The sequence below is a fragment of the Oncorhynchus clarkii genome, chromosome 13 (genome assembly GCF_045791955.1).
Source record: "Oncorhynchus clarkii lewisi isolate Uvic-CL-2024 chromosome 13, UVic_Ocla_1.0, whole genome shotgun sequence".
Taxonomy (NCBI): Eukaryota; Metazoa; Chordata; class Actinopteri; order Salmoniformes; family Salmonidae; genus Oncorhynchus; species Oncorhynchus clarkii.
The window spans coordinates 38,200,172-38,261,119 of NC_092159.1; the positions used below are offsets into that span (position 1 = coordinate 38,200,172).

A 60,948-nucleotide genomic window follows, 5' to 3' on the forward strand; every position below is an offset into this window, starting at 1 on the left:
CCACACTGCAACGCAGACGGACCTTCCAGGTTTCCACTACATCTGGTCAAGCCTGAGTACATTTGATTGATTGATTGATTGATTGATTTGATTGATTGATTGTGCTTGAAAGGATGCACATAACTCTGCAGTGTTGGGTTGTCTTGGAGAGAGTCTCAGTCTTAAATCATTTCCCACACGCAGTCTGGGAGGGAGGGCCGAGAATCCACTCTCACATAGGTACATGGTTGCAAAGGGCATCAGTGTCTTAACAGCGCGATTTGACAAGGCAATAAACTCTGAGCTTAGCCCTGTCCAGAAATCTGGCAGTGGCATCTGATTAAATTGTCACAGATCCGCTCGTTGCAATTTTGATGAGGTTCTCTTGTTCAGATACCGGTAAGTGGACTGGAGGCAGGGCATGAAAGGGATATCGAATCCACTTATTTGTGTCATCCGTTTCGGGAAAGTACCTGCGTAATTGCGCAACTCAGCGCACTCAGGTGCTTCTCTATATCACATTTGACATTGTCCGTAAGCTTGAGTTCATTTGCACACAAAAAATCATACAATGGTGGAAAGACCTGTGTGTTGTCCTTGTTAATGCAGACAGAAAAGAGTTCCAACTTCTTAATCATAGCCTCAATTTTGTCCCGCAAATTGAATACAGTTGTGGAGAGTCCCTGTAATCCTTATTTCCAAACATCACCCAGATTTGGCCAGTCCTGTGAGAAACTCGTCATCATGCAAGTGGTCAGACAAGTGAAAACTATGTTCAGTAAAGAAAACTTTAAGCTTGCCTATTCAAAGAAACGCCTTCCCGAAATGTCTTTCGAGCGGTCAGGCATTCCGTTGGCAGCAAGCGCCTCTAGGTGGATGCTGCAGTGTACCCAAGTGACATCGGGAGCAACTGCTTGCACGCACGTTACCACTCCACTATGTCTCCCTGTCATGGCTTTTGCGCCATCAGTACAGATACCAACACATCTTGACCACCAAAATCCATTTGATGTCACAAAGCTGTCCAGCACTTAAAAAATATCCTCTCATGTTGTCATGGTTTCCAGTGGTTTGCAGAAGACGATGTCTTCCTTAATTGACCCCCCATAAACGTAATGGACATATACCAGGAGCTGTGCCAGGAGCTGTGCCAGGCCCGCCATGTCTGTTGACTCATCCAGCTGTAACGCATATAATTCACTTGTTCGCTTGTACGCGAAGCAGTAATTGTTTCAAAACATCTCCTGCCATGTCACTGATGCGTCATGAAACAGTGTTGTTTGATGAAGTCATTGTCTGTATAGTTTTTTTGGCCTTTTCTCCCAGCATTGTCCCAGCCATATCCATGGCAGCAGGAATAATTAAGTCCTCCACAATAGTATGGGGCTTGCCTGTCTCACCATATAAGACGGTTCTAGCCCTTTCTTATTAATGGTATCTGTTGCTTTTATACATGTCTTACCACTCAAAAGTCGTCTTTATTCTCGCTCAAACACTCCCATGGCTTATTTTTCAAATGGTCATGTTTCGTTTCTAAATGTCTGCGCAAGAGAGATGGTTTCCCACCAGAGAGTAACGGTTAATGTGATTGGATGTTCATTATTTGACAAGGCTACCTGTATTTGACATTATGTTGTTACTTCGCTGAAGACTAGATGGTTTAACTTTATTTCACCCACATGGATAGCCCCATTGGAAAATATAAATGTACTGTTTGAAAATGTGAAGAAAATCACATTTTTAATTGGCGTACCCCCGACGACAGTTTGAGAAAACCTGCTCTAGATATGCCTTTCTCCTTCGTGGATTTGACTTGTTGCAAATGAAGTTGGAAATGCAGCAGTCCAGTTGTTTGAACATCGACTTTGGCAGAAATATGGGAATCATTTGGAATCACAGTCGTGGCCAAAAGTTCTGAGAATGACACAAATATTAATTTCCACAAAGTCTGCTGCTTCAGTGTCTTTAGACATTTTTTGTCAGATGTTACTATAGAATACTGAAGTATAATTACAAGCATTTTATAAGTGTCAAAGGCTTTTATTGACATGAATTACATGAATTACATGAAGTTGATGCAAAGAGTCAATATTTGCAGTGTTTTCAAGACCTCTGCAATCCACCCTGGCATGCTGTCAATTAACTACTGGGTCACATCCTGACTGATGGCAGCCCATTCTTGCATAATCAATGCTTGGAGTTTGTCAGAATTTGTGGGTTTTTATTTGTCCACCAGCCTCTTGAGGATTGACCACAAGTTCTCAATGGTATTATGGTCTGGGGGGTTTCCTGGCCATGGACCCAAAATATCAATGTTTTGTTCCCCGAGCCACTTAGTTATCACTTTTGCCTTATGACAATGTGCTCCATCATGCTGGAAAAGGCATTGTTCGTCACCAAACTGTTCCTGGATGGTTGGGAGAAGTTGCTCTCGGGAGGATGTGTTGGTACCATTCTTTATTCATGGCTGTGTTCTTAGGAAAAATGGTGAGTGAGCCCACTCCCTTGGCTGAGAAGCAACCCCACACATGAATGGTCTCAGGATGCTTTACTGTTGACATGACACAGGACTGATGGTAGCGCTCACCTTGTCTTCTCTGGACAAGCTTTTTTCCGGATGCCCCAAACAATCGGAAAGGGGATTCATCAGAGAAAATGACTACTCCAGTCCTCAGCAGTCCAATCCCTGTACCTTTTGCAGAATATCAGTCTGTCCCTGATGTTTTTCCTGGAGAGAAGTGGCTTCTTTGCTGCACTTCTTGACACCAGGCCATCCTCCAAAAGTCTTTGCCTCACTGTGCATGCAGATGCACTCACACCCGCCTGCTGCCATTCCTGAGCAAGCTCTGTACTGGTGGTGCCCTGATCCCGCAGCTGAATCAAATTTAGGAGACGGTCCTGGTGCTTGCTGGACATCCTTGGCACCCTGAAGACATTTTCACAACAATTGAACCGCTCTCCTTGAAGTTCTTGATGATCCAATAAATGGTTGATTTAGGTACAATCTTACTGGCAGCAATATCCTTGCCTGTGAAGCCCTATTTGTGCAAAGCAATGATGACGGCACGTGTTTCCTTCCTTCCAAGCACCGCCCTCCTTTTGAAGCTTCCAGTCTGTTATTCGAACTCAATCAGCATGACAGAGTGATCTCCAGCCTTGTCCTCGTCAACACTCACACCTGTGTTAACGAGAGAATCACTGACATCATGTCAGCTGGTCCTTTTGTGGCAGGGCTGAAATGCAGTGGAAATGTTTTTTGGGGGATTCAGTTCATTTGCATGGCAAAGAGGGACTTTGCAATTAATTGCAATTCATCTGATCACTCTTCATAACATTCTGGAGTATATGCAAATTGCCATCATACAAACTGAGGCAGCAGACTTTGTGAAAATTAATATTTGTGTCATTCTCCAAACTTTTGGCCAGGACTGTACAGTCATCTTAACAGAATTAATGCGACCCGCTAATGAAATGGGAAGAGACGAACACATTGTGAAGTCCTGCATAATGCACTCACGGAATGTTTAAACAGAGCCTTAAACGAACGTGTGATCTTTATCCCCAAATAAGTAAAGACCTGATGCTCCACCTTAAACGTAAAATTGGCATACCCAAAACCTTCTGCTAAACTATTAATGGGGAGGAGCACACTTTTTGTTAGGTTTAACTTACAACGAAAGAATGTCCCAACACCTTGAGATAGGGAATTGACTCCACAGGGTTAGAGATGTATAAAAGAAGATTGTCTGCATATAAAGATACCTTGTGAGTTGTCGCCCCTTAACATTCTCTCAATCCCAAGTGGTGCAGCGGTCTAATTATCTGCATCTCAGTGCTAGAGGTGTCACTACAGACCCTGGTTTGATTCCAGGCTGTCTCACAACCGGCTGTGATTGGGAGTCCCATAGGGCGGAGCACAATTGGCCCAGTGTCAACAGAGTAGGGTTTGGCCGGGGTAGGCCGTCATTAACTGACTTGCCTAGTTAGATAAAGGTTCAATAAAATAAATAAATAAATAAAGGTGTCTGAGGCAGTTTCTGATTAGAAAGGATTTCATTGAGCTGAGGATAGGGGATAGCTTGGAGGAGAATGCTTTATTATATTCAGTAGGGAAGCCATCAGGCCCAGGAGCTTAACCACTCTGCATGGACTGGATTGCTCGAGTAACCTGCTCATCCCTTATTGAGGCATCCATGTTAGTGAATTGATGTCCAGATTGTCTAGAAATGTCTGCATACAAGATGTGTCAGGAAGAGCCTCTGACGAGTAAAGAGCAGAGTAGAATTGCTTCAACTGATTGTTGATTTCTTTGGGATTGGTAAAAGTTAAATCAGCTGCAACACAGATTTCAGGTATGGTGCTGCTAGCAGTGGATTGTCAAAGCTGGTGAGATTTTGTTTAACACTTTTTTGCACCCTTGAATGAGTAGGTATGTCCAAACAAATAGGAAAACAAACCCAGTATAATTCACCATTTGTATAAATGTAACCCTCGATTGAACATCCTAACAAGCCAGAACACAGAAAAATGACCGGCAGATGCTTGGTAATTAATACACGTCCTGCTGTACAACTTGCAGCCCCGTGCTAGCAGCCACGAAGCACCAAAGTGGGCCAACCAGTCAAATTGTATTCAATAATACACCTGGTCCTTTGGGAGTATTAACTTGTAATGTTAGGTATTAAACATGCTAACAGTATTCTGGTAGGGTATCCTATTAAGGCATGGAAATAGAGAGCTAGCCTTATGTAGCGACTAGACAGCATTTTTTGGATTTTTTGTGTGCAGATGAACTCAAGCTTACGGACAATGTCAAATGTGATATAGAGAAGCACCTCAGTTGGGTGCGCAATTACGCAGTTACTTTCCCGAAACAGATGACACAAACAACTGGATTCGTTATCCCTTTCATGCCCTGCCTCCAGTCCACTTACCGATATCTGAACAAGAGAGCCTCATTTGAAATTGCAACGAGCGGTTCTGTGAAAATTGAATTTAATCAGAAGCCACTGCCAGATTTATGGATAGGGCTGCTCTCAGAGTATCCTGCCTTGGCAAATCGCACTGTTAAGACACTGATGCCCTTTGCAACCACTTATCTATGTGAGAGTGGATTCTCGGCCCTCACTAACATGAAAACTAAATACAGGCACAGACTGTGTGTGGAAAATGATTTAAGACTGAGACTCTCTCCAATACAACCCAACATTGCAGAGTTATGTGCATCCTTTCAAGCACACCCTTCTCATTAACCTGTGGTGAGTTATTCACCCTTTTTGATGAACAAATAAGGTTTTATATGTAAGATGGCTAAATAAAAAGCAAAATTATTGATTATTATTATATTCTAATTTGTGCCTTGTCCTATAAGAGCTTTGTCACTTCCCAAGAGCCGGGTTGTGACAAAAACATTCTTATGTTTATTAAATGTACCGTATAGTGTGTGTGTGTGTGTGGCAGGCTTACAATCATTTAGCTATTTGATTTGGAATTTTAGGACCCCTTTAGATATCAAAAAAATATATCTGCAAATTAAACAGCTGCTCGGGACAGAGGGACAGCTGCTCGGGACATGATCACTGGCGGCAATATTGGCGGCGCTGGGCAATGGCGGCGTTGGGCAGACGGGCGGCGTCAGACGGGAAGCTCCGGCGCCGGACAGGCGGGAGGCTCCGGCAGAGGCGCCGGACAGGCGGGAGGCTCCGGCAGAGGCGCCGGACAGGCGGGAGGCTCCGGCGCCGGACAGGCGGGAGGCTCCGGCAGAGGCGCCGGACAGGCGGGAGGCTCCGGCAGAGGCGCCGGACAGGCGGGAGGCTCTTCCGGCAGAGGCGCCGGACAGGCGGGAGGCTATTAGGCTCCGGCAGCGGCGCCGGACAGGCGGGAGGCTCCGGCAGAGGCGCCGGACAGGCGGGAGGCTATAGCCCATGGGTGCCAAACACCAGATGCGTAGAGCCGGCTTCATTGAATAATTGGCTCACAGCCATTCACTAAATGGTCCATACCTCCTCGCGCTGCTCCTGCTGCTGCTCTCTCCTTTGCCCATTACCACACCGCTTGGTCCTGTTTTGGTGGGTGATTCTGTAACAAAAAAAGACAAAACAATGAATCATGAGGAATACGGTTTTGAAGTGTCTGTCCTATCTCTAGGAGCTCAGGAAATATTTTTGTTCTTTTGGACTCACATACAGTATTTAACCCTATAATTTTGTTGGCACAAAACTACCTTCAAACTTCCATTCATTTGAATGGGTTAACATTCAAACGAGTCCCTTGACACTTGCGGAGAACACCATAACGGTTTTGAGAGTCTCATCTTTCCATAGAGTTGTTGGCACATCAGCGGTACCGACTTCAGACGAGTCCCGTGGGGATTGTGGGAGTCGTGGAGAAAAACAGTCTTATCTTTCCATTGAGTGCTCATATTGTACTGTTTGGACAATACAGACGTTTTGGTGGGAAGACCGGAAGGCCGACATAGGCTGATGCGGTGGATTGAGACGCAGCCCATGCAAAAAAAAACAGATATCTCTGTCTTAAACAAAATTATTTTTTTATTATGTTACTTAGACTCTTAAGGATTATGCCTTTACTGTCTTTGGTAGGTCCTATGATTGAGTGTAGTCTGGCCCAGTGGTGCGAAGGTGAACAGCAAGGCACTGGAGTTAACAACCACTCTTGCTGGCTCCCCTCTCTTCGCTGGGAGCCTCTGACCTTATTACAGGGGCTGAGTCATTGGCTTACTCGCTCTCTCCCATGCCGTCCCTAGGAGGGTGCATCATGCCATGCTAGACTTTTTCGCTATACTTAACTTGAGTGGGTTGAGTCACTGATGTGATCTCCCTGTCTGGTTTTGTGCCCCCTCGAGCTTGTGCGGTGGGAGGATCTTCAGGTGCAATACTCAGCCTTGGTTGGCCCTGTCCGTGGGTAACTTTGGACCCCCCCCCCCCCGTCTCAGTCCTCAGTATATATTCTGCAATAGTCTGTCGGCTGGGGTGCTAGGGTCAGTCTGTCCTATCTTGGTGTAATTCTCCTGTTTTATCTGGTGTCCTGTATGATCTTACGTGTGCTCCCTCTAATTTTCCCCTATCTTTCTCTCTCTCTTTCTCTTTCTCTCTCTCTCCCCTCCCGGAGGACCTGAGCCCTAGGACCATGCCTCTGGACTACATGGCCTGATGACTCCTGGCTGTCCCTGTCCCCAGTCCACCTGGTCATGCTTCTGATCCAGTTTCTGCGGCCATGGAACCCTGACCTGTTCACCGGATGTGCTACCTTTGAAATACATGATTAAAAAACGCACACGCACGCACACAGTTTTCTCAACTCAATGATCGAACAATATGAATGTAATTTGCCAGTTGCCACAGAAACAGTTCAATCAAATGAGCCATACCTCTGCTAATGCAGTGCCTTCAGAAGGCAGAACTGTGAAGAACCAAACACACACCTGGTTTCCTCATGTAGATAATTAAAGAAAAGTAGACGCTAAGCACTGAGTCATTGCCTTGGCCTCCGTCCCTCTTCTCTGTGACCAACTAATCCTCTCAATGAAAAAGTCAAGTGAAGCCAAATAAATAAAATATCCATGCATGCCAGACACATCTGTTAGTGCCTAAAAGCACGGATCATGGATGCAACATGGATGTTTGGTGATGACGACACAGGTTCGTGTTCGTACATTTTTTTTTGCAGTTTGTCCAGCAGCCTCTGACTCAGAACAGCACACAGACAAACTCATAAAATATTCAAGAGGTGTGCGGGAGAGAAATTTACATTTACAGCGATGTATTTAAGACAAAACACAGTTAAACAAGAATTGAGTTCTAGAGAAACAGAAACAAAACTATGAGCATGGCATTTTTTTAAATTATTATTGTTATTTTATTTTAATCCCAGCCCCCGTCCCCACAGGAGGCCTTTTGCCTTTTGGTAGGTCGTCATTGCAAATAAGATTTTTTTTTTTACTGACTTGCCTAGTTAAATAAACCCAGATTACCACTACCTCTGCCTGGGTTTGCTACAAGGTGGTGGTAGGTTGAGGATGGGTAAAACTGAACTGATGCCTCAGCCCAGGACTGGCATTAGGGGCGGGCCTTAGGGGACCTGGCCCACCCTACCGTACCTCCTTGCCCATCCAAATAAAATATTTAAATATTGATCATACATTTGTAGACAGAAAGACTCATCCATCTCAGATAAAGTATCCAAGCGAGCGAAATAGCGCCCCTCTGTCTCCGCATGTGTAGACCATGTATCAGATGCTGTCTGGACCAAAAGAGTATGGCATGTCATACTATTTCTGACCAGACAGCATCAGATACATGGACTACATATAGTAAGACAGAGGGGCGCTGTTTCGTTTCAGCGGAGAGGAAGAGGCGAAGCGAGAGGGCTCACTCTCGCCAACATCTGTCCGGAATAAGCCCAATGTGTTTCTGTATAATATACTGACCTTTTCGCCTGCGTTCCCATCTTTACGTTTCAAACACACCGACAGTGTAAAGACACTAAATGGTCCGCAGCTTCATCTGGATATGTGTGTGACAAAAGTTCAACATTCACCTTCTGCTACCATTTCTGTCAAGCCGTCTATGCATGCAGTTTGACACATAAATTAGATAAATCCAACATATGCACCACACCGAACACACTGCAACGCTGCTAGGCAAACGCATTGTTTCATTGGAAATGAATGTAATTCTGGTGTGCCAAAATGCATAGACGCTGCCGGTGTGATCGAAGCGCTAGGACAACGACTCCCACACTTTGGGCGGAGACATGAGCATCTCGCCATTATATACAGATCTGTGGTTTCAGTCTCTTGCGAATTGGAAAGGAAAGTTGGCGATGCACAGTGCGCTGTTAGGATGCTGGCTTCACCTAAAGTAAAATGATGTTCTGCGCAAACTATATAATTACCCCTGTCTAAATAAAAACACTCTAAATACTTCACCAAAGAGCACGACTTAGTCACAGATCATTAGCTTCTTTGAAAAAAAAAATTGCTCTGGATTATTTCAAATCACAAGATGTGTAGGCCTATGGCCATTTGGGCAGCCCATGTTGCAATATGTTTAGCTGATTGAGTTGCGTCTGTCAGTGAAAAGCATCTAAAATATTTATGAAGATAATGTGTTTTGAGTATAATTAAAAATGTTGCAACAAGAAGAAGGGGGGAGATATGGCTTGTCTCGCTCCAGAACGCATACTCTCAGCTCTCCAGAATGCATGCTCTCAGCTCTCCAGAATGCATGATCTCAGCTCTCCAGAATGCATGCTCTCAGCTCTCCAGAATGCATGCTCTCAGCTCTCCAGAATGCATGCTCTCAGCTCTCCAGAATGCATGCTCTTAGCTCTCCAGAATGCATACTCAGCTCTCCAGAATGCATGCTCTCAGCTCTCCAGAATGCATGCTCTCAGCTCTCCAGAATGCATACTCTTAGCTCTCCAGAATGCATACTCTCAGCTTTCCAGAATGCATGCTCTCAGCTCTCCAGAATGCATGTTCTCAGCTCTCCAGAATGCATGCTCTCAGCTCTCCAGAATGCATGCTCTCAGCTCTCCAGAACGCATGCTCTCAGCTCTCCAGAATGCATACTCTCAGCTCTCCAGAATGCATGCTCTCAGCTCTCCAGAATGCATGCTCTCAGCTCTCCAGAATGCATACTCTCAGCTTTCCAGAATGCATGCTCTCAGCTCTCCAGAATGCATGCCCTCAGCTCTCCAGAATGCATGCTCTCAGCTCTCCAGAATGCATGCTCTCAGATCTCCAGAATGCATGCTCTCAGCTTTCCAGAATGCATGCTCTCAGCTCTCCAGAATGCTTGCTTTCAGCTCTCCAGAATGCATATTCTCAGCTCTCCAGAATGCATGCTCTCAGATCTCCAGAATGCATGCTCTCAGCACTCCAGAATGCATGCTCTCAGCTCTCCAGAATGCTTGCTCTCAGCTCTCCAGAATGCATATTCTCAGCTCTCCAGAATGCATGCTCTCAGCTCTCCAGAATGCATATTCTCAGCTCTCCAGAATGCATGCTCTCAGCTCTCCAGAATGCATATTCTCAGCTCTCCAGAATGCATGCTCTCAGCTCTCCAGAATGCATATTCTCAGCTCTCCAGAATGCATATTCTCAGCTCTCCAGAATGCATGCTCTCAGCTCTCCAGAATGCATATTCTCAGCTCTCCAGAATGCATATTCTCAGCTCTCCAGAATGCATATTCTCAGCTCTCCAGAATGCATATTCTCAGCTCTCCAGAATGCATGCTCTCAGCTCTCCAGAATGCATATTCTCAGCTCTCCAGAATGCATATTCTCAGCTCTCCAGAATGCATATTCTCAGCTCTCCAGAATGCATATTCTCAGCTCTCCAGAATGCATATTCTCAGCTCTCCAGAATGCATGCTCTCAGCTCTCCAGAATGCATATTCTCAGCTCTCCAGAATGCATATTCTCAGATCTCCAGAATGCATATTCTCAGATCTCCAGAATGCATGCTCTCAGCTCTCCAGAATGCACTCAGCTGTCTCCTGCAAATTCTTGTTCATTCATTATTTCATTCTGTGAATTGTTTTCCCTTTGATTGTATTTGTATTTTTTAATCAATTCCCCATTACATATGTCACCAGTAAACCAAGTAAATGTACCGTTAATCCCCCGTCATTTGGTTACATACATTTCTGTTAATGCATGTATTAATTACAGTCATGTACCTGGCCTGCTGTGTGCACATGCAGGACAGTGCCCCTTTGGCAATTGTCTTAACTTCCCACAGTAGAGAGGTGAATGTGATTGAAAAAAAAACTGAATTTTTATCAGGATATTTTTTACTGTTTTTGTTTGTCGGCTTTAGGCTTATTTCTTGTGCTTAATTAAAGATACCTACTGCTGCATTGGCCTATAGGCTATGTATCTCTGATAAGCTATGTGCTTATTTCTTTAGCCGCCAATGGACCACAGTGTATCAATGTGTCCATATGACAGAGGCTGTTGCTCTTGCTTGAGTTGAATTTCAACTTAAAGATTTTTATAATTGTATGATTAACCATGTGACAATGATTTTGAGAAACAAAACGTTTTTTTTTTACTCAAATGTAACTGTTCCACAAAAAGGCACATATAAAACTACTCATAACTGTCACGCAGATCGGTAGAAATGGTAGGCTAAATTACAAGCTTAGCCAAACTTGAAACTCACGAGCTGCAATGGTCTACTATAAGATCCATGACAAAAAATATGTTGAACACACAAGCACATGCACACATAGAAGGTCCCGTGAAATAACGTCCCCACCTCTGGATATCAAAGGCCCGTCCAACTGATTCGTTCTGTCGCCGGCCCTGCCTCAGACTCTAACCGAGCCTCATCTGTCCTGAATGGACGAGGCATCAGGACCACTCTCTCCACAAACTGCCGTGAGGCCGGCTTCTCAAAACATTCAACCACGGTCCATGTAAAAAGCAGTGAGTCGGAGGCTTCTCAAAACATTCAACCACGGTCCATGTAAAAAGCAGTGAGTCTGAGGCTTCTCAAAACATTCAACCACGGTCCATGTAAAAAGCAGTGAGTCTGAGGCTTCTCAAAACATTCAACCACGGTCCATGTAAAAAGCAGTGAGTCGGAGGCTTCTCAAAACATTCAACCACGGTCCATGTAAAAAGCAGTGAGTCTGAGGCTTCTCAAAACATTCAACCACGGTCCATGTAAAAAGCAGTGAGTCTGAGGCTTCTCAAAACATTCAACCACGGCCCATGTAAAAAGCAGTGTGTCTGAGGCTTCTCAAAACATTCAACCACGGTCCATGTAAAAAGCAGTGAGTCTGAGGCTTCTCAAAACATTCAACCACGGTCCATGTAAAAAGCAGTGAGTCGGAAGCTTCTCAAAACATTCAGCCACGGTCTATGTAAAAAGCAGTGAGTCTGAGGCTTCTCAAAACATTCAACCACGGTCTATGTAAAAAGCAGTGAGTCTGAGGCTTCTCAAAACATTCAACCACGGTCTATGTAAAAAGCAGTGAGTCTGAGGCTTCTCAAAACATTCAACCACGGTCCATGTAAAAAGCAGTGAGTCGGAGGCATCTCAAAACATTCAACCACGGTCCATGTAAAAAGCAGTGAGTCGGAGGCATCTCAAAACGTTCAAAAGGTTTCTCCGTTTGACCTTTTATATGGTAATGACAAGTTTACAATGAAACTGAATTTAACGTGTTCAAAAACTGTATTCTTCTCGTCTACTGATTGAAGCAGTGATGTCAGGGATATGACGTCATATGGATTCAACTAAATGGAGCATGAAATCAAATGGTATTTGTCACATGCGTCGAATCCAGTGAAATGCTTACTTTACAAGCCCTTAACCAACAACGCAGTTTGAAGAAAATACCTAAAAAAAAAGTATGAGATAAGAATAACAAATAATTCAAGAGCAGCAGCAAATAACAATAGCGGGGCAATGTAAAGGGGGTACCTGTACAAAGTCAATGTGCGGGGGCACTGGTGTCGAGGTAATTGAGGTAATATGTACACGTAGGTAGAGTTAAAGTGACTTTGCATAGACAATAACAGAGAGTGGCAGCAGCGTAGGGAGGGGGGGGGGGCAATACAAATAGTCTAGGAAGCCATTTGATTAGCTGTTCAGGAGTCTTATGGCTTCGGGGTAGAAGCTGTTTAGAAGCCTCTTGGACCTAGACTTGGAGCTCCGGTACCGCTTCCCGTGTGGTAGCAGAGAGAACAGTCTATGACTAGGGTGGTTGGAGTCTTTGACAATTTTTAGGGCCTCCCGCTGACACTGCCTGGTATAAAGGTCCTGGTTGGCAGGAAGCTTGGCCCCGGTGATGTACTGGGCCGTACGCACTACCCTCTGTAGTGCCTTGCGGTCGGAGGCCGAGCAGTTGCCATACCAGGCAATGATGCAACCAGTCAGGATGCTTTCGATGGTTCAGGTGTAAAACCTTTTGAGGATCTGAGGACCCATGCCAAATCTTTTCAGTCTCCTGAGGGGGAATAGGTTTTGTTGTGCCCTCTTAATGACTGTCTTGGTGTGCTTGGACCATGTTAGTTTGTTGGTGATGTGGACACCAAGGATCTTGAAGCTCTCAACCTGCTCCACTACAGCTCTGTTGATGAGAATGGTGGAGTGCTCCTTCCTCTTTTTCCTGTTGTCCACAATCATCTCCTTTGTCTTGATCAAGTTTAGGGAGAGCTTGTTGTCCTGGCACCACATGGCCAGGTCTCTGACCTCCTCCCTATAGGTTGTCTCGTCGTTGTCGGTGATCAGGCCTACCACTGTTGTGTCATCGGCAAACTTAATGATGGTGTTGGAGTCGTGCCTGGCCGTGCAGTCATGAGTGAACAGGGAGTACAGGAGGGGACCGAGCACGCACCCCTGAGGGGCCCCCGTGTTGAGGATCAGTGTGGCGGATGTGTTACCTACCCTTACCACCTGGGGGCGGCCCATCAGGAAGTCCAGGATCCAGTTGCAGAGGGAGGTGTTTAGTCCCAGGGTCCTTAGCATAGTGATGAGCTTTGAGGGCACTATGATGTTGAACGCTGAGCTGTAGTCAATGAATAGCATTCTCACATAGGTGTTACTTTTGTCCAAGTGGGAAAGGGCAGTGTTGAGTGCAATAGAGATTGCATCATCTGTGGATCTGTTGGGGCGGTATGTACATTGGAGTGGGTCTAGGGTTTCTGGGATGATGGTGTTGATGTGAGCCATGATCAGCCTTTCAAAGCATTTCATGGCTACAGACGTGAGTGCTACGGGTCGGTAATCATTTAGGCAGGTTGCCTTAGAGTTCTTGGGCACAGGCACTGTGTTGGTCTGCTTGAAACATGTTGGTATTACAGACTCAGACAGGGAGGGTTGAAAATTTAAGTGAAGACATGCTCGGAGTACACGTCCTGGTAATCTTTCTGGCCCTGTGAATGTTGACCTGTTTAAAGGTCTTACTCACATCGGCTGCGGAGAGCGTGATCACACAGTCATCCGGACAGCTGATGCACTCATGCATGTTCCAGTGCTACTTGCCTCGAAGCGAGCATAGAAGTAATTTAGCCAGTCTGGTAGGCTTGTGTCACTGGGCAGCTCTCAGCTGTGCTTCCCTTTGTAGTCTGCAATGGTTTGCAAGCCCTACCACATCCAACGAGTGTCGGGGCCAATGTAGTACGATTCCATCTTAGTCCTGTATTGGCGCTTTCCCTGTTTGATGGTTCGTCGGAGGGCATAGCAGGATTTCTTATAAGCTTCCGGTCTTTGAAAGCGGCAGCTCTACCCTTTAACTCAGTGCGAATGTTGCCTGTAAATCCATGGCTTCTGGTTGGGGTATGTACGTACAGTCACTGTGGGAACGATGTCATCGATGCACTTATTGATGAAGCCAGTGACTGATGTGGTGTACTCCTCAATGCCATCGGAAGAATCCCGGAACATATTAGTCTGTGTATAGGCTTTGTATAGGCTAGTCTTTGCTAGCCTATACAAAGGGGGATTCATATACAAATAGATATAAATATTCTAAATATGAACAAATGTACAAATAAATAATACGGTAATAACTTAAAATATAAAAATGCTATTTTCTACATCATGGCTCTTACATCAATACCACTAACAGCATAAAATATATAGGCAGATGAGTTTTGACAGGCAGTCTAAGTGAGATAAATTACACAGACATTTAGTTTTCTCTCCCTGCAAGAGAAACAACCAATATTAATCCAAGTGTTCTGCCTAATCACTACAACCCTGGTCCATTGGTCCATGGAACAAACCCCGGAGAGACACCCAGGTCAAATAATTTGCCAAACAGTGTACCCCTGGCCAGTGGATAGAGCCGTCGGGCCTCATGTCCACTTGGCTGGCATACCTGGTCTGACAAACTGATTGTCTGTCTTAAAAGGCTCCAGTTGAACTCGTTACAATGGCTCACAGCACATTAGTTATCAAGTATCAAGGTAACACCCAAGCGCAGACTGTATGAAGTAACAATGTTTATTGTAACAGAGACAGGCAAACGACAGGTCAAGGCAGGTAGGGGTCAATAATCCAGAGTAGGAGCAAAGGTACAGGACCGCAGGCTCAGGGACAGCCAAAGTGGTCAGTCGAGCGGGTACAGTGTCAGGACTGGCAAGGGTTAAAAACCAGGAGGACGAGAAAAGAGAGCCTGGGAAAAGACAGGTGCTGACAGGACAAACACTGGTAAACAAGACAAACTGGCACAACTAGACAGGAAACACAGGTATAAATACCCAGAGGATAAGTGGGGAAGATGGGTGACACCTGGAGGGAGGTGGAGACAAGCACAAGGACAGGCGAAACAGATCAGGGCGTGACATTAGTGCTCCAGCTACAGCTAGGGGAAGCCAGCCACAATGCCTCGCTGCCAGATCAGCCGCAACATAGACAAGCTATTGGTGCCTGCCAAGCCAGGCAGAAGGAGTCCCTGCCAGAGCAAAGGTAGAGGTCCTCGGTCCATTCTCCTCCAATGAGGTGTGGCAGATCAGGATCACAGCCTGAACTGAGAGTCTGAACAGACTGGATGGAGACAGAGCCCCAGACATTCAAGCACACAGAAACATGCACATACAGTAGATATGTATGGGGTGGAGAGAGAGAGAGAGAGAGAGAGAGAGAGAGAGAGAGAGAGAGAGAAAGACAAAGACAGAGAGAGAGAGAGAGAATATGAAGCATCAGACCTGGAAAGTGAGGAACTCATTTGGAAACACAGTCAAACTGTTACTGTGAGCAAGTTCTGCCCTCTGGTGGGGGTTCTTCAACATCACCACTATTTATCTTACTATTTCAGTCATGATATGTCAACCGTAAACATCTTGTCCCCCACAATAATGTGCAAATAATGGTGTAACTAAAGTACCAACAACTTATGAAATAATTATATCGACAGTCATTTAGCCAACATATATTTTATTCATTTCATGTAAAAACAACAAATATTTATAAAATTAAAACAGGTGCTTACTTGAACCTTTCTTCACAGGGACTCAAATTTTAAAAGCCCACCACAGTCACACAGTCAGTCCCAGACAAGGCAGAACATCAGGGCCAGACTCATACATCGTCATATTGTAGGCAACTCCAACTTGTAGGCAGCTCAAATTTATTACAACCAGTTCGGCAGTCATTTGGAAGCAGGGTGCTACAGCAACCCTCCACTAGGAGGCAGGGTGAACCGATGACATTTCACTTCTCTCATCTCCATTCCTCTCTCCCTGATCCTTTCTTTCCCCATACGTGCCTGTGCCTGCCTGTCAGTCTCTTTCTCTCCCTCCATTCTCTCCCCCCCCCCCCCCCACACATTTCTCCCATTCTCTCACCCTTCTCTTTCGGCCCTGAGCCCTTTTGCTCTGATTGGTTCCAGACCTGCCACTGAGTTCTTCTTGTCGACTCAACATTCCACAGTTGGAGATGACAGCACACACACACACGATCCCCCCCCCCCCCCTCCTTCCATCTTCCCTCCCCCCATCTCTCCTCAGCCCCATTTGTCTGGTTTACAGAGCAGAAAAGAGCTGGTTTCGAAGCGTGGCTCACTGGCCCACCGAGAGTTTCTATCTCAAACGTCTCCAAAGAATTCCACGGATCAGGAGGACAGAAATCTGGCCATGAGAAGGAGGGAACTGTAGGAAGAGGAATGTTATGTGGGGGGAGAAAACATCTGTTTTTGCCTCCTATTCAAATGGGAACCCAGAAGTTAGGGTTTGGGTTGATTCCCTGCATTGAATCTAGTTGTGACCTGTTAGAAACCTTACTTTCCTCCCCCCAATAACGTACTACACAAGGTTAAGACACGACAAGGGGAAATAAGATGGATGAGTTGATCTTTCTATTTCTACATATTTTAAGTATGTGGTGGATCCTTTCCCTTTTCAAACTAGATCTTTGGTTTTCCTAGCTGTATTTTGCATTGATATAGAGGGTACCCCTTAAGTAAGGTTCTCTAGTACCTTGTGGAACATACCACATACAAATGACGACAAGTTTGTCACAACATCCAGAACTGTAATACTACATACTCATTCAAGGGTATTTTTTATTTTTTTATGACTATTTTCTACATTGTAGAATAATAGTCAAGACATCAAAACGGTGAAATTACACATACACAACCAAAAAGTGTCCTGTTGGTCAACACACCTCCGTGCTGTGTAAGATCTATTTGACCAAGGAGAGTGATGGGGTGCTGCATAAAATGACCTGGCCTCCACAATCACCTGACCTCAACCCAATTGAGATGGTTTGGGATGAGTTGGACCGCAGAGTGAAGGAAAAACAGCCAACAAGTGATCAGCATATGTGGGTACTCCTTCAAGACTGTTGGAAATGCATTCCATGTGAAGCTGGTTGAGAGAATGCCAAGAGTGTGCACATATTATTATTTATTTTTTAAACACTTTTTTGGTTACTACATGATTCCATGTATGTTATTTCATAGTTTTGATGTCTTCACTATTATTCTACAATGTAGAAAATAGTAAAAATAAAGAAAAACCCTGGAATGAGTAGGTGTGTCCAAACTTTTGACTGGTATCGTACATGTTGACTCATGTCAGATGTGTCACTTTCAAGTGAATGACCTACAGGTGACCTAAGTTCCATGACATTACCAAAAGTTTGTGGACACCTGTTCATCGAACATCTCGTTCCAAAATCATGGGCATTAATATGGAGTTGGTCCCCCTTTTGCTGCTATAACAGCCACCACTCTTCTGGGAAGGCTGTACACTATATGTTGGGACATCCATTCAGCCACAAGAGCATTATTGAGGTCGAGCACTGATGTTGGGCAATTAAGCCTGGCTAGCAGTCGGCGTTCCAATTCATCCCAAAGTTGTTCGATGGGGTTGAGGTGAGGACCTCGCTTTGTGCACAAGGGCATTGTCATGTTGAAACAGGAAAGGGCCTTCCCCAAGCTGTTGCCACAGAGTTGGAAGCACAGAATCATCTAGAATGTCATTGAATACATTAAGCATTAAGCATTAGGATTCCCCTTCACTGGAGCTAAGGGGCCTAGCCAGAACCATGAAAAACAGCCCCAGACCATTAGTCCTTCTCCACCAAACTTTACTGTTGGCACTATGCATTCGGGTAGGTAGCATTTTGCTGGCGTCCACCAAAGCCCAGATTTGTCCATCGGACTGTCAGATGGTAAAGCGTGATTCATCACTCCAGAGAATGCATTTCCACTGCTCCAGAGTCCAATGTCGGAGAGCTTTACACCACTCCAGCCTACGCTTGGCATTGTGCATGGTGATCTTAGGCTTGTGTGTGGCTGCTCGGCCATGGAAACCCATTTCATGGAGCTCCTGACAAACAGTTATTGTGCTGATGTTGCTTACAGTTACAGTTTGGTACTCAGTAGTGAGTGTTGCAACAGACGATTTCTACACCCTACGCGCTTCAGCACTCTGCGGCCCCATTCTGTGAGCTTGTGTGGCTTACCACTTCGCGGCTGAGCCGTTGTTGCTCCTAAACGTTTCCACTTCCCAATAACAGCACTTACAGTTGACCGGGGCAGCTCTAGCAGGGAAGAAATTTGACGAGAGGTGGCATCAAAGTCACTGAGATCTTCAGAAACAGCCTTCTACTGCTAATGTTTGACTATGGAGATTGCATGGCTGTGTGCTTGATTTAATACACCGGTCAGCAACGGGTGTGGCTGAAATAGCTGAATCCAATCATTTGAATGGGTGTCCACATACTTTGTATATATAGGGTATGTTTTCCATGGCTGCAGGTCAGTGTGTAATCGTACCACCAACAAACACAGACATTAACATGGGAAACCTAACCATCCATACCAGTCATGAGACTAACACAGACGTTCACATACTTTACACCATGTTACCCATCCAAAAGTCAAAGGAAGGAAATAACACAAAAACAATTGAAAAGTACCTTAGTAATAACGCATAAACAAAGGAGTGAATGCACTGTCCTTTGCTTAAAGTAACTGTCTAGAGGCCTCCTGAGTGGCACAGTGGTCTAAGACACTGCATTGCCACGACAGGCCCAGGTTCAAAACCAGCCTGTGTCACAACTGTCCATGTCCGGGAGTTCCATAGGGCGGCGCACAATTGGCCCAACGTTGTCCGGGGAGGGTTTGGCCGGGGGGCTTTATTTGAGTCATTGTGCTCTTGTGGCAGGCTGGGTGCCTGCATGCTGTAATTAGTTGGAGAGTGCAGCTGGCGGGTGGGTGTTGAGAAGTGTGGTTTGGCAGGTCATCTTTTGGAGGATGCATGACTTGACCGTCGCTCCTCTTGAGACCGTTGGGGAGTTGCAGCGATGAGACAAGATCAACAAAAACAAAAGTAACTGTCTAGTGAAAATCTCACTTTTTTCTTCTGTTAACCCATAACCAAGTAATGTTGTTGACTTATCCTATACTCGTATTTGTGGTCAAAGCATGAATTGGAGAAAAAATACTTTAAAAAACCCACCTCAAACCTGTATCTCAAACAGACTGTTTAAAAAAAAAGATGATTTCATCCTCCTAAGGAGGATGTGCTGGCGGTCAGCGGTCTACTCGCATGAATATTTTTAATGACCCATATACTCCCACACCATTCTGTTGTTGGGGTACGCCCACACCATTCCAACACAGAAAAGCTGCTTTTTAACATTTTTAAGGAAAACTATTTCACTCATATTGTAATTAATTATAGGTCCTATTTCATAGAACACTGGACAGTTACTTTAAGTAATAAATGTTGGCTCTTCTCATGATGGTGGTAGAAAGTGCTAAAACAAACCCTCTAAAACCCTCTAGAATGTTACATACTGAAATATAATGGCTGTCATACCCTTATCGACCCCATCACACTGTACCAAGACAAAAAAAGACAGTATCAGTCTGTATCAACGTCAAATTTCTCTCTCTCTCTCCTACTGTATGTGCAGTTGTGGTGAACAGGCCAGGGACTCGTTAAAATCACTCTAAAATCACCACTCTAAAAATCACTGTCCTCTTCTCTTCCACACTGAAGTAAGTATTGCTTTCCAACCAGCCTTTGCTGACGTGTCAGTCAGAACAGAAGGGGGGAGGGAAGGGGTCGGGCAACAACAAAAGCTTCACCACAACAGCCAGAATTAGAAGGAGGATTCGCTACAGATTCACTACAGCTGCACTGGACAAAAAAACACACAAAACAAACCAAAAGGAAATATACAAAACAAACCTGAAGTTAACCTCAGGTAAATACTGTCATGGTCTCGATGGAAATTGTGTTGATATCTGGATGATACTGAGTCTCCTGACGAGGGAAGAACTGGTGCAAAGCCTTAGTCTTTGGCTTTTGGCATCTGCCTTTTTGACTTAGGGACCAAAAACAGGAAGTGTTTGAAATGAAATGTGAAACTGACATCAGAAACATTATTGCTATACTACTAAGAAAAGCAGTTCATATTGTAATTTGCATATTATTAACCCCATTGGAGAATGACTGTTGAAAGGGAATTTGATTGGCATCTGCTGCGCTCGACACAGCACAGACCTTCAGCATCTTCAGCATCTTTTCAAACAGAACAGGGACATAAAATGTAGAAGCAGAATGCGTATCAGTCAGACAGTGGGTCAGTCAGTATTAGGTACTCCCAGGTGTCTCCTGCCCCGGGGGGAGGGGCCAGGCCTGGTTGGCTGTGCTACTCCGGCTGCTCGTTGAGCTCCATGTCAGACACCAGGATGTTCTTCTCGGCCTGTTCGGAGGGGTTGGAGTTGGTGCGGCTGTAGCGCGCCCCCTCGTAAGATCCACGGGAGCCTGCCTGGCGCCGGCGGTACAGGTAGATCACGCCTGTGATGAGGATCACCAACGCCAGGCCCGTCACCATGATCACAATCAGAGTGGGCAGGTGGTCCTCTTCAGCTGAGACAGACAGACAGGGAGGGGGAGAGAGAGAAGGAGAGAAAGAGGGACTTTTTTTTTTTCTTTTACAGATTAGCATTACAGATTTAAACAAATCTAACATTTGATGACTTGAACAATCAACATGGGATATCCTATCCATACTTACAGACTACCGCCAAAGCCTCAGCACCTGCAACAGAAAAGATAACATTCGAGTTGTGTTGTCAGCTCAGAGATTGCTGTTTGCAGATATAAATGAAACACAGTAGGTGGTCATACATCTTTGCTATCACTGTGTACACGTATGGCGTTGTCCATAGTGTTATTTGTCTGCGCTACAGGGTGAGGCCTTCCTTACTGCGTTGCCGTTTGCAGATGACTCCGTGTGTGTGGTTCTTGCAGGAGCCTGGTTTCCAAAGGCCTGTGTTGCTCTGGATCCAGAAGCAGGCGTTGGGAAACAGCGTGCTCAAGTTGGTGCCCTGCACCTCCCAGTTAGTGAACTTCACCTCTGCACTCTCTGACCACATCAGACTGCCCCCTGCAGGACAACGCCAGGAATAACACACACACACACACACACACACACACACACACACACACACACACACACACACACACACACACACACACACACACACACACACACACACACCTGTCTGAAGAATACCTTGAAATATCCCTGGAGAACCCTATCACTGCTAATTTAGACTTATTGACATGTACAAATCATGTATGTAATATATGAATGAGTATATGGACAGCATATGTCACTCTGATAGATGACTCTTCTTACAGTACCCATTAGATTATATGACCTTGCAGTATATGATATTTACATGTTTTTAACAGTTGGAACCATCTGTGTATACTTTTCACTGTGTACATTCTGAGGAGTTCCTTACCTTTGGAGTTAAAGGTCATACCCAGCCAGGCTCCGTGGGCCTGCTCCTGGTAGCCCTGGATGTGCTCCCACACAAAGCCATTCTCTGTTTCATCCAGGACCGACAGCAGCTGGCCACCCACTGGAGGGGAGAGAGGGGGGTATAGAGAGAGAGAGAGCGAGAAGATCAGATAACCATATTGAGATAATTAAATGCGGTCAGAGAGGAGTTGACAGACAGAGGGAGGTGTGAAACAAGGAAAGAGAGGGATGATAAGGAAAATGAAAGTGGGAAATCATGAGATAATAAATCGAGTGCATTTCAATTACAGCTCAATGAATCACTGCTAATTTAGACTTATTGACGTATTTGGTCATTGACGTCAGTGCTGCTGAGCGCTGAAAGCTCTCTCCGTGACTACAGCGATTGAGTGGAAAGAGCTGTAATGTACTCTGTGATCTTTTAGTGTCACAATGTGCATGTAAAGTGTCACATATAGAGACTGTTTGTAGTTATTATGGATCCCCATTAGCTATATATAGAGACGGTATTTGTATTTATTATGGATCCCCATTAGCGGCTGCCAAGGAAACAGCTACTCTTCCTGGGGTCCGGCAAAATTAAGGCAGTTATACAATTTAAAAAACATGACAAGACATTCATAACAGATTTCACAACACACTAATAAGTGTGTGCCCTCAGGCCCCTACTCCACAACCACATATCTACAACACAAAATCCATGTGTATGTGTGTGTATAGTGCACATGTTATCATCTGAGTATATGCATGTGTCTGTGCCTATGTTTGTGTTGCTTCACAGTCCCGCTGTTCCATAAGGTGTATTTTTTATCTGTATTTTAAATCTGATTCTACTGCTTGCATCAGTTACCTGATGTGGAATAGAGTTCCATGTAGTCATGGCTCTATGAAGTACTGTGCGCCTCCCATAGTCTGTTCTGTGAAGAGTGTGAAGAGACCTCTGGTGGTATGTCTTGTGGGGTGTGCATGTGTGTCTCAGGGCTCCCGAGTGACGCAGCGGTCTAAGGCACTGCATCTCAGTGCTAGAGGCGTCACTACAGACCTTGGCTCGATTCCAGGCTCTATCACAACCGGCCGTGATTGGTCCCATAGGGCGGCGCACAATTGGCCCAGCGTCATCCAGGTTAGGGTTTGGCCTGGGTAGGCTGTCATTGTAAATAAGAATTTGTCTAGTTGCCTAGTTAAATAAAGATTAAATAAAATAAAAGGTCTGAGCTGTGTGCTAGTCGTTTAAACAGTCAACTCTGGACTATAGGGCACCAGGCTGCTCGTTAGGGCGCCCACCTGTCACCAGCGTTATGCACATAATGACACTCACCTGGACTCCATCCCCTCCTTGATCACCTTCCCTATATATTTCACTCTCTTTGGTTTCTTCCCCGGTCGTCATTGTTGCTGTTTCATGTCGGTGCGCTGTTTGTGTTTCTTGTTTTGTTAGTTTATCTATTAAATGTATTCAGTCCCTGAACTTGCTTCCTGACTCTCAGCGTACATCGTTACAGAATGACGACTCAACAAAGGGAAGCATCAAGGAGTGTTTTGTTTTTGTGTTGGAGGTGATGTCGGGTTCGGGTATTGGAGCCGGAGCTACCTGCCTCAGCCGGTTTGTAGGCTCTCATGCCTCAGCGGGTTCGATAGCCTCCCCTGCCTAAGCTGGGTGAACAGGTTCCTGTACCTCAACCGAGGCAACCGGGAGGTCTCAGCCGGTTCGCCAGGTTTCTGCGCTGAGCCGGAGGCGACCGGTCCGCTCCGGATCCCCGGGATCATCCCTTCCGTTGGCATCCTGCGGTCGGAGCCGAACGCGAGGGTACTGTTACGTATGCTCTCTCTCCAGCGCTCTAGGTCGTCATGCTCCCGTGCCTCAGCCAGATCGTCAGGTTCCCGCGCCTTAGCAGAGGTGACCGTTCCGCTCCTGATCCCCGGGATTGTTATCTTGGTCGGCGTCCTGCGGCTAGCGCCGCACGTCGGGGAGGGGGTCCTGTCACGTGTGCTCCCCCCCGGCCTCTAGGTCACCAGGCTGCTCGTTAGGGTGCACACCTGTCACCAGCGTTACGAGCATAATGACACTCACCTGGACTCCATCACCTCCTTGATCACCTGCCCTATATATTTCACTCTCTTTGGTTTCTTCCCCGGTCGTCATTGTTGCTGTTTCATGTCGGTGCGCTGTTTGTTTCTTGTTTTGTTAATTAATTAAATGTATTCACTCCCTGAACTTGCTTCCTGACTCTCCGCGCATATCGTTACGTTTTAACATGTCAATACCTCTCTCAAATGCAAGTAGTGATGAAGTCAATCTCTCTTCCACTTTGCGCCAGGAGAGATTGACATGCATATCCAAGGACCAGTTGTGCTGCCCTGTTCTGAGCCAATTGCAATTTTCCTAAGTCCCTCTTTGCGGCACCTGACCACATGACTGAACAGTAGTCAACGTGCGACAAAACTAGAGTCTGTAGGACCTGCCTTGTTGATAGTGCTGTTAAGGTAGAGCAACGGTTTATTATTGACAGACTTCTCCAAATCGTAGCTACTGTTGTAAAAAATGTTTTGACCATGACAGTTTACAATCCAGGGTTTCTCCAAGCAGTTTAGTCACCTCAACGTGCAATTTCCACATTATTTATTACAAGTTTTAGTTGAGGTTTAGGGTTTAGTGAATGATCTGTCCCAAATACAATGCTTATAGTTATTTAAATATTTAGGACTAACTTATTCCTTCCCACCCATTCTGAAACTAATTGCAGCTCTTAAGTGTTGCAGTCATTTCAGCCGCTGTAGTAGCTGACGTGTATAGTGTTGAGTCATCCGTATACAAACACACACACTGGCTTTACTTAAAAGCCAGTGGCATGTTAGTAAAGATTGAAAAAAGGGGCCTAGACAGCTGCCCTGGGGAATTCCTGATTCTACTTGGATTATGTGGGAGAGGCTTCCATTAAATAACACCCTCTGTGTTCTGTTAGACAGGTAACTCTTTATCCACATTATAGCAGGGGATGTAAAGCCATAACACATACGTTTTTCCAGCAGCAGACCATGATCAATAATGTCAAAAGGCACACTGAAGTCTAACAAAACAGCCCCCACAATCTTTTCATCAGTAATTTGTGTAAGTGCTGTGTTTGTTGAATGTCCTTCCCTATAAGTGTGCTGAAAGTCTGTTGTCAGTTTGTTTACTGTAAAATAGCATTGTATCTTGTCAAACACAATTTTTTCCAGGAGTTTACTAAGGGTTGGTAACAGGCTGATTGGTCGGCTATTTGAGCCAGTAAAGGGGGCTTTGATATTCTTAGGTAGCGGAATGACTTTTGCTTCCCTCCAGGCCTGAGGGCACACACTTTCTAGTAGGCTTAAATTGAAGATATGGCAAATGGGAGTGTCAATATCATCCTCTATTATCCTCAGTAATTTTCCATCCAAGCGGCGTGTCATTGTTGATAGACAACAATAATTTTTTCACCTCTTCCACACTCACTTTACAGAATTCAAAATTACAATTCTTGTCTTTCATAATTTGGTCAGATATACTTGGATGTGTAGTGTCAGCGTTTGTTGCTGGCATGTCATGCCTAAGTTTGCTAATCTTGCCAATTAAAAAAATCATTAAAGTAGTTGGCAATATCAGTCCGTTTTGTGAGGAATGAGCCATCTGATTCAATAAATGATGGAGCTGAGTTTGCCCTTTTTCCAAAAATGTAATTGAAGGTGCTCCAAAGCAATTTACTATAATTCGTTATGTCATTTATCTTTGTTTCATAGTGTAGTTTCTTCTTTTTATTCAGTTTAGTCACATGATTTCTCAATTTGCAGGACGTTTGCCAATCGGTTGTGCAGCCAGACTTATTTGCCTTCCTTTTGCCTCATCCCTCTTCAACCATACAATTTTTCAAATCCTCATCAATCCACGGGGATTTAACAGTTTTTACAGTCGTTTTCTTAATGGGTGCATGCTTATTAGTAACTGGGATAAGCAATTTCAGAAATGTATCAAGTGCAACGTCTGTTTGTTCCTCATTACACACCATGGACCAACAAATATTATTTACATCAACAACACAAGAATCACTACAAAAGTTATTGTATGACCTCTTATACACTACATTAGGGCCCGGCCTTTGGAACTTTGGTTTACCTAGATATGGCTACTATATTGTGATCACTACATCCTATGGATTTGAATACTACTTTCAAGCACATTTCTGCAGCATTAGTAAAGATGTGATCAATACATGTTGATGATTTCATTCTATCCTGGTAGGTTGACTGATAACCTGAACCTGGTTACAGTTTGAAGCTTTTTCTTGAGTGGGCAGTCAAGAAGCCAGTCAATATTTAAATCACCCAGAAAATATACCTCTGTTGATATCACATACATTATCAAGCATTTCAGCCGTTATCCAGATACTGACTGTTGGCACTTAGTGGTCTATAGCAGCTTCCCACAAGAATGGTCTTTAGGTGGGGCAGATGAGCCTGTACCTATATTACTTCAACAGTATTCAACATTATGTCCTCTCTAATCTTCACAGGAATGTGGCTCTGAAAATAAGCAGCAATCCAGAGCAGGGACAGAAGGTTGCAGGGGTCAACTTCGAAATCGTAGGGGAAGGAGTAGGAGTAGGCACAGCGGCTGCAGACACAGGTACCCCCAGCGACCAAGGTGCAGGAAGTTCAGACTCCAGGACAGATAAACTATTTGTTGATTTTAATTCGCTCCGGGCCTCTCGTTGGGAGTGTAGACTGCTTTACGGGAGGCCGTTGTCTTTGGTTCCACGGCTCGAGACATGCGACCATCGTTGATTGCCATGCTCCTCTTGCTGTGCTCCTTCGACTCCGCTATCAGAAGGGGGAGGGGAGGCAGGAGATTGCTCCCCTGGTGAAGAACTCCTGGCAACACCGGCCAGTCGGATAACAACAAACGACAAGGCGGAGATGCATCCAACAAGGCCGAACGCCGTCCAGCCACCGGCAAGGTAAATATTCCGTTTTCTCTAGTTTTGTCCGTAGGCTGGCGACCTGCGTAATCAAGGAAGCCACCTCAAGCCTATAATCCTCAGCAGCTCCTACAGGGCTGGCACCGTTCATTCACTTCTCCGAACAAAAGGGCCCCATTGGAAAACTAATCTGGGACTAACTCTGTTAGCTTGATGGCTAGCAGCTTTCAAGCAGACTTTAACCTGTCAGTTAAGCGGGATTTCAAGACAAGAAATAGTGGTCCTTGCTGCTTAAAGTCGAACCACGTCACGGAATCCACTGTTGTGCGTCCAAAACGGCACCCTATTCTCTATAGGGTTCTGGTCAAAAGTAGTGTACTACATACGGAAAAGGGTGCCATTTGGGACACACTCAATGTGCATGTATAGAGACTAAGGAGTGTCTGGCTGACTAAGGGCGTATCTGGACTGTGTGATTGGCAGTTGACAGAGTGTCCTCCTTACCCTTCCTGCAGGAGGAGTGGGCGTCGGTCTGCAGCCGGAGGCTCTGCAGGTTGAAGGAGTAGCAGTGGTTCCTGAAAGGCACCCAGGCCCAGTCGCCCAGAGAGTGAGGGCACTGTCCTGGGAAACTCCACTTGTGCACCAAAGCCTCCTCTGGTGTGTGTGTGTGTGGGGGAGAGAGAGAGAAAGAGAGAGAGAGAGAGAGAGAGAGAGAGAGAGAGAGAGAGAGAGAGAGAGAGAGAGAGAGAGAGAGAGAGAGAGAGAGAGAGAGAGAGAGAGAGAGAGAGAGAGAGAGAGAGAGAGAGAGAGAGAGAGAGAGAGAGAGAGAGAGAGAGAGAGAGAGAGAGAGAGAGAGAGAGAGAGAGAGAGAGAGGAGGACAGGGCTTACACACTATATACACACATGTTCATATACTGTATTAGGGCACACACACACACATGCACACACACACAGATGCACACACACACACACCTGTATTAATCTGACAGATGACAGCATCCAGTTTAGCGTCACAGGGGGTCATAGTCCACTGCCCCACCGTGGTCATGTGACCACATCCAGACAGTGTATTAGGCTCCCCATCCCGCCAGGCAGTGTAAATCAGGTCCTCCTCGCCCAACCAGCTGAAGTGCCGTCCCTGAGTGTGGAACAGAGGAGGAGTTAATCCTAAATCTTACCTCATAGGTCAATCTAGTTAAATCAATCTTTGAAGATCTGATTATATCAATGTAGTATTGATTTGTAGTGATACAATTATCTCCCCCTACATGTTACCATGTTGTTGTATCAAAACAAACCAATTAAGGATCTCGTAGATGTGCATTACTCCTCCCAGCTTGTCATGACCAGGGCCTTACCCCATAGTTGTAAAGGCCTATCCATGCTGGGAGGTGTAGGCTGTTCATCAGCAGGGTGAGGTAAGCCTGTTGGTAGGGGTCTCTCACTGAAGCCAACGTCCCGTTCAGAGACTCGCACACATGCAGCGCCCCCATCCAGTCCAGGCGCTTCCTCACTATGCGGTACGACACCCCACCCAGGTCCAGGGCTCCGGACAGGGAGGAGGGCAGGAGGGCAGCGCCAGGGGGCAGAGCTGGGTCTAAGGAGACAAAGTTAAATCAGTATATAAAGGAAACTGATTCTGATGACTGATATAAACACAACTGTTTCATATATCAGGTATGTTTTTCAGTAAGTACAGTACTATGTAATAGATTCACACAGGAATGCTTGTCTGTTACATAATTCACTGGTTAGTTATGTTATGCACTGTTGAATTGCGAGTGGCTGTGCCGTTTGGAGTTGTAACATGTCCTGTACCTTGTTTCTTCTGGCAGATGTAGCCATGTTTCTCCATCTCACAGGCCCGGGATGCCCACATGCCAGTATTTTTAGCTGGGTTCCCATGGATCATCACCACACAGTTGCCCTGTCAGGTGACAATGACGAACAATGGACATGACAAAGACTGAACCCACGGACCAAATATGCGTCCCAAATGGCACCATATTACATATATAGTGAACTACTTTTGACTAGTACCCTGGTTCTGAAGTAGTGCACTATGTGGGGAATAGGGTGCCATTTGGGATGCCACCAAAGACTGGATTAATACAGAAAAAGATTAGACCAGGGTGGTATGTACCGGACTCTTGTTGTGGAGTGGTCCACTGTTGTCCAGGGGTTCTCCAGAGGCCCAGTTGGTGTAGCTGAGGAGTCCAGGACGAGCCCACTGGAAGTGGCCTTTAGAGTCAGACGTGAGCCCCACCCACAGGTCAAAACTCACGTTGGACAGCAGAGTGGTGACAAACGCTGTGGGAGACAGCATGCATGATGTTATTCAGTGCTTCCCAAACGTTTTCAATCATGCCCCTCTTTCATCATTGGGGACCTGGGACAAGTTACAAAAAGTTCTCTAAGGTCTGCAATGACTGACATGACAAGAGGAACTGATGAAGCACTTCCCAATTTCAAAACGTTCAAGAGTAAGTTGAAAGCCCGACTGAGTTCCTCAAAAAGTATGTTTTCGTGTATGTTCATCTCCCCCTACCACTCCGCCCCCCCTCTGCCGACAGCCTGACAGTTTGGGAACCACTGATGTTACTGGATGGTGTATGTGTGTGTTTGCCCTTGTGTGGGTATGTGAAACCGTGCGTGTGTTTGTTTGCTTGTGTGCCCGTGTGTGAGTGCGTGCGTGTGTCAGTTGAGTATTAAACTACCTTGCTCCACGTGATTGGGCACCACAGCCAAGGCTCCTCCCTGTGACTCACACATGAGCCTGGCTCCTGACCATGTGGCTCTCCGGCTCTCCTCATGACCAAACACCTTATAACACTACACACACACAGGAAGGTCAGAGGTCAGGTCAGGAAGGACCATCATGCTTTCACACGTAACATAACCCAGGAGAAACCGGTACCTCGGGTGAGAGGTCTGTTTGAGATCTAACGTGAGATCTGATAACAACTGAGAGGCTAAAACGGGAGAGCAAATCAAAACATAACACCGTAATGTCACATTCATATAACTGTCACATCTTTGTCAGCACAGTAGAAACTACATAACCCATAACCCTACCTTGTGTAGGAAGGGGCCCCAGCCATCGGGGCAGCCCGCGGGGGGCAGGGGGGTGGAGGGTGTGGGTGGGATAGTGCCTGTGACATTCACTCTCTTACAGATGTAGGGCAAGTCTGAGTGGCATTTCTGATCTGCCCACTCCGCTGTAGAACGTTTTAGAATTAAATATTAAATATTGTTATAAATTATTTTTTTTAAATATATGCTATTTACGGGACAAACATTACAGCATCCCACAATCCTCACCTTTGCTGACTGACATGTGGACACACTTGCGGTCGCGGCTGAGTGGGTGTGGCCTGTTGAGAGCCCAGGACACATAGTTGAGCACAGAGTGGTCTGACCAGTGGAAACGGCCATCGTTCTCATACGTATGAAGCCCCACCCACCAGTGGTCCCCCTCTACCTTGGTCATCTGCGGGTGAGAAAACACACGCGACCTCTAGCCATACACACTTGACCTCCAGTGACATGCAGCGATGTACAGTACAGCAAAGACTATTGGCTTGGATAAAACAACACATGGTGGCTGGTACCTTTTGTAGAGTTATGAAAGTGCCCGCGTGGATGTTTCATTTCTGTCACGTTCTTCATGAACATGAAGTAGCTATAAAAGGGTTATAACTTTTTTTTTTTACGAAGGTTTATAAAGGTTATGTGGCGCACCTTGTGCACTATGTCAACCAGGAAGGCCTCCTTCTCAGCAGGGGACGTGTTACTTTATGAAGGGTGATAAAGTTGTTGTAACGTTTTCATAAAAGCTTGTGTGTGGTACCTTGTGCAGTGTGTTGGCAAGGAAAACCTCCTCCGCAGAAGAGTGGATGGAAGCCAGAGAAGCACCGAACCAGGAGCAGATCCTCTGGGCTTGGTCCCATGTAGACCGGTGGTCGAAGAACTTATACTCTGCCTCCTGGAAGCCCACCCACTCACTGGCAGTGGGGGCTGGGGGGGGAGGATGAAGAGAAATAGGAGAAAGAAAAGAGAAGTTGGTGCTAGTGGGTTTTGACGGAAGACTATAAAAAAATAACAGAGACAATGAGAGGAGTGTGGTTTTTAAACTGACCTTCAGTGGGGTTTGGATCCTTATCAACATTTCCTGGAAACACAGAACAAAAAGTGGTCTGAATTCATAATTCAGAACAAATGCATAACACTAGTGCTGAGTGATTAGTGTTTTTTGAGGTCGTTTCGGTTTTGGGTAGATTATTAATAAATAATTACTGTTTTCGATTTCAGTTTCGGTCATTTTTTAAAAGATTAAATGCATTATGAAATAATGAATGACATTACAATTATTTTAGAGTGTTTTAATGGAAATTCCAAAACCATAAATTGTGAACATTCAATTGCCAAAACATTGAAAATATTCCATTGTCTTGTCAGGTCCACATTGGGTAGACAATGAAAGTATTCAGACCCCTTGACTTTATCCACATTTTGTTATGTTACAGCCTTATTCTACAATAGATTAAATACATGTGTTTCCTCATCAATCTACACACAATACCCCATAATGACAAAACGAAACAGGTTTAAGAAATACAGAAATACCTTATTTACATAAGTATTCAGACTCTTTGCGATGAGACTCGAAATTGAGCTCAAGTGCATCCTGTTTCCATTGATCATCCTTGAGATGTTTCTACAACTTGATTGGAGACCACCTATGGTAAATTCAATTGTTTGGACATGATTTGTAAAGGCACACACCTGTCTATATAAGGTCCCACAGTTGACAGTGCTTGTCCGAGCAAAAACCAAGCCATGAGGTCGAAGGAATTGTCTATATTTTGGGCTTATTTTGGACCGAGGGTGAAACCTCTCGCTTTGCCTCTTCTTCTCTGATCCTGTCTTTGTCCGAGTCAGAAAAAACTGGCGCAGTGGATTATGTTCCTTGTAGTTAATTACCACGTTTTTTTGTGCTGAACTAGGTTGAATATGTGACTCTGTGATGGAAATGTTATACTTGTGCTATTGCATCTACCAATTTCTATGTTGCATGTTTGTGCTTTTCTGTAAACTAATGTCTGTGTTCATGCAAGTGACTGACTGAACGAATCTTCACTATCAATAGCTGCAATTAGGCTGTACGACCAGACCTTTGTTTTGAGAATGAAAGATATCTTAGTTTCAAGGTCTCAGCTTAGAGAGAAGAAGCCTTGTGAGGTGTTGGTATGTCACATGTTATGAACCAGTATTGGTCGGTCGAATGAATGAAACAAAACGGTAATGATGAATGAATTATGCTAAATCATGCAAATATAACTTGTCTGTGTAAAGCCATATATAAGACAACTGCTGGGACCTGCCCCAGCAGAGCTTCTGACAGACATTCACTATGGTGCATTAGGTTTGTTGGAACATCTCCAGCACAGTGTCAATAAACAACGATTCATTTCAAATTGACTTTGAGTGTCCCTGTGTAAGATTTTCCACAACATCTCATTTCAGGAAACTAGGCGAATGTTGCGCGTCACTACTTCACAGGAGAGACATTTGAACGTAAACATACATTTCTTTATCAAAAGGCGTTTTTTAGCAGAAATGCCTTCTGGAACATGTGAACCATTATGTGCATAATCAATGCTTGGAGTTTGTCAGAATTTGTGGGGTTTTGTTTGTCCACCAGCCTCTTGAGGATTGACCACAAGTTCTCAATGGGATTAAGGTCTGGGGAGTTTCCTGGCCATTGACCCAAAATATCGATGTTTTGTTCCCCAAGCCACTTAGTTATCACTTTTGCCTTATGGCAAGGTGCTCCATAATGCTGGAAAAGGCATTGTTGCCTCGGAGGATGTGTTGGTACCATTCTTTATTCATGGCTGTGTTCTTAGGAAAAATGGTGAGTGAGCCCACTCTCTTGGCTGAGAAGCAACTCCACACATGAATGGTTTCAGGATGCTTTACTGTTGGCATGACACAGGACTGATGGTAGCGCTCACCTTGTCTTCTCTGGACAAGCTTTTTTCCGGATGCCCCAAACAATCGGAAAGGGGATTCATCAGAGAAAATGACTACTCCAGTCCTCAGCAGTCTAATCCCTGTACTTTTTGCAGAATATCAGTCTTTCCCTGATGTTTTTCCTGGAGAGAAGTGGCTTCTTTGCTGCCCTTCGTGACACAAGGCCATCCTCCAAAAGTCTTTGCCTCACTGTGCATGCAGATACACTCACACCCGCCTGCTGCCATTCCTGAGCAAGCTCTGTTCTGGTGGTGCCCCGATCCCGCAGCTGAATCAAATTTAGGAGACGGTCCTGGTGCTTGCTGGACTTCCTTGGCGCCCTGAAGACATTTTCACAACAATTGAACCGCTCTCCTTGAAGTTCTTGATGATCCGATAAATGGTTGATTTAGGTGTAATCTTACTGGCAGCAATATCCTTGCCTGTGAAGCCCTATTTGTGCAAAGCAATGATGACAGCACGTGTTTCCTTGCAGGTAACCATGATTGACAGAGGAAGAACAATGATTCCAAGCACCACCCTCCTTTTGAAGCTTCCAGTCTGTTATAAGAAACTCAATCAGCATGACTCAATCAGCCTTGTCCTCGTCAACACTCACACCTGTGTTAACGAGAGAATCACTGGCATAATGTCTGCTGGTCCTTTTGTGTCAGGGCTGAAATGCAGTGGAAATGTTTTGGGGGGATTCAGTTCAGTTGCATGGCAAAGAGGGACTTTGCAATTAATTGCAATTCATCTGATCACTCTTCATAACATTCTGGAGTATATGCAAATTGCCATCATACAAACAAACTGAGGCACCAGACTTTGTGAAAATTAATATTTGTGTCATTCTCAAAACTTTTGGCCATGACTGTATAACATGAGCTGCTGAGTATGTGTAGGTAATCCTTTTTAACGCAGCTTTTTTGAAAGATATCGCGAAAAACTGCAAAAGTGTTGCTAATGCTCGCCACTTTCAAGATGAAGTGAGTTTTAAAATCAGTGGAATGTCCGGCGGAAGCAGAGTTTGATAGCTAAGGAGATGGAGAAAATTCTGCCGTTCAAATATGCGGAGGGAGTCAAAAAGGGATACAGACGGCTGTTGTATAAAACACCTGTCTCTGGATTACATCTTCAAACTAAGGACAACCATGGCATCTGTAACAGGGAGGGAGAAGCGTTCATCCATGTATAACGGATAAGAGAGTCTAGCTTGCTACATTTTCAGATATTATACGTTTCTCTAATTTTGTCATAAAGTTGTTTTCATTGCAAGTTGAAGCGCACTGTTAGCTAGCTAGCTAGCATTAGCTGGATGGCTCACTAGCTAACAATACGTGTATGATCTGTGTAGTAATATTATTTGTATCTCAGAGCCATTTGCATTGCTAGTTATATAGCCTAATGTGAACTAGCTAGCTATCTTTGAACCTAGTTGTTTAGCGTTCGCTACCTGGAGATTCATGCATGGTAGTAACATTATGAGTTGGGATTATGGTTCTTTATTTAGCTAGCTAGCTACATTTCTACTCAACAATACAAATAACCATTTCACTGTACCATTTACACTTTCTGTATCCTGTGCATGTAACAAATAAACATAGATTTGTTTTATTATAGTGTGTGTTTACCAGAAACGGTAATGTGAGAACAACATGACCTGCACCAATGTCAAATGAGTATATAATGCTAGGCCAACAAGACAGTGTCAAAGTTCAAAAATTCTCAGGTAAAATGTCCTGCTTTTATTTGTGACCGTAAGCTATTTTCTGTCATTAGCTCGCCATTAACTTGTAAATAATGATCTTGTTTTTAGTTATTTTCCTGTAATAATGAATACAAATTAACTAACGTTGTCAGCTATATGATATGGTCATTATTTGAACTGGCTAGCTAGCTAACTTAACATTAGCTAGCTAGCTAACAACCTAGAAAGTTGCTTTTGGTTGCCTGGTTTGCTAGATTGACATATACTAAATTCATTTTTAAACAGATGGGTTTATTGGTGTTAAAATAGACAATTTATGCTATTTTAGACCAGCAGGCTGCTCATTTTTGTGTTCGGTAGAATATTCTTGATGTCACTGCAACAACTGTCTACGGACATGTCGATAGCAGTAGTATCAACCAGCCGTTAGTCTTGAAATCTTTGGTTGTTTAGTGCACTACCGTACTCACTCTGTTTAGCAGATGGCCTCACATGTGAATCCTTAAAGAGATGGGTGGGGCTAAGGCTTAAGAGGGTGTGAACAATGCTGAATGTGTGTAGATAAAGAAGAGCTCTCCTGTAGGTGTGCCAAAACCTTCAAGGGACAGTTTCTCAAAAGTGGTGTTACAAGGTTATCAACTTCCAAAGCAGAATTACTTTTCCATTGTTCCTCAACTGTAGCCAGTGCTTAATTTGAGCCGGATTCTGCTGGAACAGGATCCGGGACCTCGCTGTTTTGGACTATTTTGATCCCGAACCAATTTGTCCTTATACGGTAAAAAATGTCAATGTAAAAATTTGAATAAAAGCGATCAAAGTTCATTCGAGTTGCCCCTTCGTTAATTCTCCAGCCCCCACAAAAGAACGTGGTGCAACATTGTAACCTACTCTATGTGTGAGACGAACGGGTGGTGGCTGTGTGAGAAGCATGCCTGTATCTCTTACATAACTAGGATGAGATTCACTTTCTATTTTCTCTCTCCCTCTCTGCTCTGATAGACATGAGCCTGCAACTCTCATCTCTCAAGCCTTGCACTTCCATCATTTATTTCCTTATAGAATGGTTCTAGAATTACTGCTGTCAGTTCATAAATAAATGAAATCATTCCGAATAGCCTACTACACCATGAGAAGGATCAATAGCTTCTTGTGGATTGTTGCCCAATAACAAAGAATAGCCTACGGTCGTGAACGCGTGGCAAATTTATCAGTGAACAAGCAGCATGCAGACAAAACAGACAAATACAATCGAGAGAAAACAGAGGTTGGAAAGCAAATGGCTCCTGCTGAAAAGAGAAGACTGTGTTGCAGGCTACCAACATATTTATCAACTTCCAAATATTGTTTTACAAAGTAAAACAAGCGAGAGAGAGAGGCTTTTGGCACGAACGCATCGGCCATCACCAGCGAGTGAGCTGCATGTCATTGGGTGAGCCAGTGAAACTGGTATTTTTAGGACTATAATTTCCTCCTCATATTGTAGCCTACAACATGCGCCTCCACACACCTAGGCCTAGGTTGTTTTTATTGATCTCAGATTCACATTTGTGCTGTATTAAAAATATTCTGCCAACGTCTCCAGTCACTTAGAATTGCATGAAATGTGTTTATAAAAGGCCACGTTCTTCCCCGACCCTAGGCTACAAAAATGTTCCCCAATGTGTGCAACTTGTGTAAGTGCCTCTACTCTACTGCTCTATGTCACTACGCAAATGCAATGATATGCATGCAGTGCTTTACTATAAAGTTACCTCAGAACTCATCAACCCCCCTCTCGTGCTCCCTTTTGTTCCAGAACCTCCCGAGTTACAAATTAAGCACTGACTGTAGTGTAAGACATCAAATGTTCTAGCTCCGAGTCTCTACTTTTATCCAATGTAAAAAACACCATTTCAAATGTTGCCACATAAGACCGAATCGAGCCGGTCGGTCACATATTTGCTTAATGAAAACTACAACTCCCTTCAACATCCCACATAGTTATAGACTGGATTTCTCTCCTGAAGTATTTGATTTCTCTCCAGAGAAACGGCGCAATTAGTTGTTTAATAACCGATATAAACATTTTGGGGGGTTAATCGCTCAGCACTACATAACACAGACTTGAATATTCAAAATGAAAGCTTTCAGGCAACAACAAGGGCCCCTTGTGTCAGCGTGTCTCTATAGTGTCTGTATACAGCAGTAGCACTCCTTTGTGACTGTATCAGTGTCTATGTGTGGTTCCGTTGTCTTGCTGTTACCTTTGGGGATCTTGCAGATCCAGTCCAGTTCAGCGTCACAGCGCATGGCCAGCCAGGTCATGGTGCCCAGATCTGCTGCTGCACACTGACGGACGTTGTAGTTGTAACGCCCAAAGTTCTGGTACGTATACTGACATGCAGAGGAAGATGGGTTAGAGGACGTTACAAAATTAGCTTGTAAAGTAGGTAGCTATATCTCTAAGCTTTGAGGTACACGTATATGGTGCAAGAGGCTGTATGATGTTGCAGCTGGGCTGTAGCTATCGGTAAATCAAGGTCGCTGTGTCAAGCTGGGTCAATAATAGATAGTGCTGTGGTTTGGCTGCTCGAATTAGGTCCATGCTGTGATGTAATGCTGTGGCTGGATGACGGGACGGTGATGCTGTGACTCACGGCCAGTCCATCGCTCCACTTCCAGCTACCGTTGTCCATGGGGTTCCTGCGGTTCAGGCCGATCCAGAACCAGCGCTGCTCATGGTCCTCTGACTCCCTGTGGACCATCATCATCATCAACATCATCATCAGCAGGAGCAGAGTCGTCGGCATCATCATTTTTGTCATTATGATCATCAGGAGCAGCATCATCATCATTACTATCATCATCACTATCATCAGCATCATAGTCTTCACCATAAAATATATATATATACAGTGGGGCAAAAAAGTATTTAGTCAGCCACCAATTGTGCAAGTTCTCCCACTTAAAAAGATGAGAGAGGCCTGTAATTGTCATCATAGGTACACTTCAACTATGACAGACAAATGAGGGAAAAAAATCCAGAAAATCACATTGTAGGATTTTTAATGAATTTATTTGCAAATTATGGCGGAAAATAAGTATTTGGTCAATAACAAAAGTTTATCTCAATACTTTGTGATATACCCTTTGTTGGCAATGACAGAGGTCAAATGTTTTCTGTAAGTCTTCACAAGGTTTTCACACACTGTTGCTGGTATTTTGGCCCATTCCTCCATGCAGATCTCCTCTAGAGCACTGATGTTTTGGGGCTGTTGCTGGGCAACACAGACTTTCAACTCCCTCCAAAGATTTTCTATGGGGTTGAGATCTGGAGACTGGCTAGGCCAGGACCTTGAAATGCTTCTTACGAAGCCACTCCTTCATTGCCCGGGCGGTGTCATTGTCATGCTGAAAGACCCAGCCACGTTTCATCTTCAATGCTCTTGCTGATGGAAGGAGGTTTTCACTCAAAATCTCACGATACATGGCCCCATTCATTCTTTCCTTTACACGGATCAGTCGTCCTGGTCCCTTTGCAGAAAAACAGCCCCAAAGCATGATGTTTCCACCCCATGCTTCACAGTAGGCATTCTTTGTCCTCCAAACACGATGAGTTTAGTTTTTACCAAAAAGTTATATTTTGGTTTCATCTGACCATATGACATTCTCCCAATTTTCTTCTGGATCATCCAAATGCTCTCTAGCAAACTTCAGACGGGCCTGGACATGTACTGGTTTAAGCAGGGGGACACGTCTGGGACTGCAGGATTTGAGTCCCTGGCGGCGTAGTGTGTTACTGATGGTAGGCTTTGTTACTTTGGTCCCAGCTCTCTGCAGGTCATTCACTAGGTCCTAGTGTGGTGTGGTTCTGGGATTTTTGCTCACCGTTCTTGTGATCATTTTGACCCCACGGGGTGAGATCTTGCGTGGAGACCCAGATCGAGGGAGATTATCAGTGGTCTTGTATGTCTTCCATTTCCTAATAATTGCTCCAACAGTTGATTTCTTCAAACCAAGCTGCTTACCTATTGCAGATTCAGTCTTCCCAGCCTGGTGCAGGTCTACAATTTTGTTTCTGGTGTCCTTTGACAGCTCTTTGGTCTTGGCCATAGTGGAGTTTGGAGTGTGACTGTTTGAGGTTGTGGACAGGTGTCTTTTATACTGATAACAAGTTCAAACAGGTGCCATTAATACAGGTAACGAGTGGAGGACAGAGGAGCCTCTTAAAGAAGAAGTTACATGTCTGTGAGAGCCAGAAATCTTGCTTGATTGTAGGTGACCAAATACTTATTTTCCACCATAATTTGCAAATAAATTCATAAAAAATCCTACAATGTGATTTTCTGGATTTTTTTCCCTCTTTTTGTCTGTCATAGTTCAAGTGTACCTATGATGAAAATTACAGGCCTCTCTCATCTTTTTAAGTGGGAGAACTTGCACAATTGGTGGCTGACTAAATACTTTTTTGCCCCACTGTATAATCTGTCACTGTGCCCTTGAGCCAGGCACTTAACCCTAATTGCTCCAGGGGTGCTGTACAATGGTGACCCTGCCCGTGACCCACTCCCTGCGGTATCTCAGGGGGAGTTGGGATATGCAAAAAAACACATTTCCATTACACACTGTGTGTAACAGGACAAATATAAGCACTCCCCAAAAATTCTTATTATATTTATTATTATCATCCTCATCATTACATCCACATTCCCTCTTTAAATTACAAACCCATCCCCTTTTCAAATAAGAACAACATTCTCCCTCCATCCAGTCTAGGCCCTGTAATAGAGAACCTTTCATTACAACCCATGCATGATCAAGGTGGAGTGTCCACCCACCCAAAGGCTTCATGTAGTATCTGCAGTATGAAGTGCTCCTCCTCTGGGCCACTGACACTCAGCAGGTTGGCTCCATGGTGTCTTAGACAGGCTAGGTGGGCCTGCAGCCAGCTCAGCTTCTGGTCCATCTGGGCCGAGTCGAACACCTGGGGGACACACACATGCAGGCAGGCAGGCAGGCAGGCAGGCAGGCAGGCAGGCACGCGCATACACACACACACACACACACACACACACAAACACACACACACACAGAGGCGTTAGAGGCAAATAAATGGTATCTATATTGACTAAACTAATACATATCCTTAAAATATACACTACCATTCAAAAGTTTGGGGTCACTTAGAAATGTCCTTGTTTTTGAAAGAAAACCACGTTTTTCGTCCATTAAAATAACATCAAATTGATCAGAAATACAGTGTAGACATTGTTAATGTTGTAAATGTCTTGTAGCTGGAAACGGCTGATACTTTATGGAATATCTACATAGGCATACAGAGGCCCATTATCAGCAACCATCACTCCTGTGTTCCAATGGCACGTTGTGTTAGCTAATCCAAGTTTAGCATTTTAAAAGGCTAATTGATAATGAGAAAAACCTTTTGCAATTATGCTAGCACAGCTGAAAACTGTTGTTCTAATTAAAGAAGCAATAAAACTGGCCTTCTTTAGACTAGTTCCGTATCTGGAGCATAGGCATTTGTGGGTTCGATTGCAGGCTCAAAATGGCCAGAAACAAAGAACTTTCTTCTGAAACTCGTCAGTCTATTCTTGTTCTGAGAAATGAAGGCTATTCCATGCGAGAAATTGCAAAGAAACTGAAGATCTCGTACAATGCTGTGCACTAATCCCTTCACAGAACAGCACAAACTGGCCCTAACCAGAATAGAAAGAGTGGGAGGCCCCGGTGCACAACAGAGCAAGAGGACAAATACCTTACAGTGTCTAGTTTGAGGAACAAATGCCTCACAAGTCCTCAAATGACAGCTTCATTAAATAGTACCCGCAGAACACCAGTCTCAACGTCAACAGTGAAGAGGCAACTCCGGGATGCTGGCCTTCTAGGCAGAGTTGCCTTATCTTAGACTGGCCAATAAAAATAAAAGATTAAGATGGGCAAAAGAACACAGACACTGGACAGAGGAACTCTACCTAGAAGGCCAGCATCCTGGAGTCGCCTCTTCACTGTGTAGTAATATCAAGCAGTGGTAAAGGTGTAGGATACCTTGTAGCAGTGGTGCAGCTTGCCGTTTGTCTTCCACCCGTTGGGGCAGGATCCAGTGAGGCTGGGGGTGGGGAGCGGGGTGGGGGGCTCAGGGCTGAGGGACGTGTCCCGGTTCAGTCTACAGATGAACTTGGCCCGGGCCGACGCACAGTCCTTCACCTCCCATAGGCCTGTGGCGTAGCCCGTCTCCATGGTTACACAGCCCCCTTTGATGTTTCCTCCTGACAGAGGAGAGGGGGGAGAGGGTGGTCCATGTTACGTAGTTGCATGAGTCTGGGTCTGGGAGTAACTGACTGACTGGCACACCAGTGGGGATGGTAGAGATCATGGCAAAAAGATGGTCTTGAAAACGGCAAACAAATCACCTGATTAAGTCATTGGCAATTTATCCACAATGAATACTCAAGAGATAAGTGTTTATACCGTATCTAGTTTTGACTTTGCTCTGGGCATATGGCATACAGCACAGACAGGGGCCCTGAAGACTAGTACAAGACCAACATGTCCGTCATGATAGCTCTGTGGACAGATAGAGAGACAGAGGTCCATGTCCCCACCTGGCTGGTCTCTGTTCCAGTTGGTATAGGCCACTTCATCCCCGCTGAGCCAGCGGAATTTCCCAGGGCTTTTCTGGTCAAGCAGGGCTATCCAGAACGAATCCCCAGAACGGCCAAACACCAGACTGTTGACAAATGCCTGCTCAAACCTACAACAACGCACATGGAAAAGGCTCGGGGGTCAGAGGTTACCCTAGGTGTGTGTGTTTGTGTCCGTGTGTGCATGAGTGTATGTACAGGTACGCATGTGTGTGTGCGTACCTATTGTTGATGGTGATGAGGGTTGCTCCGCTGCCAGCGCAGGCCTTCTTGCCCTCCTCGAAGGTCACCTGCTCCTCTCCCACCCAGTAGCAGGCCGGACTGTGCCATCTCCAGCCCTGGCGAGAGAGAGAGAGAGGTGAAAGGTTGAGGAGGCGTAGAAATTACAACTATCCAAAGAGATCTATCTACGTCCAGAGACTTGCATGAAAACACAACCAGATGAGATGGTAACGTATAGGCATAAAGTACTATAAACCACACACGGCTAACAAGGAGAGGGCAATTCTTTTTCCCCTACTTATAAAACCGGGGCAGGACAGAACAAGTCCAGGCTCAGAGCTACGCTCTCTCTCTACCGCTCTCTCTCTCTCGCTCTCTCTCCAACACACAAAAAGGTCACAAGGGTTTGAGTGTGTAGTCGTGTAAATGTGTGCGTTGAAGTGAGTGCGTACGCGAGAGAGGGAGAGAGAGAGAGGTGGAGAGAGTCACTTTGTGTGATTCAGTCCAACTTCAGGCTTTTGCACAACTGCACTTGGCAGGGAGAGAGAAACCTCAAAGACTTCCAGCTGGTGAGCAGCCCTCCTTTATACGAGAATCATACTGGAGAGGCAAATGCGCATGTTATCTATTTCTCTCTCTCTTTCTCTCTCTCTCCTGTCACATGACCCACAATGCCACACTCTCTGGGGCTCTCTAGTGTTACAGTTCCCTGAGCCAATGAGCCAATGAGCTATGGATCATATAGACCCTATTGTTCCGACAGAACCGCAGAACCATTAAGTCAGTCACTTGGTTTTCTCACACTTTCTCTTCAGATGTTGAGTTAACTCAACAACAAAAAAAGTGAGCATTAACTCACATAAAATCACACAATGTAGTCAACTCCACAGAGAAGTTGGCCAAGCAGGAGCCAAGCTAACAGCAGTAACTCATTTGCCATGAGGCATTAGCTGGGCTATCCATCATGTCTAGTGAGGGAGGGAGAGAGTACATAAACACTAAATTACTGAAGCATCAGGATCAAACAGCAATACCTCTGCCCGAGTAAACGTTTTTAACCCTTTAAACAGGAGGAGAGGGTTGAAATATAGCAGGAGAGGAGAGCACACAACCACGGGGGAAACTAGTCAAAGATAAGAAGAGAATTACAGTCTGTGAAATTGCAGAGAGACAGACAGAGAGACACAGAGACAGAGAGAGAGAGAGAGAGAGAGAGAGAGAGAGAGAGAGAGAGAGAGAGAGAGAGAGAGAGAGAGAGAGAGAGAGAGAGAGAGAGAGAGAGAGAGAGAGAGAGAGAGAGAGAGAGAGAGAGAGAGAGAGAGAGAGAGAGAGAGAGAGATAAAAAGAGAGATGGGTTTACCAGATGTGAGACCTGTGGATATGGTTAATTTGTGTGTGGGTATTTTTTGTGAATGTGAACACATTTGTGGGGTTGTCTGGGGGTAGGGTGTCTGGCTGATCTCCCTGGCCCTGAGGGAGTGATTCAGAGCAAATATAGACAGGGGCGGGAGGGGAGGTGGCGTGTGGTCAGAGGGCAGAGGGGCGGAGGGGTGCACGGGGAGGGGGAGAAGAGTGTGAGGGGGTGCACTCAAATATGTACCATCTGAATTCAGAGTGCCAGTGCTGACTGTCTGCATCTGGAGTTAGAACAGCGTGACGCTGCTAGAACTGTGAATAGAGCGTTTCTAGGCAGACAGAGAGATGGAGATAAAGGGAAGCAGAGTAAGGATGGCGGGGAGCGACAGATCAGACAGAATAAGAAAGATACAATAGATACAGGAGGGGAATAACAGATGGAATTGTTTGCCTTCAGCAAGCACACTAATGAGTGGGGGAGTGAGAGGAAGGAGTGAGAGAGAGAGAGAGAGAGAGAGAGAGAGAGAGAGAGAGAGAGAGAGAGAGAGAAGGAGTGAGAGAGAAAGAAAGTAGAGAGAGAGAGAGAAAGAGAGAGAGAGAGAGAGAGAGAGAGAGAGAGAGGAGTGAGAGAGAAAGAAAGTAGAGAGAGAGAGAAAGAGAGAGAGAGAGAGAGAGAGAGAAGGAGTGAGAGAGAAAGAAAGTAGAGAGAGAGACAGAGAGAGAGAGAGAGAGAGAGAAAGAGTGAGAGAGAGACAGAGAAGAGAGAGAGAGAGAGAGAAGGAGAGACAGAGAGAGAGAGAGAGAAACAGAGGAGAGACAAAGAGAGAGGGAGAGAACATTAGAGAGAGAGGGGGAAGGAGAAACAGAGGAGAGACAAAGGGAGAGGGAAAAAGATAACAGAGGAGAGACAAAGACAAAGAGAGAGGGAAAAAGAGAACGTAGAGAGAGAGAGGGGGAGGGAGAAACAGAGGAGAGACAAAGAGAGAGGGAAAAAGAGAAGGAGAAGAGGGGGAAGGAGAGGGAGAGACAAAGGGAGAGGGAAAAAGATAACGTAGAGAGAGAGAGAGGGGGAAGGAGAAACAGAGGAGAGGAGAAACAGAGGAGAGATAAGGAGAAACAGAGGAGAGACAAAGAGAGAGGGAAAAAGAGAACGTAGAGAGAGAGAGGGGGAAGGAGAAACAGAGGAGAGACAAAGGGAGAGGGAAAAAGAGAACGTAGAGAGAGAGAGAGGGGGAAGGAGAAACAGAGGAGAGACAAAGGGAGAGGGAAAAAGAGAACGTAGAGAGAGAGAAAAGGAGAAACAGAGGAGAGACAAAGGGAGAGGGAAAAAGAGAACGTAGAGAGAGAGAAATAAAGAAAGGGACTACAGTAAATCTTACTGGTTTGCACCCGTGGTCCTGTGCCTGTCCGTCAGTCTTCTGGGCTGCTTTCTTACAGATGGACGGCAGGGTCTGGTTACAGGGACTGTCATTCCAGCGGCCTTCCTGTACATACATACATACACACACACACACACACACACACACACACACACACACACACACACACACACACACACACACACACACACACACACACACACACACACACACACACACACACACACACACACACACACACACACACACACACAGAAAGAGAGAGGGCACAGCTGCAGAGTATAAACAATAGTTTTCTGTAGGGCTTGTTGGCAGTGAGAACACAATGCTGTGAGATGACGAAGGGTCCAGACTATAGGGGTCAAAGGCCAAGGGTCACTCACGGGTCCCCAGATGGTGACACAGTCCTCTGGGGTGTTTTGGAAGTTGTTGGGCTCAAAGGGATGCCAGTAAGTGAAGATGACGGGCGTGTGGTCTGTCCACTGGAAGTCCATCTGCATAGCCGTGTCATGGAGACCAATCCACAGCTCCTCCACATCTGACACACAGAGATATGACGATAACTATCACAGAGCAGGGAGGAGGAGACACTACAGCAATCACATTAGGACGGAAACAAGATGGGAGAAGCAGTGAGTGGATTGGAGTATTAGACAGTCTTCAACAAAAATGCTCCTAAGGGGTTCTTCGGCTGTCCCCATAGGAGAATCCTTTTTAGTTCTAGGTACAACCCTTATGGGTTCCATGTAGATCCCTCCGTGGAAAGGGTTCTACTTTGAACCCAAAAGGGTTCTACTTGGAAATAAAAAGGTTCTTTCTACCTGGAACCAAAAAGGGTTCCTCAAAGGGTTTTTCCAATGAGTGCAGCCGAAGAACCTTTTAGCACCTTTTTTCTAAGAGTGTATGCAGGGTGGAACTACAGTATGCCAACCCCTGTCCTCATAGTGTGGTGGTGAAAAAGTTGTAAATAACTTATTATATACAGTACCAGTCAAACCCTTGAACACACCTACTCATTCAAGGGTTTTTCTTTATTTCTACTTTGTAGAATAATACTGAAGATATCAAAACTATGAAATAACACATATGGACTCATGTAGTGACCAAACACTTTCCAAACTTTTGACTGGTACTCTATATTTTTATTTCATTTCATTGTTGTTGTTTCAGGTAAACAACATAAACAAATTGTACATAGGTGCTATATATAAACACAAACAAGAACCAAGATCAACTGTCTCCCGTGAGAGAAACTGTTGACACCAAAGTTGAAGCTTCCTTTCGAGACATGTACATTGTTGTGCTATCTGTGTAGCTGCCTGTCTTCGGGTTGAGGCACCTTTCCGTGACCTGCTGCACTATCTGTGTACCTCGCTTGATGTTGTTGATGATGAACTCTAGTTCAGGCAGGGTGTGGAGGCTGACCAGGTTGGCCTCCATTTTCTGACAGGTTTTCTGAGCAGCGTCCCAGTCCACCTTCTCTGACGTCAGTCTGTAGCAGCCTGCCTGGAACGCCTGCCAGCCCACATCACACTCGTACTTCTCATCATCCGCCCACGAGTCTGCAGCCCACAGAGCAGAGACAGAGAGCAAACAGAAGGGAAATATACCCTATATTAACTATTTGTTAATACAGTAGCGAGCATATAACCCGATGGTAACACAAATCTATGATTTCTTTTCTATGACTCTAACTGCTCACATACAGGGGATGTAACTATCCATGAAACAACAAGCTACAGATGTATCTTAATTTGAGCCGGTTTGCCACAGCGGGAAAATAAGCCTGCAGCAACAGGAAATGTGAATTCTTATGTGGATTGTAACAAATTGACATTTTGTAGGGGTTGATACATTTTACGTAAAGGAAAATCAAGTCTGACTTTTGAAAGTGGAAATTACAAACATTCTAAAACTTTCTAGAAACTCAAATATACTAAAAATGTGCTTTCCTGTTTTGCAAGAAAAATTCTCAGCAACAGAAGAGTGATCAAATGAAGCTCCTACAGCTGTAGAAGCTTTAGCAGGGAGGATTTGATAAGGAGGTCTAGAGTCTCGACAGGTGACTAGGCAGACGTACCGGTGGTGAAGGGGTCCAGGGTGGCATTGGGTCTCTTCTTACAGACGTAAGGAAGGGCTACAGAGCAGTCTCTGTTCTGCCAGCGGCCGGACGACTCTGTTCTGATCACCGCACAGTTCTCCTCATCCACATGGCTCGGCTGGTCTGGGATTGAAATAGAATGCATATTGTGAGATAGAAAGAAGGACACGTTAGATGTTATCTGTGTAGTCTGTGGTGTTAGTGTTGTAAACAGATGGCAGAGGTTGGGTTGGGTTAAACGGATGGTTGAGGATGGATGAGGTTGGGTTAAAAGGATGGTTGAGGATGGATGAAGTTGGTTTAAATGGATGGTTGAGGATGGATGAGGTTGGGTTAAATGGATGGTTGAGGATGGATGAAGTTGGTTTAAAAGGATGGTTGAGGATGGATGAGGATTGGGTTAAAATGCTTAGGTTGGCATTTATTGTCATGAATATTGCCCTGAAAGCAGCTCTGCAGAGTGGTCACTTGCTGGCATAGCCACAAAATCATAAAATTTTAAACTTAACCCTAACACTGCTAACGCTAACCTTAAATTAAGACCAAACGCTCATTTTCCTTTTCATACATTTTTACTATATAGCCAATTTGGACTTTTCAGCTGGCCCATCGAGTGAAGATCGCTCAGGTCTGCTTCCAGGGGAAGATTCATGACAAAAAGCATCAATCTGCTTTTAAAGGAGGGTTGATGATGGTTGAGGTTGGGTTGGGTTAAAAAGATGGTTGAGGATGGGTTAAACAGATGGTTGAGGATGGTTGAGGTTGGGTTAAAAAGATGGTTGAGGGTGGATGAGGTTGGGTTGGGTTAAAAAGATGGTTGAGGATGGTTGAGGTTGGGTTAAAAAGATGGTTGTGGTTGGGTTGAGTTAAACAGATGGTTGAGGATGGTTGAGGTTGGGTTGGGTTAAATAGATGGTTGAGGATGGTTGAGGTTGAGTTAAACAGATGGTTGAGGTTGGGTTGGGTTAAACAGATGGTTGAGGTTGGGTTGGGTTAAACAGATGGTTGAGGATGGTTGCGGTTGGGTTAAAAAGATGGTTGAGGATGGATGAGGTTGGGTTGGGTTAAAAAGATGGTTGAGGATGGTTGAGGTTGGGTTAAAAAGATGGTTGAGGATGGTTGAGGTTGGGTTAAACAGATGGTTGAGGATGGTTGAGGTTGGGTTGGGTTAAAAAGATGGTTGAGTTTGGGTTGAGTTAAACAGATGGTTGAGTATGGTTTAGGTTGGGTTGGGTTAAACAGATGGTTGAGGATGGTTGAGGTTGGGTTAAACAGATGGTTGAGGATGGTTGAGGTTGAGTTGAGTTAAACAGATGGTTGAGGTTGGGTTGGGTTAAACAGATGGTTGAGGTTGGGTTGGGTTAAACAGAAGGTTGAGGATGGTTGAGGTTGGGTTGGGTTAAACAGGCGGTTGAGGTTGGGTTAAACAGATGGTTGAGGATGGTTGAGGTTGGGTTGGGTTAAACAGATGGTTGAGGATGGTTGAGGTTGAGTTGAGTTAAACAGATGGTTGAGGTTGGGTTGAGTTAAACAGATGGTTGAGGTTGAGGTTGGGTTAAACAGATGGTTGAGTTAAACAGATGGTTGAGGTTAGGTTGGGTTAAACAGATGGTTGAGGTTGGGTTAAACAGATGGTTGAGGATGGTTGAGGTTGGGTTAAACAGATGGTTGAGGATGTTTGAGGTTGGGTTAAACAGATGGTTGAGGATGGTTGAGGTTGGGTTGGGTTAAAGGCAGTGTTCTCTCACCGTTCTCCCAGTTGAGGTATTTGAGCGGGGAGGAGTCAGCCCACTGCCAACCTCCGCTGATGTCCAGGTCATTCAGACCGATCCACAGAGCAGCACTGTAACCAGTCAGCAAACCTACAGCAGCGGGGAGAGACTTCTCTTAAAAACATAAGATGTCCTCATATAAACAGAGGCAAGATCACACTCCACCTCTTTAAAAGTATTGGAGAAGAGGTAAGTTGGGAAGAGATGGTAACACTTGATTTTAAGGTATCCTTTTAAATGGCTTATAAACGCTTAATACATAGTTGTTTACCAGTAATGTTTAATACCAGTTCATAACACACCTATAAACACATTTCCATCAAACCGAGAATAAGGGGGAAAAGCACTCCCGTGTTGTAGCACAGAGGACTGCATTTTAGACTCTCCTCTGGTCTCCTACCGTTGATGTAGGTCTGCTCATGCAGCTTGGTGATACTGAGCAGGTCAGCCCTCTGCTGTTGGCAGCTGATGCGAGCCTCGCTCCATGACAGGGTGGCCTGGAAGTTGAACTGGTAGCAGCTGTCTGTCAGGGGGTCTGTGTCCCAGAATGTCTCACAGTCATTGCCTGGCAGGGGGAGAAAGAGAGAGAGAGAGAGAGAGAGAGAGAGAGAGAGAGAGAGAGAGAGAGAGAGAGAGAGAGAGGGGGAGGGAAGGAGAAACAGAGATCATTACAAGGGGAAAAAGTCATAAAGAAACATAGAGTCTGTGGTGTGTGTGTGTGTGTGGGGGGGGGGGGGGGGGGGTGTGACTCACTCTTAACAGGACAGAAGCCCCAGCTTTCGTCCTTGCCATAGTCGAAAGTGGTGGCACACCACAGGTGACCGTCCTCTCTGCCAATACTGGTGCAGTTGTGGAACCACTGGCCATCGTACATGAAGGGCAGGTAGCAGGGCCGACCGTGAGAGTTCCCCTGGATAGTATAGATCTCTGCAAAGGCACACAATGGAAAGACTTCACATCCTAGGAAGCACTGAAGCTCCACTTTCTGTCCCATATTGATTTGTGTGGACCGTTTTACTGAGTAAACAAATATGTGTACTCAAAGACGTGCAATTAAACATGAGAAATAAATACTAGATATATTACAGGAAATGAAGACACATGCCAATGTGTGATTTTGGACCAAAAGGTATGGGAAACTCATCAGATGTAAACAATAAACCAAAATAGACCAGATAATGGAAAAACAATCAAACGATTTTCATCTGAAAAATAGATAACTGAGGACAAAGCTTTTGAAAACTCAATACACTGTCTCAAACTAAAAAACGATGCCAGAAAAAGTCATTTCCACTAGCAATTGACAAGAGTAGAAAGGATACTACTTTATAAGCAGCTGTTTTAGTTATTTTTCCAGTCTATTATGAGACTGCCATGTATAAACTAAACTTATTTTTTGAGAGGTGAATGAACATTACTTTGAATGAAACCTGATCTCCACAGTTTGACAAAAAGCCCAGGGGTTGCCACGGTAGCCTCTGCATTCCACTGGATGGCGGGGTATGAAGGAAAGGGCAGCAGGGGGAAAACGCAAATCAACTCTCCAAGACACGGTGGAGAAAGAGAGAGAGAGGGAAGAGAGCGAGCGAAGAAAGATAGGTAGAGCGGGGAAAGAGAGAGAGAGAGAGAGAGAGAGAGAGAGAGAGAGAGAGAAGAGAGAAGAGCGAGGAAAGAGAGAGAAAGGGTGAGGGAGAAAGGGAGAAAGAGAGAGGTAGAGAGAGAGAGAAGAGTGAGGAAAGAGAGAGAGAGAAAGGGTGAGGGAGAAAGGGAGAAAGAGAGCGGTAGAGAGAGAGAGAGAAGAGCGAGGAAAGAGAGAGAGAGAAAGGGTGAGGGAGAAAGGGAGAAAGAAAGCAGTAGAGAGAGAGAGAGAAGAGCGAGGAAAAAGAGAGAGAGAAAGGGTGAGGGAGAAAGGGAGAAAGAGAGCGGTAGAGAGAGAGAGAGAGAGAGAGAGAGAGAGAGAGAAGAGCGAGGAAAGAGAGAGAAAGGGTGAGGGAGAAAGGGAGAAAGAGAGCGGTAGAGAGAGGTAGAGAGAGAGCTGTAAAAGAGAAAGACTAGAAGGGTGTTTGCGATGTTACCAAAACACACAGAGAACTAGCCAGGCCCATGGAAAGTAGGGCATATGTGTTAAAAAAAGTGGGAAAGGCCTAGAAAGTTCCCTCCCTCCTTCATTCCCAACTCTCCTCCAACAGTGGCCGGTTCGTGTCAAGCTGCTAGCCTGCTAGCTACACAGCGGGGTGACTAATGTCCGTGGCATTCATTATTCAGCAGCCTGTTGACTTCACAAAAGCAAGTTGTGAGGAATGGCAGTTCAAAATTACAAATGCCCGTTTGCCTCGCCACAAAAAAGAAAAGAAAAGAAGGAGAGGAACGATAGAGGAGGAAAGTAAAGAAGGAGAGGAAAGATAGAGGAGGAAAGTAAAGAAGGAGAGGAAAGATAGAGGAGGAAAGTAAAGAAGGAGAGGAAAGATAGAGGAGGAAAGTAAAGAAGGAGAGGAAAGATAGAGGAGGAAAGTAAAGAAGGAGAGGAAAGATAGAGGAGGAAAGTAAAGAAGGAGAGGAAAGATAGAGAAGAAAAGTAAAGAAGGAGAGGAAAGATGGAGGAGGAAAGTAAAGAAGGAGAGGAAAGATAGAGGAGGAAAGTAAATAAGGAGAGGAAAGATAGAGGAGGAAAGTAAAGAAGGAGAGGAAAGATAGAGGAGGAAAGTAAAGAAGGAGAGGAAAGATAGAGAAGAAAAGTAAAGAAGGAGAGGAAAGATAGAGGAGGAAAGTAAAGAAGGAGAGGAAAGATAGAGGAGGAAAGTAAAGAAGGAGAGGAAAGATAGAGGAGGAAAGTAAAGAAGGAGAGGAAAGATAGAGGAGAAAAGTAAAGAAGGAGAGGAAAGATAGAGGAGAAAAGTAAAGAAGGAGAGGAAAGATAGAAGGAAAGTAAAGAAGGAGAGGAAAGATAGAGGAGGAAAGTAAAGAAGGAGAGGAAAGATAGAGGAGGAAAGTAAAGAAGGAGAGGAAAGATAGAGGAGGAAAGTAAAGAAGGAGAGGAAAGATAGAGAAGAAAAGTAAAGAAGGAGAGGAAAGATAGAGGAGGAAAGTAAAGAAGGAGAGGAAAGATAGAGGAGGAAAGTAAAGAAGGAGAGGAAAGATAGAGGAGGAAAGTAAAGAAGGAGAGGAAAGATAGAGGAGGAAAGTAAAGAAGGAGAGGAAAGATAGAGGAGGAAAGTAAAGAAGGAGAGGAAAGATAGAGGAGGAAAGTAAAGAAGGAGAGGAAAGATAGAAGAGGAAAGTAAAGAAGGAGAGGAAAGATAGAAGAGGAAAGTAAAGAAGGAGAGGAAAGATAGAGGAGGAAAGTAAAGAAGGAGAGGAAAGATAGAGGAGAAAAGTAAAGAAGTCGTTTTCTGGACTTAGGTTGTCGGAAATATGGTTTTAATTGCAGTCAGACAGGCTAGAGAAAGTATTTCACAGACTAAGGCCAGCAGAAAGGCTGTCAGTGCAACTTAAATTATGACATTTGATATCTGTATGAATAATAATAATAATAATAGTGGAAACAAGGCTTTGCTTCAAAACCACACTGCTAACCCTTAAGCGGGGGCTTCAACTCCTGAGTCCTACATAAGCACTAACATACCGTAGGCTAGAGCTGGGCGATATGGACAAAAATCCATATTGTGATAAATTGCCTGAATTGATGCGATGATGATAAATAGAAGGATAGTTTATAACATTAATGTGCAACAAGTTTTTTAAACGTTTCCTTTAAACTACTACTACTGGTCTGATGGTTGTAGCCATCAACTGTCCCATTAACAATCACCCACATTAACACACTTATTTCATTTCAAACTTCACATTCCTCTAGTATAGGCTACGTATCATAATGAACGATATCAGGAAAATGCCCGCAATAAATGATTGTTATGGTCGGTGTCGATCATTTCCGGTTTAATGTCCCAGCTCTACCGTGGTCTTTGCGAGGGCAAGGGCATTCCACTGTTTACGTCTTGAGTTTACAAACACAGAGAGAGAGGGCTTTCCTTAGCTGTCTAGCTGGCGGGCTGCCAGTCAGTCATACAGTCAACAGAGAGGCCCAGGGCAAAAAAATTGCAGCATGCGTCTGAACAGACACAGCTGTACCCTCCTCAACAGTGCAACACAGCTGACTAACCCTGCCTCAGCATTTCATTTACAAGCACTGTTGGGGGAAATAGTGACAAACCATATTCTGACTTGTAATTTCTATTGCAAAATGGCTGACTCCCCTGTTCTACCAGATTCAAACTAACGTCTTGTTGCTCCATACCAAAACAAAATCAAGACTGTTATTTTACTTGTCAACCAACAAGTAACCAACACCATCACTTTATATAATTACACTTGAAGTCGGAAGTTTACATACACTTAGGTTGGAGTGATTAAAACTCGTTTTTCAACCACTTTTCAACCACCAAAAAATTGTTTACAGACAGATTATTTCACTTATAATTCACTGTATTACAATTCCAGTGGGTCAGAAGTTAACATACACTAAGTTGACTGTGTCTTTAAACAGCTTGGAAAATTCCAGAAAATGATGTCATGGCTTCTGGTCCACCGGTGATGTCCTCTGGTCTGATGAAACAAAAATAGAACCGTTTGGCCATAATGACCGTTATGTTTGGAGGAAAAAGGGGGAGGTTTGCAAGCCGAAGAACACCATCCCAACCGTGAAGCACGGGAGTGGCAGCATCATGTTGTGGGGTTGCTTTGCTGCAGGAGGGACTGGTGCACTTCACAAAATAGATTGGATCACGAGGGAGGAAAATTATGTGGTTATATTGAAGCAACATCTCAAAACATCAGACAGGAAGTTAAAGCTTGGGTCTTCCAAATGGACAATGACACCAAGCATACTTCCAAAGTTGTGGAGAAATGGCTTAAGGACAACAAAGTCAAGGTATTGGAGTGGCCATCACAAAGCCTTGACCTCAATCCTATAGAAAATGTGTGGGCAGAACTGAAAAAGTGTGTGCGAGCAAGGCTTTGTGAAACCTGACTCAGTTACACCAGCTCTGTCAGGAGCTTATTGTGAGAAGCTTGTGGAAAGCTACCCGAAACGTTTGACCCAAGTTAAACAATGTAAAGGAAATGCTACCAAATACCAATTGAGTGTATGTAAACTTCTGACCCACAGGGAATGTGATGAAAGAAATAAAAGCTGAAATAAATAATTATCTCTACTCTTATTCTGACATTTCACTTTCTTAAAATATAGAGGTGATCCAAACTGATCTAAGACAGGGAAGTTTTACTAGGATTAAATGTCAGGAATTGTGAAAAACTGAGTTTAAATTTCTTTATTTGGCTATGGTGTAATGTAAACTTCCGACTTCAACTGTACATGTCAGTCATTTCCTGGCCAGAATGACTCAACTTACACTTGAATTTATCAGACAACTGGAATGACTTTGTAAACCAGAAGCAGAAGCTCTTCTACTTACCACGATAGGCCCTAGAACAAAGGTCCTGATCGTCCCCAAAGAGCCTCCACTTGAGCCCCTCCCGTGGGGGCTTGACATCCGAGGCCACCGCTGAGGAGTTAGCGGAGGGGTTAACAGGGTGCGAGGGTGACGGCATGTACAGGTTGAGGTTCTCCAACACATGGGCACAGTACCAGGTCCATCGGACCCCTGGAGGCTCTCTGTCACAGGGGTAGACGCCCAGTGGTGAGAAGTCCTCCCTGGAGCTGTAGTTGCCTGTTGTCAGGCCCAGGCACAGAGAGGAGCCTAGGTTGAAGAGCCGGCCCCTGGTCACCCACTTCCACTTCTGGGCGTCATCCTCGCAGGACTCGGACAGGGACAGGGAGTGACCCTGCACCCCTAGACAGCCCTGAGCCCCCTCGTGGAAGAACACAAACACATCACCATTCACAGGCTCTGTGGAGAGAGAGATAGAGAAACAGAGAGAGAGAGACACACACATAGAGAGATACAAAGAGAGAGAGAGAGAGAGAGAGAGAGAGAGAGAGAGAGAGAGAGAGAGAGGACAGTCAATAACACTGTTCAGAAATGATTCCATCTTTAGCTGCTAATGTGGAGAGAGCCGGAACACGATCAATATCACTGTTAATGGATGTCCTGCTTCGTTAGAGCAAGCATATTTCAGCTGGTCGTGGTGCTGTCGAAAGGCTAGCTTCCTCACAACGATACCTAGCCCACTGTCATGTCTCCTCTCACATCTATGACAGAGCAGACAAAAAAGTTGGAGAAAGAAATAATTGAATTTGCGTATTTAAAAGACCATAGGAGGCTCTAAAACCTGTATCAACTTAAGCAGACATTGACCCAGGTTATGTGTTAATTGGACGGGCCTGCTGCTCTGAAAATGTGGTTGCACGTATTTTTTCACGCGTCTATTAGCGTTGGTAATGTCTATGTATTTGTTATTTCCTGTCAGACTCTGGGATATTTGCCCCATTTCAGACGTGTGACCTGGAATGGCCTTTCTCCTCACGGGGAGTCTGTGGTCTGAATGTCATGTGAGGGAAGGTTGGCTGAAGAATGAAATGAGGACTGGGCGGTTTGGGGGTTTTGGTGGACTGGTTTGGAACTTTATCAGGAGAAAATGTCTGGTTTCATATTTGAAGATGTTTCTGTTGTCAATATCGGATGATATTACATGTCATTACTTCACTTAATTATGTCAGTAATTTACCCAGACCGAGTGACCCTACAGTTAACTCTCAAAAAAGTTACAATGAAATGTCATGAACTGTACCGTGGCTTATTTCATCCTCATGTAGTAATGTATGTGTCAATGTGCCATGCGCATTGGGTCTCCACTGTAGGCTCTGTGTAAGACCAGAGTAAGTATACTGTATACACTCCAAGCCTGTATGAACTGAAAAGAGGAGAAGGTAGAGAGAAAGTGAGATATTTAACTCTGAGCTAGCTAGACGATACTGGCTGGACTCCAGCCTCTATGACTGGAATGTCGGGAAGAAAACCCAACAGCCTTCCAAAAAACCCACTGTGGTTTTCTCTCATTCCCACTTCTTCTCCAATATTTTCTTTTTATTCTCCTGCAAGGGGGTGGGGGGTTCCGGGGATTGGGAGGTTAAGGCCAGGTGATTCAAAAGTGTGCGCACTGGTGGAAGAGAGCGAGAGACGGGGGGCGAGAGATGGAAAGGGAGAGAAAGACAGGAAGAAAGAGAGGAGAGGGAGAGCAGCTGTGATGTTAAGCGAACACAAAGAGCAAGGAGAGAAAAGGAATGACCCCAAAACAAACAGAAGCTCTCCTTAGTGAATCTGGGTCCAGAGAAGAGAAACAGAGAGAGAGAGAAAGAGAGAGCGTCAGCATTCCTCCTTCACGGGGCCCTCTGAGGGGCCAGGAACTAGGGAAGGTGGGACAGATCACTGGGCGTTGGGCTGGACATAGGGAAAGGGGGATACCTAGTCAGTCGCACACTTGGAGGCATTCAACTGAAATGTGTCTTCCGCATTTATCCCCTTCTGAATCAGATGGTTCTGGTATGGGGGTACTTCAGTCCACACACAGAACAGGGGTCCTGGCCTGTAGCACAAAAACCTCCTCAAGTCATCTAATCAGTCCACTGTAGCTCTCTCACAGAACTAGCAACACCGCCCTTGCAGCACTACCAACTCTAAAACGACGGAGAATCTCCATAAAAAGAGTCCCTACAAAGTCGTTATAAAGCAGACCTTCAATCAGTGTGTAGCACTGGTTTTTCTCAAGACTCACACAACCTCTCTTGCGACGTTGTTGAGAAATAATAGTCAGCTTGTGGCCTTGGTCGGCTTCCAGAAGCTGCGAACACTGTAGTTACAAAACACAATGGTTGCGTGGTTCCACGGAGCTGTGAGAGCCTCCTCTGGCAGTGCTTTGTACAGTGTAATCAGATACAATTACCAGCTGGATCCGACTGCTGCAGGCGTCTCCTTGTAGCAACCTGTTGTTAGTCCTGTTTGCTATCCACTAATTGTGACGCAGTAAAGAGTCAGAAGTCAAAATACCTTTTCTCACCTGGTAATGGGGCACCTCTGGAAACATCTTTACTCGGCACTCTTAGAAGAAAAGTGTTCCAAAATGTTTTATTTATTTATTTATTTAACTAGGCAAGTCAGTTAAGAACAAATTCCTATTTACAATGACGTCCTACACCGGCCAAACCCGGACGACGCTGGGCCAATTGCGCGGCCGCCATATGGGACTCCCAATCTCGGCCGGTTGTGATACAGCCTGGAATCGAATATGGGCCTGTAGTGACGCCTCTAGCACTGAGATGCAGTGCCATTACACCGCTGCGCCACTCGGGAGCCCAGTTCTGCAGTTGTCGCCATTTGAAGAACCCTTTTTGGTTCCAGGTAGAACTATTTTGGGTTCCATGTAAAAACCCTCTGATGAAAAGGTTCTACCTGGAACCAAAAAGGGGTTCTTCAAAGGGTTCTCCTATTGGGACAGCTGAAGAACCCTTTTTGGTTCTAGATAGCACCTTCGTCATTGAAGTTAAAGAATGAGGGGCAGATTCCAACAGACAAAAAGCAACTGAATGTCTTAACATTGACAAGTCTGCCTTTCCATGAGTTTATAATGTCAGACTCCTATTATTAACGTAACACAATCCATAACAGTCTGGAATGAAAAAACGTTCCATGGACTCATTTCTCTCCAGGGAACTCATTGTCTGTAATTTCCATTAAATGGCACGTGTTCAATAACCTTGCTACAGTTATCCAAGCATTCTCTACAGATCTCCAACAGCAAAGACAAACTGAGTCCTGTTAATGCCATACCGTATGGACCCTGTAGAGCAGACCGCTCAGCAAAGTCGCTGTCTTTGATGCCTCTCAACTCAATGATCTTTCTTAGCTTTTGGTCCATGCCAAAACATTTAGCAGTGCTCCCAGCTACCTCGGGTCTGATATTCCAGACTTTCTATTTGTTATTTTAATTGGCTCTACTCTGCCATGACAGGCAATCCACCCCAGCTGTGAGCAGATTACAGGATCAACTTCGCCCTTCCCAAATTTGTCAAAACACTGTACAGAACAATGAATTCATTTTGGACATCTACAGCGCTGACTTAAGCCGGATGCTCTGAGGCAAGCCGCGCTGCCTCCAGTGGTGTGTGATGTCCCTGACAAGGCTTACATAACGATAGTTGTGGCCACGCTAACGCTTGGCTTAGCAACACTCCCGACGGTGTGGTAAGAGGAGTTTTTAGGAGATTTTATTAAAAGCCGCCTGATGTCATTTTGTCTTCTGTCGTGATGAGAATAAGAGCCACAACAACAGGAATGTTGGTTTTCTGTTGCTACCAAGGCAGTGAAACTGGGACTCCCTGTTGGACCTTGATTGAACTTGATTGCCAATTTCCCACAGGCCATGACTAGTACCCAACAAGCTGGGTGCTGATGTTACTGATGCTGTGAAGTAGAAGCTCTTAACTTCTCAAAGTGCTCAAAGCTGGGCCCTGCAGCTGTGTTCTGAAGTGCTGATTCAACCTCAGACGGCTCTTTCCAAGTAAAGGACAAACTTTGAATGTAATTCCAGAAGCGGATTTGAAAGTGTTTGATGTGAATACAGTGAAGCACAGATGAACAGCTTCACTGAATCTTGCCGAAAGTTAAACCTTGGGGAAATACAACCAGAACAACACCCATCTAGCCTGAGGCCTCCTCTCCCTCTCTCCCACTCCCTGCCCCGTCACCCTACTTAGACCCACGCCAGTTTCCTGCTGCAAAAAGAGAGAGGCTTAAACCTGCAGCCAAGATCAACGGAACACAAGGAGCCAAGAGCAGAGAGGTTGATGTTCCCAGAACCACCTTCTTTTCCTCCAACTCTGGCTGGTGTGTTGATGAGGTCTCTCTGGGCGTGGGGGTGTGAGCAGGGCACCGGAGCTGGAGGACAGAGGTCCAATGGAGGCTGAGGTACACGAAACCAAGGTGACTGACTTGATCCACACTGAGGTGAGACGTACTGTAGAGATGGAGGCACTGGGACTGGGAACCATATTGGGATATCAATTTGAGATAACAAACATTTTACTCCCATAGATGATGAAGCAAAGTTGGAGTAAAAGTGTGGGTGGATGTTATTTGGATAAGAACAACAACGATGATAGATTCTGGTATCAGGTTAAAGACCCCCAGGTCTAGATGAGGGTCTGTTGGTGGGACGAAAGGATTGTCCCTTGAACCTTTTTCTTATTTTGACAGATGTTTGAGATGAAAGGGGACGCTTGTTTACCGGGTAAGCTTTATAAAACAGAACATCTCCTTGTTCAGTAAAAACAGCAACCAACAAATTGACAGGACATTCCAGCCTGTTAGTATGTTTGTTTTTATTTATTTTATGACAGTCCAGGCCAGCCTCTGACACTGCTGGAAGCGGGGGTAGGCCCCCACCCAGGAAACATCTCAGTGGGAGGGGAGGAGAAGCAGCAGTGAGTGGGTGGGATTTGTTAGGGGCTGATCAGCCCTTTAGTGGGTGGTTGGGGGGGATTTGTTAGGGGATGATCAGGCTGTTGGCTTCCTGCTTTCTGTACAGCTTGAGTCCAAAGACACAGAGGTGGGACCTGAAATTCCTCCATGATCCTAAAGGTATAGATAGAGGGATAGAGGGATTGTTCTGAGACCTGTACACTCAGGTAGACCTCAGGTTGTGAATAAGTGTCTAAAAGACAGAATAAATAGAAATGGTGGAAAACAAGAATGAAAGCATGTGAATGAGAGATCTGCCTTGCCTTTGCAGTCGGCAAACAAACCCAGTAACATCTGCACTGCAGGTGTAACAGTTAGACACAACAGTATATCTGGCCCTTACATGACATTGTGTTGAGATGACGCAACTGTGCTTTCCTCAGAGAAATCACACAAAAAACAAAAACAATGACTGTAATAACACAGCAATAACAGAACCCGGTGAATTACAGTGTATGGTCGTCTTATTTATGTCATCACCTTGAATCATCATACTCAGCTTTGTTGACATTGTTTCCTCTCCCTTGTACCAACTGAACTAATTCTGACCCCATAACACACCATGTGTATTTCGGTGTAGACCCCCATATCAAAGACCTGAATAGATCTTGTTGAAAGTTAAATTCCCTCTGGATTTGTGATCTAGGGTCGGCCAAGTAAGTTTAAGTTCTGTTTCCACTTGGGAGGAATTGAGGATTTCAGTTTTTAGTTAGGCCCACCTCGAAAAGTTGTCGACACTGTCGAGTTGGTTACTGGGCCTACTTTGTCTTCATTTCAGAGTGGCAGTGTGGTATTTCTCGAATTAACTGTTATAGCCTAGTGTTATCCGTCTTCATTAATGTAATATAGCTTTTTTTAAAACCTAGATTTAATCTCTACAAATCGACCCATAGCATGCCTAGGAGTAAGGCAGGTCAGTGTTCAAAAGCAAGAGGTCACTGTCGTGGCAATAGGCCTACACAGTAGTGAGAAAGACTAAAAAGGGGACCGAGAAGAGATGGACATAATTGTATAACAGGATGTAAGGGTCACATCTGCCTGCGGGGCAGTCCCATACCAGCTTACAGAGGAAGGGCACGGAGGTGTAGGACATGTATGGCATTTTAAGTTTCCAAAGACCCCCCCCCCCCCCCCCCCCCAGACACACACACACAGACACACACACATCTGGTTCCACTTAGAATTCGGACTTTCGTGGCATTCCAATGCATCAGTGAATTTCAGATTTAAAAAGTACCAGTAAAATCCCACCAGGTCTCCAACCCAAAAACAAAAAAAAGCTAAATAAGCTTTAGGTGGATATTCAAACGTGCCATAACAAAGAGAGTCTGCGACTCTTGAATGAAAAGCCGAGAAGCATTCGACAGCAACATATTGTTCTTACCTGAAACGCTGCTGTTTAGTTCCAGACTAAAGATGAATAAATATAAAGTGCATTTGTAAAAGTGAAGGCATTTTTTCCATGTCCTCCTCGAATCCTTGTTTCGGTCGCAGCGTGGCATGCCCGCTATTGCTCAGTCAATTGTAAATCGGAGCAATTTTTTGAAAGCTTTCCTTTCGGCACGGATGGGTAGAGTGGTGGTGAGTATGATGGGGTGCAGAAGAGAGGAGGAGTAGAGTGGGCTCTGTCTTTTTAGTGCGTCGTTAAAAGTGAAGTTAGCAGACGCGTTGTGTCAGCGTCACCATACTCTAGCCCGCCTCACATGCATACACAGTTGTGCACAAACTAGACACATTGTGTTGCAGATATGCGACATTGTATCTCAGAATCTCAGACTTCCAACATTGTTACCTTGCATCTTCTTGAGATCTGCCCCGCTGTTACATTGTAACAACATCCCTGCTTGTGATACGCTACATGCTGCGAATATGTAGCCTAGCTACCCTAGGCCCATTTGTTTCCTTCAAAATAAGGTATTGGCATTACAAATATTATATATATATATATATATATTTACACCTATATACACTCGATTTAGCTTATTTAAAACTACAGTAAAGATTGAAAACAGAAATGTTTTATTTTACTAGATTCTGGCTCATAGAATCATTCCCCAAATCAGCAGCGAGGTGACAGTTAAGCACACAGATCATCCAAGTGAGATTGCAACAAAAAACACTTTTTACAAAGCTAACTCATAAATACGTTTAAAAAAAATACTAAAGTGATGGCTTCTTGGCCTCCACCGTTGTGAAGAAAGTATTCTGGATGATTTGATTATCACAGTATTGCTGTCCCTTCCTCGTGAATCAGTCGTCTTTATTCACCCCTGGAATGATTCCGTGTTGGGGATTGGTAGTGGTGGAGGGAGAGTGGAAACAATCCCATGTCAATCTGTTGGGAAATGCAAGAATGATGCATCAATCAGAACAATCTTACATTGTTGGACAATGTGGGAGTGTGTGCACAATCTGCACACGTAGCATAACAGTTCAAAGCTGGTGTCACTGATGTGTTGGCGTCATCCTCTCTCTTGTGAACACAGACCATTAGCAGTATGTATGGCTCTGGGCCCTGTCTGTCTCCCTCTCCACTGATCATTATTGATCTGTGGCTTTGGCAGTGCACTGCACACAACCACACTC

The 60,948-nt window shown here is 44.9% G+C and overlaps 1 protein-coding gene across 2 annotated transcripts; it reads right to left on the minus strand.

Annotated features, from left to right (window-relative positions):
* Positions 1 to 16,075: 16,075 nt before the first annotated feature.
* LOC139364649 (C-type mannose receptor 2-like) lies at positions 16,076 to 59,971 on the minus strand. 2 transcript variants are annotated; one of them, XM_071101577.1, is made up of 29 exons: positions 59,747 to 59,971; positions 53,362 to 53,796; positions 48,644 to 48,817; positions 48,291 to 48,455; positions 47,867 to 47,980; positions 46,098 to 46,241; positions 45,388 to 45,579; positions 44,401 to 44,555; positions 44,018 to 44,122; positions 41,283 to 41,398; positions 41,022 to 41,170; positions 40,465 to 40,685; positions 39,237 to 39,382; positions 37,056 to 37,152; positions 36,663 to 36,792; positions 30,832 to 30,864; positions 30,544 to 30,710; positions 30,015 to 30,183; positions 29,769 to 29,911; positions 29,411 to 29,525; positions 28,837 to 29,003; positions 28,512 to 28,620; positions 28,052 to 28,290; positions 27,666 to 27,831; positions 27,197 to 27,346; positions 21,739 to 21,858; positions 21,195 to 21,374; positions 21,003 to 21,026; positions 16,076 to 20,854 (listed from the first exon to the last, which is right to left on the minus strand). In XM_071101577.1, the coding sequence occupies exons 1-29, from the start codon at positions 59,862 to 59,864 to the stop codon at positions 20,634 to 20,636; spliced, it is 4,464 nt and encodes a 1,487-aa protein (XP_070957678.1). In that variant the 5' UTR covers positions 59,865 to 59,971; the 3' UTR covers positions 16,076 to 20,633. The 2 variants fall into 2 exon arrangements, with proteins under 2 accessions (XP_070957678.1, XP_070957679.1); XM_071101578.1 differs by lacking the exons at positions 53,362 to 53,796; positions 59,747 to 59,971 and adding an exon at positions 49,309 to 49,514.
* Between the last annotated feature and the right edge of the window lie 977 nt (positions 59,972 to 60,948).

Excerpts from the sequence above, each read along its gene's own strand:
- LOC139364649 (XM_071101577.1), bottom strand. The coding sequence starts at position 59,864 with ATGCCACGCTGCGACCGAAACAAGGATTCGAGGAGGACATGGAAAAAA. Across the intron at positions 41,399-44,017 it reads AGGACCACGGGTGCAAACCA|GGCTGGAGATGGCACAGTCC; the intron begins GTAAGATTTACT and ends CTCTCTCGCCAG. Across the intron at positions 39,383-40,464 it reads AGCTGCACCACTGCTACAAG|GTGTTCGACTCGGCCCAGAT; the intron begins GTATCCTACACC and ends TGTGTCCCCCAG.